Source organism: Chinchilla lanigera, unplaced genomic scaffold, assembly GCF_000276665.1.
Source record: "Chinchilla lanigera isolate Chin_1 unplaced genomic scaffold, ChiLan1.0 scaffold00150, whole genome shotgun sequence".
Lineage (NCBI taxonomy): Eukaryota > Metazoa > Chordata > Mammalia > Rodentia > Chinchillidae > Chinchilla > Chinchilla lanigera.
In genome coordinates, this window is record NW_004955551.1 from 354,551 (window position 1) to 416,229 (window position 61,679).

Consider the following 61,679-nt stretch of genomic DNA (forward strand, 5'->3'; position numbering starts at 1 on the left):
GTCACCAGGGCCCGCGCCGCGGGAGCGCGAGGACCGAACGGAGCCCGCGCGGGTGGGCGCCTTTTCCCGGGCCGCGGCGCGCGGGCGCCAGAAGTCAGGCGCCTGCTGCCTTTGGCCTGAGGATCCAGGGGCGGACCTCGAGGAATTCTGCAGGAATGCCTGGCGTTCGGCGCGGGCCAGCTCTGCCTTGCACGCCCGCGCGCCCAGGGTACATCTCTAACTTTGGGTACACTTGGGTGCAGCCTCGGGCGGGGTCTTTCCGCTCAACCACCAGAATCGCTGCGGTTCCCCGGCTGGGCTCTTGGCTCGTGTCTCCGGTCCCCGTCAGTCACCTGCTCAGCGCCGCGCTCCAAACTCCTCTGTTTTCTCATTTCTTCTTCAAAACAGCGGCGCGGGGGATGGGGGGGGAAGCATTAGCCCCATTTTCTTGAACATTTGGTTTGCAAGGAATTGTCTTTCTGGCTAATTTTATTTTTCTCCTTGTGTGTCTAGCTTTGTCTCTAAATTGGTCTTTATTTTTAGCTGTACTAATTGCTATTTTTCTAAACTGCTCCCCAGTCGCCCCCTCATTCTTTTGCAGTATTTTCACTAGTTGGCACTTTCTTTTATATCTTCTATTCTGAGCCTCCTGGTCTGCTGGTTTTCCCTCTCTCCGTCTGCCTACCCCACAGTCCAGTTCTACCCTAGCTCCAGTCTTCTGTGGTATGTCCATCTCTTTCCTTCTTCGCTCGGAGGACGCTCTGGCTCTGCTACCTCAGAGTATCTCCAGCCCTCTAAGGTTTCCGGAGTTTCCGTTGCAACTCAGACCATGGGTGAACAGGGCTAGAACCTAGCTGAGAAGGTTGCCCTGCAGAAACTTTTCCTTCTGTTATCCACGGCTCCAGGGCAGGCTCCATCCATTGAAATAATACTTAAACTATAACCAGAGCTCTTGTAAAAGGGAGATTTCAAAACCTGGCAGAGTTCTGAATCTAAATGAGGCCGCTGCTTCTTACAATAGCAGACTTCGTGCAGCACCACCCCTCGCCCCCGTCACCCGGAAAACGTCCGCAGAGACCAACCACAAGTAATCCTACCACGGGGAAGAAGGGCATCGGCACACTGGGGCAGAAAGTAGACACACCCAACCAAATGCTATCTCAGTTGTCAGGTCCACCCCGCCGTGTCCTTAACCCTAGTGTGGACTTCAACGTGCTTGTGGATACCTCCTGAGCTAAGAATCCCAGGCCTTTCCTAAGTAACGGGAAGAATTTAACAGCTTCAGATCACTTTCACTGTCTTGCTAGCATATTAGATAGTAAGAACAAAAAGAAGGACCATCCTCATGACATTGCCACGAACTCCTGCTTTAAGTGTCTAAAGTACCAAGGCCAGTTTTGTAGCCTCATCGCTCCCAAAGTTCACTAGCCACACTCGCACACTGAAGTTCTGCCCACAGGCTGCATTTGGACTGCAGGTGCTCCGCCCCCACAAGCACCGCTCCTGCAAGTGCACCCCTCCCCGCGCCCAGCTCAATCAAGCCTACCCTAACAATGAGGGACGATTTGGGCAAGAGGGAGGTTGCCTAGTCTCCTTTCTCCCCCTGCTGGTCTCACCTTCGGTTTACCAAGTTTCCAGTCAGGCAAATAACAAACGCTCTGGACGACTTCCAGCAAAGCAGAATTTTAGAGGGATTACCCTAGAGGTTAAAACGCTTTCTTCTGCTCAGAAACTTTGCTGAATGGGTAGGAAGTTGTGACTATATTTTAACATCTCTTTTATGACCGGAATATATGTAGTAAGACTATCTTAGACAATTCGAGGCGGAGCCAGTGAGGAAAATAAGTAAATCTTAGGTGCTTGAAGAGACCTATGTACCTACCAGTACTGACCATGCAGCAGACCACCTGTGTGTCCTTAGGCAATTACAACCTCGTGGGACAGACCAATGAAAGGATGACAGCTACGTTCCAAGGGCGTGGTATACAACAGCAATAAACAAAAATGTATCTGGCATAGTGCCCGGCACACGTATGTGCACAAAAAAATTACTGGACTCTGCATTACTCTCACTCCCCCTGTAAGGCTGTTTTGATAAATAATAAACTTTAACCTGCACACTGCCAAAGTGAAATTTTTTTTAATTATAGGAAGTTGGCAGGGCAGCAACAGTATGATGCTCACAGTGAAAAATGGAAGTAAATTGCTATACCATTTTTAACTTGGCAATCTATAAGAGACTTCAAAATATTTATGTCCATTCACTTACTGAATAATTCTACAATTAGTGATTTGTGCCAAGGAAAAAATAAGCAATGCAAAGATTTATATGTATGATAGTACTATACTTCTTTTTATCTGTGTTAGTCACACTAGCTAAAAATGCCCCTTAAGAGTTATAGCATCTACCTAAGATGGAATATTTACTAGTACAAACACCATGTGAAAACTATTTGGTGGTGTGGGAGCATGTTTATGAACAAAGCTTTCAAATAAGGAAACACAACAGAGACATTTTTCAGTGGAAGGTAAAAGAGAATAGCAAATATAGTGTATTTATGAATACAAAGTTAGCAGTTGACTACAGCAAAATATTACTAGATAGAATTTATCTCTAGATGATAGGATAATGGGTGATATAAATTTTTATTGTATTTTCCTGGGGTTTTTTGTTGTTGTTTTGCTTTGTTTTTTGGGGGTTTTTTTGAGACAGATTCTCACTATGCAGTTCTGACTGGCCTTGAACTCACTATGTAGCCCAGGCTGGTCTCGAACTCAGAGTAGTCCTCCTGACTCAGCCTCCTGAATGCTGGGACTATATAGGCAGGTACCACCATGCCCTGCATGTATTTTCCTGTTAAGTAAAATGGCTGTAGGATACAAGTTTTTTAGTGGAACTAGATATTCAGTCACTGAAATCTGAAGTCTCCACTGGGTTTAATGCTACAAATGTGTGAGCCCTCATTTTTACATTAATTTTGCTTTCTTAAAACTCTTAATTTCCCATGGAAGGAGTAAGCAGACCTCAACTGCCTTTCCCATCTTTGATGTCTCTTGCACTTCTAGTCACACATTCCTGGCATATCACAGCTAGAGGAATCCTGGAAGAGCAGCAACTTGTGCTCCAGACCAGGAAACAGACAGCAGCTAAGACCGAGTGTGGCTAGTTTTAGCTAATGTGAGGCCCGTTTTCCTGCCTACTGGGCAGGAGGTCTCTGCAACAGCACCTTCTCCCTTATGCCATGTGGTTTTCATGACAAGGTACATGAAGAGGAAACCTGGTATGTAAGCTTAAAATTCTAATTAGGATTTTCAGTCAAAAGAGGCAGGTTACAGGCAAGGGATATAGTTTAGTAGTAGAATGCTTGCCCAGCATGGGTGAGGCCTGGGATTCAATCCCCAGTACCCACCTACCCGGTTCCCAAAAAGTCAGATTAATTGTATCAATCTGTATTCTCCAATCTCAAGACAAAAACAGTTATCCAGATGGGTGCGCTGGCATGAACCTGTGGTCTTAGCTTTTCAGGAAGCTGAGATAGGAGGATCACACATGAGTTTTGAGTTTGAGAGCAGAGAGGGCAATGCAATGAAACCTTGTCTCAGAAAGAGGGGGAAGGAGTCAAATCTGGTGTGGTAGCTCATGCCTGTTATTCCAGCGCTCTGGGAGGTGAAGGCAGGAAGATCCAAGTTCAAGCCTAGCCTGGGCAATTTAGCAACTTAGTGAGACTCCATCTCAAAGTTAAAAAATTTAAGGGGCTGGGGATTTAGCTCAGCAGCACAGCGCCTTCCTGGCAAGCGCAAGGTCGTGAGTTTGATTCCCGGTACCAGGAAAAGAAAAAAAAAAAAAATTTAAAAAGTGCTAGGGATGCATCACAGTGTGGGGCCCTGAGTTCATTCCCCACTATGGAAACAAAAAATCAGCCACAAAAAGAGGAGGGGCCAGCTGACACATTTCTATAATCCTAGCAGAGGCAGACGGATTCAAAAGTTTGAGAACAGCTTGGGTAATGTAGCAAGACTCTGTCTCAAAATAAAAAATAAAAAGGGTTAGGGATATAGCTCAGTGGTAAAGTGCTCCTGGGCTCCATCTCCAATACTTAAAAAAAAATCAGTATATTGCTGGGCATAGTAGCACATAGCTATAAGCCCAGTACTTTGGAGACTGAGGCAGGAGGATCATGAGTTAGAGACCAGCCCAGGTAACAGTGAGTTCCAGGCCAGCCTGGACTGCATAGTGAGACCTTGTCTGGGAGTTGGGGTGGGTGAAGAGAGAATTTTCAGATATACAGAGGTAAATTTCTGAAGAAACCGCTAAAAAAAAAAAAAGAAAAAAAGGTAGCGTGTGAGGAAGAAGCCTGGGAGAGGATGCTGAAGGGAGTAGTTTTTCAAAAAATTTGAGTGCTATTTGACTTTTGTTATGGTGTTGTTTAGTTTTTGAGGCAGGAAACTGCTGTGTAGTCCAACCTAGCCTTGAATTGTAGCTCAGGCTGGCCTCGAACTTGTGATTCTCCTGTCTCAGCCTCCTGAGTTCTGGGATTAAGAGCATTCAGTACCACAGCAGTTTGTTTGACTTTTTAAACTATTATGCATATGTATATATCATTTTCCTGAAAATGAAAGTTAAAAGTCCTAGTAATCACCACTTGTGCATTCCATAAGTAAAGAGGGAAAACTTGGTTGATATCACTAATAGCAAGATTTAGCAAGAGCTGAATCTCAGTGAGTACTTACTAGGTGATTGGCACTGCTCTAGTACTACTTTGAATACTCCTCTTGTAAAAACAGCCCCTTTGGAAGGGTCTGGATGGCCACCATACACTGCCTCTGACGAAGCTGGAGCCAGCTACCAGTCCAACTGTACCCCTTGTGGGCTGCAAGGCATATTTCGCACATGTGTTCCTTCAGCTCTTGCTAAACCTCGTGACAGGGAATTCTCAGATGTAGAGTCCGCAGAAGAGAGGTCGGGAGAAGTGCTCAGCACCGCAGGTACAGATACTGAAAGCAGGGCTAGTTCTCACATCTTTTGGCTTCTAGTGACAACTCTGCACACTTCTTTACACAACTGCTGCATATGTATGAACAGATATTAATTGACTGACTGATTGATTGCAGTGCTGGGAGCTGAACCCAGGGACTGGTGGGTGTTCGCTACCACAGAACTACATGCCTAGACCAGAATGCTTCTTATTGAAAACCTCATGTTCAGATATCTACGTTGTAACATGTCACTTTTACATGGGATTTCTAAGGGTCTGGGATTTCTAAGAATTGTTTTGTTGTTTGTTTCTGGAGACAGGGTTTCACTACGTGGTTCAGGCTGCCCTTGAACTTACTACTTAGCCTAGGCTGGCCTCAAATTCATGGTGATCCCCTGCCTCAGCCGCCCAAGTACTGGGATTACAGGTGTATCCAACCATGTCTGGGTCTTCTAAGAATCATTATCTAGTGTTTCCTTCCAATGTAGATGCTAAAATGTTCTCTGAAAAGTAGAGAGAGAGAGGGAAGGTACTGTTGTGCATGAACAGTCACTCATACATACACACAGACGTGGCCATAACAACACTGCTCTAGTCTTTTACTGTTTTAATGCCATGAACACCTCTCAGAAGTACTGTCCAGCAATGTGACCACTTAGCCACAGCTAAGCCAAGTGGGGAGGAGCACTGCTCAGGACTTCTCAAACACTCCTTGGGAATGTCACATTCTTTTGGGTATTTCTAGCAGCATTTTGTGGACCTGGATTTTGGAAATTCCCAAAAGCTATTTGGTTAAAATTGCAGAATGAGGTAGGTGGTAACAGAGGTAAGAGGCACAGCTAAACTCGGCAATGTATGGTACTGTGTGCCGTGACCATGATGAAAAATGACTGCACAAGAACTGGCACCGAGGAAGAGGGCTACAGGTGACCACTACTTCAGATAATCACGCATTTCTCATTTTGGATATCTGCCATAATTAAGAGACCCACTTTATGAGAGTTTTAAATTTCATTACAAAAGCCTATAGCCATCATATACCTACACATATTTCTTACTACTTATTTGAATTAAAATTTTTTTAAAGACAGGTTTTTACAACCTAAACCCATTCCTTTACATTTCTCTGATATAGAAATATGAAAGTGTTTAATGATTTTCATTAAACTTGTCTGGTTACTCATCTATGCTCATAAACTAAAATGCTTAGAAATTTTTAAATAACATATTGTGAAATAGGAGGAAAATGTTCAAAATGGAAGGAGAACTAGGGATGGGGAAAGAAAGGAAGGGAAAAGAAAAAAATGAGAAAAGGAGAAAATGGAAATAAAGCTTTTGTAAAAAAGGAGGTATAGTGGATTGACAACTGGTGGTCAACTTATAACCCCCAGCTGAACTGAGTAAGCCTGGTGCTGGGTGTGGGAGGCCCACCTGGGGACTGTTGCCAGTGGCATAAGAGGCAGAACTGAAGAAGGAAAAAAGTTATGACTGTTGGGAGCAGAAAAAAGGCTGTTGGGAGCTGGTAGAAGCTGTAAGGAGCTGTTGGTTGTTTTGGAGGAGCTCATCATGCTGGCTTTCCTGATGAACTTGGCTGTTTTCATCCTCCGAGGAGCTCAGGGCCTTATTGGCACTGAGAATAGCCTCAGTTCACTTTGGGGAGGCTCTGGTCCTCACATTGAGCATCACTTCCTGGCCCCAGAGGGGGAGATGGTACACTGCTGGTTTCCTGGAAAAGCTTGCTGCGTTGGCTTTCCTAATAGGAACTCGGCCATGTTGATCATTGGAGGAGCTCGGGACCTGTTGCTGAGGATGGCTGTGGTACCTTTTGGGGGTGCTCTGGCTCTTCTGAACGTTGCTTCCCGGCTCCAGTACAGATCCCTCAGCCTGCTAGTACAGATCCTTCATCCTGCTGGCACAGACCTCCTAGATTCCACCACTGACTTTTGGGCCTTTGCAGCGCAGATCCGTGAAACAGGCCTGCATGAGATATTGTTACGGACTCTGGGCTTCCAGTCAGATTCGTGGGAGGCATTGTTATGAGCTCTAGGCCTTCAGCTGGATTCGTGCAGGACATTTCTGTGGGATCCAGACCCTTGGCTAGTTTCCTTGGTCTTGGTGTGTGGACAGATTTCCTGCACTCTTTTGTATATCATTCTTTGGGTGACTATTATAAATAATCATATAAAATATGTGTCCTGTATTATATTGTTCTCCTTGCAAAATATCCCCCAAACCAACACAGGAGGGAAAGAGGGGTTGAAGGGAGGGTAGGGGAATGTGAAAGAAAAAAAGAATCAAGTTATATCATGTACAGGTACAAATTCCCTATAATGAATGTGAACATTATGTATACCTAAAATGTACCAATGAACTTAATTTTAAAAACTTTTTAATATCATAAAATTCATCTGAGAAAGTTACAAAGCAATCTTCAAAAATAGACTATCTAGTAGTATGTTCTCATATGATTTCCAAATACTGTTTTGATCAACCATCAAATTTCAACGAAAAGCTGTTTTATAGGTAGCTACAGAAATTATTTCAAAAAGGCAGGAAATGTGAGAAAATCATTAGATAAAAATTCAGGATGTAAATTATGTTGTTCCTGCTTAAATTTACCCTACTGGAAACTGTCCTGAGTCACTAATTTCCTTGATATGTATTGGCTAAGTTCTCAGAAAATATACTTTGGCTCACCATTTTATGAATGGGTTTTTTTTTTTTTTTCCATACCAGGAATTGAACTCAGGACCTTGCGCTTGCCAGGCAGGTGCTTGTGCCACTGAGATACATCCCCAGCTTGGTTCACCATTTTAATATTTTTACCAGGTATTAAAGGAATAGTATATGTATCATTAGTGACTCAAAGAATTCTGTAACCAAAAAAAAGTTGCAATGATGTACAAAACCATAATTTTGAAGATACTTAGAAGTGGAAATAAATGCATGTGCATGTTTATACACATGTACATATGCACACATATACATATTTCAATGAACTTGCAAGTAAACTGACAAACAGTGATGGTTGCTGGTACGACAGATAGATAACTGCATTTTAGAGACCATCTGCACAGCCTACATCTCAAAAGAATGGGCATTAATTCCACAAAGATACTAAGCAATTGACAGATCCAAAGTTTTAAGCCCATCCTTCCTTAAATTCTGTTTATGAGGACAAAAATAATACACATTTCTGGTTATTGGAATCATAAGGTGATCTTCACTGATAGACAAAGAATCCTTTAATGGTACTCAGTATTTTGTTTTTTTGAGTCTCGCCATGTAGTTTAGGTTGGTCTTCAACACTATGTAGCCCAGGCTGGCATCAAATTCTGATTCTTCTCTCTCAACTTCCCCAGGGCTAGTATACTGGTGTGTCCAGCGATACTCAGTATATGCTTTCAGTCAAAAGTATCAAAATATTTGCTTTAATAACTGTGAACCCCACAGATTTACATAAGCTATCATGGGCCATTTTGGGTCCTATGTTTTGAAGGGATGTATAGATAAGGTAAAGGCTGTCGCCAGGCATCATCTACAAACTCAAATAATCTTTTCAGCAGGGGTGGAGTCTCTTCTCAGTCACCTATCCTCAACTTTCTTTAGTCAGAGTCACCGGGGGTTTCCCACTCTTAATATAAGCAGTAGTAAATTTTTCAAGGGCTCACATACCACTCTTGACTTTATAGGCTGCATGGATATGGGGCAGCTGAGGAATAAAACTAGTAGCCACTGTATTTTGCAGGTGTTTAGAAGCTAATACTACTACCAAGGTTACTGAAGTGTTTTATTTCTTTATATCTAATATTTTATGCCATTAGATTAAAAAGGCCAGTAGGTTAAAATTTCCTTAAAGCAATTTGAGGCAAACTGATGATTAGCTGAGAATTCAACTCATCTGTTTTCTAAAATAAGTACTGTTATACAAAATTAACATCTGATAAGGCGAACATGTAGAAGTGCACTGGTTCTGAAAAGTGTACTGGTTACAGAACAGTCACTTAACAAGGAGCTGAATAAATTTACACTGAGACTCCAATTCTGCTAGACAGAAAATGAGAATTTGAAAGGTAATGATATACCTGAGAGGAAAATAATATCTAGGTCCACATATAGTAATGGTTCTGTTTATTATTTTTTAAATGTCATCTATAAAATTACAAAATTACGTATACTTGTAAAAAACACAACATAAAATTTACCTTAAGTGTACAACTCAGTAGCTTAAGTATATTCACACTGTACAATAGTTCTCTAGAAAATTTCATCTTGCAAATCTCAAACTCTACCCATTAAATAGCTCCCTTTTTCACACTCCCTTTACACCATTTCTATGAATTTGACTACTTGAATAAGTTGTGTAAGTGGGATTACAATCTTTTTGTTTTGTATTTTACATGGCATAATGTCTTCAGGGTTCTTCCATGCTGTACCATGTGTCAGGATGTAATTTCTTTCTAAGGCTGAAGAATATTCCATAATAAAACACTACATTTTACTCATTCATTCATCTGTGGATGAACATTTGGTTTCCACCTTCTTGGCTACTGTGAAAAGCGCTGCTATATACAAAAGGATATAACTGTATCTTCAAGGATCTGCTTTTTTGGTGGGTAATGGTGATGGAGATACTGAAGCCAGGGACTCACATATGCCAGGCAAGTGCTCTACCACTGACCGCATCTCTAGCCCTAATTTTTTTGGATATATAACCAGAAGTGGGTTTCTGAATCAGTTGTTTTTCACTGGGGATTAAATCCAGGAGCTAGTGGATGGCTTTGACCACTGAACTACATTTCCCATACCTTTTTTTTTTTGTTTTTTGAAACAGGGTCTTGCTATATAGTTCAGGCTGCCCTTGAACTAACTATATAGCTGGCCTAGAACTTGCAGCAATCCTCCTGCTTCAGCCTCCCAAAAGCTGAGATTAAAGTCATGCTCCACCACACCAGGCTCTCCAGACCTTTTCTTAAAATTTGAGACAAGTTCTTGCTGAGCTGCCCAACCTAACCTCTAACTTTTGACCCTCCTGCCTCAGCTTCCCATATATCTGGGATTTGTACAGGAGTAGACCACTGCACCTAACTGGAAATTCGACTCTTAATTTCTCAAAACCCTTTATACTATTTTCCATGGTAACATGTTACATTCTACCACGAGTTCAAAAGGTTTCAATCTTTCCACATTCTTGCCAATGTTTACTTTTGATTAAAACAACTCTATACATTTTCTATCCACAATAAAGTTTTCAGTTTAAGGTAAATTACTGAAAATTGGGGTTTTATGCTAGGGGCAATGGCGCATCACAGAAGGCAATGTTGGTTGCAAGTGTTAGTAGATTCATGTTTGTAAAAAATTAATGCAACTATCATATAATTTTGTCTTTTCCAGTACTGAGGATTGAACCCAGGACCTTCACACTGAGCTTTTCCTTAGACCTTTTTAAAATTTTGAGACAGTGTCTTGCTAAGTCATTAAGTTGCTCAAGCTGGGTTTGACCCTCCTGCCTTAGGCTTCCAAGAAATGTGGGATTTCAGGCATGCATCACCACACCCAGCTTATTATTTTTTTAATTTATTAAGCAAGATATAGAACAGCATGTATAACATGCTATCATTTTTAGCAAGAAGGAGTATTTATATAAAACTTTGGAAAAATACAAGATGCTAATAACATTGGTGTCTTTTTGGTGGGAAATAGAAGGCTATGGAAGGAATGAGCTTTTACTGTATTTTTTTTTTTTTTAGTTAACTTTTAAATTGTGTTGAAGAATTACTTGTACGATAGTTAAAATAAATAGATTCTAGAAAAGCCTGGAAGGTTAAAAGCTTAGGTAAGACACCAGGACAATTAAAGTGGAAACAAAACAAAACAAAAAACAACTCTCTACAATCTAGTGTTGCACATGAGGGTAATTAAAAGAATTTCCATACCACATGCAAGCATAAACTGACAGAACCAGTTTCCAAAACTGAGGCAGCACCCACTGAAACTGACTAGACACACATCCTGCAACTCAGAATTCCACTCCCAGATACACAGTCAACAGAATGTTACATACTGTTCCTGCAAAGACACAAATTCCCAACAGCACTACATGTAACAGCTTCTAAACAAAAAATCAAGCACATAACTGAAAGAGTGGATAAGTGATACACATTCACTTAACATTGTAACATTTAGAAACTCAGCTACATAGGTGGAGACTCATGGTATTAAATAGGCCACATACAAAAGAATATACACTAATTCCACTTAGTTAAAAGATAGGCAAACTAACCCATAGTCATGTTAAGCTGGGCTAGTGGTTTATCTCGGAAAGAGCGGAGGTTACAGACTAAAGAGGAGGCTTCTGCGGTCCTCTCAGGGTTGTGTTTCCAGGCCTAGGTATTTAACATCTACATGAATACATTCACTTTTCCAAGATGATGTGGTCTTTTCTAGTATTTTAAAGTAAGAGAATATTAAGTGTTTATAAGAATACACTGATGGCTGGGACTATGGGTCAGCATTAGAGCATTTGCCTACCATGCTTAAAGCCCTGAGTTCAATCCCTAGCATCAAAAAAGAAAAAAAAAAAATCCTTTTTATTTGGCAGCACGAGAGTTAGAGCATACATTAAAGACCCAATCAAAGTAAGCCTAGAAAGTCTTCAATAACCATTTATCCTTCATGACAGAAAAAAGCAAATTTTAAGTAACATCCTACCTTAAATGTGCCTTCACATGAGGTATATCAAAGAACACTGTTAAATTACCTGTTGTTCCCTAGGATTTCTGAGTCTTACCTAACTTCTCTTACCATCATTCTCACTCAGTTCTCACAATTAAGAAACTTCTTCCTATGCTAATTTATCAGTAAGATACTGAAGCACATGCTGACTTTACATGTCTGTGATATGTCACTTCAAGAACTTCAACTGTCACTTCCCATGGCTAGTTCTATTGTCTGTTAGAAGTCTCCTGTCTAGAAACTCAATTCTGCTGTGCTGGCTGCCCATCCTAAAAAGCATCCCCACCCCAAAGCCATCCGGCTCCATGGCCCAGGGTCAGTCTTGTTACACAGGGGCAGTTACGACTCCTAACTGGCATATCCAGGTACTCCTACTGGGAGTGCATTGTAACTACCTTGAAATGTTTGGCAAACTACAATAGTCACAGAGATCTTTAAAACACACAAACACCCCTAGCAGTTTTTGTTTTGCTTTTTGTGACCATGGCCAATATAGGATTCTCCTTTCCTAATAGGAAGAGGAACCCAGGCTAATTAATTTTATTTCAGATCACCTTCACCCTCAACTGTGCAATCCCACGATCTGCATTTTAGTAAGTACTGAGTTGATCCTAATTAAGTTCTACTCTAACAGATTATCAGGTGGGGTTTTAACCTCAAGAGGAACTGCCCTAAGAGGCCCCATGGGCCATGCCCTGGATGCAAAGGAGACCACTGGAGATCGGTCTGCCCTCTGAAGCAGAGGCCCCAGAGCTCAGACCCATCCTACCAGTTAGTCCAACAGGAATGAGAGGGCTTTGGGGATGGTCTGCCTTCTCCCTCTGGCCAGACCGTCATCTCCATCGAGGAGTCCTGGGTAATCATGACTATGGAGGAACAAGAAAACAGCCTGTTGCTAGACACAGGTGCAAGTCTCTCAGTCCTCTTTTCAACCCTGGCCTTTCTTCCAGCCATCACACCTCAGTGAAAGGAGTCACTGGTGAGGAGGTAATATGCTATTTTTGACAACCCTTAGGCTGTAACTACTTGTTAGATCCTTCTTGCGTATCTCTGTCTTCCTGAGAAACCACTTTGAAGATACCACCATGTATTACAGCAGCCATTGGTATTTTCTTATTAAGCTATCCATAACTCTGTAATGTTTGTATTTTTCCTATCCTATTTCGTAAATGGATGCATGTTTATTATTATGTGTTTCATACAACAACCATTGAGAATAGTTAATGATTATTCAATAGGTCACTCATGTATAGTTCTATTTTCTTTAGAAGCCACTTTGAAGATACCAAAGTATAGTACAACTATTAATAATCTCCTACCTCTTTTGTCTGTAACTCACTAATATTTGTCTATTTGTTTTCCTGAGAAACTATCTTATAGATAGCAATATGTAAAACAGTAACTATTGATAATTTCCTACCACTTTGTCTGTAATTTGGTAAGCACCCCCTATTATGTTACCCTTCTTTTATTCTTTAAAATAAAAAAAAGTATCAGGTGGGGTTTTAGTTTCAAGAGAGTGACTAAAATAGATGCCTACTTTCACTTCCTCAATCATGGTCATGTATCAACATTTACTGAACATCCATGGCATACCAAGCACTACTGCAGGACCTAATATTGTTACTAGAAAGAGACACACACACAAAACAGTACCTGCTCCCTTAGAGCTTACATTCTAATGAAGGAATCCTACTGACACAACCAAAGAACAAAAACAGCAAAGCAACCAGATAATAAAATTATTGTTCTAAAAAATAAAATATATCCCGGGGTATAATAAATTAAATGTTAATTTTAAAGGATCTCCTAATTCAGTCATTTTACCATAAATGCTCAAAGGCAGTTATTTTTTTTTTTTCGGTTTTGGTTTTTTTTTCCGGGACTGGGAATCAAACTCATGACCTGGCACTTGCCAGGCAGGCGCTGTGCCGCTGAGCTAAATCCCCAGCCCCAAAGACAGTTATTTTAGAACAGTAACTTTTGCTCAACATTTAATACACATGTAGAACACACATTATTAAATGAAAATACTTAACAGAAGTTGAAAAGAAACTAGCAGGGCAAAGGTATTTCTAATATTTTATTCTCAGTAGGTCTTAGTATTCTTGACGTGTATATTTTGTTTTGTTTGGTTTGGTTTGGTTTGGTACCAGGAATCCAACTCAGGACCTTGCGCTTCCAGGCCATGTGTACAGTCTTAAGCCAATTAACATACTGCACATCAATACCCAACCAATTATCCATGCTTTATCACGCATACCCAGGATTGTCAAAACCCACGTCCACGTTTCCGTGAATCAGGACTTTCTCTTCCCTCAGTATCCTAGTCACCATTCTTCTCCCAATTTGAATCTTTGTTAAATAAAATACAAAACATGAGCTATGCCATAGGATAGAATATAAGCAGCCAAAGGAAATCAGCTAAAATGTTTTTCAAGTTTACTCCTTTTAAAAGGAAGCAAATCAAGATTAAATGGAGATTAATTTTTTTAACCTATGTCGAGACCTATGCATTAACTTTATTTTGTTCAGCTAAATGCAATCATATAAACCACATATGGCACAATTCAACTCACAACTCTTACCAGTCAACTAAACGTGAAAATCTGGCATGTATACAGCATCAATTCTCAGAAATGTACAGTAGGTTGTGGTTACATATTTTATGCCTAATTGCCCAGATGACTTTTGACTTTTCTTCACTGGTATACCCAAATGTAATGAAGAAAAATAACAGGAAAAAAGAAAAATCACAGTTGGATAAGTCAGTTATCTACAACAAAATCTGCTTTACCTTAAAAATTCCATAACTGTACAGCACCACTTGATAACTAGGTTTTCATAGTTCACAAGAACGAGGAAGTCAAGAGGTCCACAAGCAAGCCAAGCCCAGTTGCAAGCTCAACAACTAGACATTTTAACCAGAAATTATTTTTCAGCATGATTTGGCCCCTAGCTTTCCTCGAACAGCAATCCAAAAAGCACATCAGTTTTATTTTGTACACTTTCCAAGATGACGTCAAGACATTTAATATGGGTCGAGGTAGGAGGATCCCAGGAGTGCAAAGCCAGTCTAGGCAATTTAGTGGGACCTTGTCTCTTAAAAACAGGCTGGAGGTACAGAAGAGTACTGAGAGGGTACAGCTCAGTGCTAGAGCATACTTTGTATGGACAAGGCCTTGGGTTTGATCCCCAACACCAAAAGGAAAAAAAAAAAAAGACAAATATAGGTCATTTTTCCAGAGGAAACTCAAACAATCGTTAATGGATTTTTTAAAAACAGTATTTGGACTCATGCTGTTAGCTCCAGCTACTCAGGAGCTGAGGCAGGAGGATCACTTGAGCCCCACAGCAGTTCAAGGCCAACCTAAGCAACACAGCAAAATCAGGTCTCAGAATCCAAGAAATTATTTCAACTAAATGGAAAGGTTAGCACACACATCAGAATTAAGATGGAACATTTAGGAAATCATTGATTGGATGTGTGCCTTTTGTCAACTGCTACCTTGATATTTTTTTAAAAATAAAAGCATAAAAACTACATTATCTCTTGCATATAAAAGCCTAGAGTTCTACTAAAGGATCACTTACTATTAGTGCCTTTTTTCCCTTAAGGTAAAATATATAATTCACCTACCCCTAGTTCCTAAATTGAACTTTTTTCACATTCTTGCCCCAAAAGAGGTATTTAAAGTACCTTATGAACTGTAGTAATTAGCCTACCTACATCATCTTTCAAAATAAGACCACCTTCAATACAAAACGGGAGCCAAGGTTTCATATGAGTACGGCATTTGAACACCACATTCTTACAACTCGGGACAAAATCTTAAAGTTGTAATTATTCACATTATTTCCTTGAAAACCAAATAAATAACTTGTATTAATAAAATTACAAAAATTACTAGGATATCTTATTACCAAATATAGCTGGATACATACCCTCAGTTGGACTGTTTAAGTGAAAAACTAGTAAAAGACTAAAACAAGTATTTTCATCTTTCTAATACACATTAAAAACATGAAGTTAACATTTATAATATACAAATGATAGAAGTATAAGCCCACATGCAGGAAGATTTAATCTGGCCATACCTCCTTCAGAAGACTCATGTATTTTTCCCCTTGTTTTGGTACTAGGGGTTGAATCCAGGGTCTCACACTTGCTAGACGAGTGTTACCACTGAGCTACATACCCAGCCCTTTACTATTTCTTTTGTCAAGCTTTATTCATAGGTATTAACAAAGATCAATGTAGACATGGTAAAACAAAAGTTTCTGTACCTGTAGACTCCAAGTTAATGAGATTTTACTATGATATTCAACAGAACATATATTTTTAGAAGGATGCAAATTTCTATTCCTCCATACCCAGAGATTCAATTTTAACTAAAAAAGGCTAATAATGGACTTTTAACATTTACACAGAACACAGAAATAAGTCCTGAGTATGTATGTATTCCTTATACCTTACTGATAAAACCAAACTGCTTATTTTACGGTGCATGGAAGAACAATTATGTAATAAAAGACAATAAGAAAAGCCACTTATCATAGAGTTTAGTCTTTATTGAAAGACTTCAACTGTGGTTTACAGCTTTGGCTTTAATTGGCCTCTCACTGCCAGCAGGCATAAAAATCAGGTAGGAATGGCATGGGGGAAATACTAGTAGAAATGATTTGAGCAAAGAAAATGGCAGGCAGAAACACATCATCAAAATAAATCTCAAAATAATTATTAAATAAAAACATTTCCTTGCATGCCAAAGAATCTCTGCTGCTGCTTTAAATGAACATGGGAAAGAAAAGGCAACGACTCTTAGGCTTATACTGAATCAAGATAGCACAGACTTCAATCTGTATTATAGAACTGCCTGAGTCTATTTTAGCCTGATAGTCATTATTTTCTCAACAGTGCATTTCATTTGGATGAATAGCTTTGTATTTTGAAACTGTTTAACAAGAAGTAACTTTAACTGATCATGAAATCTTATTCTTATCCAGATTAAGACAAAGGACACTTTAGTCACATATTTACTATGGCAATATAACTAGCCTGGATAATTTTATTAAATTATATAATATACAACTAGGCAACACTACAGTTGTATTTTGCTGTTATTTCAATAAGCCACTTAATTTAGCGGCAGAGCAAAGAAAGGCAAACTAAAAATTTAACAGGCTTTTATGAAAAAAGTCTAGTTCTTCACATTTCAAAAATATTCATGAAAATTTTAACTCAGGAACATAATTAATATAATTTCTTAAGTGTTTTTCCTATAAAATATAAAGTAACTTTTCAAAAAACATTCTCCAAATATAGTGTCCACAAAAGAAATAAGGGGTAAGGGTATAATAAAAGAGTGTAACAACTACTGTGGTTCGGAACTAATGTGCCATAGAAAATCTGGCTTAAAGATGAACTGTAGACTCTTGACTTTTATGAATATATTTGTCTGAATTTCTAAATGGGGAAAAGACATTATATGATCATCAATATATAAAATAATCATCTTAAAGTTAACTGTAAGACTTCAAAGGTTTAAAGAATGGCCATGTGAAGATCCCAGCTGCACCTTAGCTGTAAATTATGTTTTCTCACTTTGGTGCTCAGGCCAACTTTCTGAATACACTGCCAAAACATGTGCACCCCCTAGCTTTTACAATTTAAATACAGAGGATTTTATCTATTTTACATTCCTGTTTTTTATAAATTTGAGGCAGATTTTATCCTTGTAGGTTGAAAAATACCTTGGAAGCAAACTTCAATCTTCTGCATTTTCCCAACGGATTCATTTACAAACGGCACACATACAACTCAAGCCTCTGTTCAGGACCATCCCATGCACGCTTCCCACAGGAAAAGAAGTAAAAGTCACAACTTTGTGTACTATTTAAACTGAACATCCAATTACAAATTGGTACATCAAACTGTCTAAATAAGATGTTTTAGCAATCTTGTTAAAAAAATTCTTGGGCAAAATATATTTAATTTTTAAAAACACCCTAAAATTTTTTAAAAACACTTGTGCTATACAACTTATAGCAACCTTGAAACTGACTTACAAGGTTTTAATCAAGGTATTTACATACCAAATAATGCAAAGCCAAAAAAAAAAAAGAAAAAAATCTAATGACACCTTAGAATGTACTAGGATTTGTATGAAATTAAAATTAAGGCTTTTTTCTGTATAGATTTGTGTCATTTTAATTGTACATAGCCAACCTTGGAAATGTCAGTCTTAAAACATTGTCATCAACTCACTGCATTCAATGCAATGGAGTGTGTTAAGTGTTATTTCAAATAATTACATTGCTGCTACTTCTATGTTGAAGCATGCTTTTGAAACACTGTAGTTATTCAGTATTTACAATGTATATCATTTGAACTTCATGTAAAAGCACAAGTATGACTGTCTGACTTTAATACAAACACCATACTTGGAATCTCCCCCCAATGAAATGTAATATACTACAGTTTTAATAATCAACACTTTCAAAGTTTTAAAAATATGTCTTAAATGTGGACCACCATTTGCTCAAGTAACTCAGACAACACTGTTCCTTATTTGGGTTGCAAAATTTCAGTCTGGTTTCAGCTTCTTTAGACATAGAGAAAGTAAATTTTCCTCCAAAGCAATTCCAAAATCATGCATTTCTTCTGAATATCATACTTTTTCTGCTGACTTCAAATGTGGTCCACCTCAGGGGAGGGAAGGGGAGTATCAGGATTCAGGATGAATTCATGTGATTCCCAGTTTTTCATGATCCTCCCTTTTTTGCTCTTTTAAAAACACAGTGAGTTAAAATACTGAACAGCAAGATAAAAATGGAATAGTATCTAAGAATCAAAATGTATTACCCATTTCTCCTATTATATCAAAATTTGTAGTCAGAATTGTCTTTATTGACTTTATTTTAGTTTTTGTACACAAAGAAAAATCATGTTCATATCCATCATGAACAAAAACTTAAAAAGGCAGAACTAGAAGACATGTGTCCTTCACCCAAGCAAAGCTGTGCTAAAGGTTCCAAACATTTCAATTTTTAAAATAAATATTTTCATTTTCCGATGTCTACGTCCATGTCTTCAGAGTGTCACAGGAAATTGAAGCCTATCATGAATTACAATTTTGTTTAGAGTCCCAGCTCACTGTGTTTGGTAACTTGCCATACCATATCCAGCTTGGTTAGGAGGAGGTATTACAGGGGGAGGAGCTTGTCCTTGGGGAGGCTGAGCACCAAATCCACCCATCCAAGCAGCAGAAGGTGATTGACTTGGAAGAAAAAAAAAGAATCTTCAGCAAATACAAGAAGGAAAAATATCATCTATACATGTATACACTCAAGCACAGTCTAATAATAGAATAACAAAAATCAAATCTATAACAAACATCAAATAAATGATGCATGTATAGAATACATATCTCACTATTAGTTTTACAGTTTTTTTTTTTTTAGTCTTACAGTTTTAAGGCAACTACAACTTAGCACAATGATCTCTGAAGAGTACCTGAATCCTTATTTTTTAAAAAATGATAAATACTGCCTATAATCCCAGTACTTTGGGAGGCTGAGGCAGGAGTCTCGTAAGTTCAGGTCACTTAGACAACTGCAAAATCGTGTCTAAAAATAAAATAAAAATATTCTCTCTTTTTTTTTTTTTGGTTTTTCTCCGGTACCAGGAACCGAACTCACGACCTTGTGCTTGCCAGGCAGGCGCTTTGCTGCTGAGCTGAATCCCCAGCCCTAAAAATATTTTTTTTAATTAAAAAAATGGGCTGAACATGTAGCTCAGTGGTATAGTGCCCCTGGGTTCTATCCTCAATACCACTGCGAAAGATAAAAAAAATAAAGAGTCTACATATCATCTACCCAACATAAATTGCATATATGATCTATCAAAAAAATGTTTTAAAAACACAAGTTCATGTTGGAAAGAGTCTCAAAAGAACTAGTGAAAATAAAGATCTAGGGTTGCTTGGGGAAAAAAATTAGAAGCAACCAACCCATTCTATCAACAAAAACAAAAAGTAAGGTACTTTTTAGCACAGTGGCACAGACTTGTAATGCCAGCACTTTGAGAGGCTGAGGCAGAAGGATCATGTAAGTTTAAGCCCAACCTGGGCTATCTAGTGAGTTCAAGGCCAGTTTGAACTATATCGGGAGACCCTGTTTCAAAGCAAGCAAAAAATTTCTCAACAGATCTAGACAAAAAACTTTACATGTGGAAAAAATAAACAAATAAAAATGAATTAGAGACATAAAATAAATTCTACAAGCTGTTTACAAAGATAGGTCATACCAAATGTTACCCCAAAATCCTTTCACCTAGATAGTAAGCGTCAGATTTTTAGCATTATAAATCACATTTCATTAGGTTTGTTTCTATGTTTATAATCCAAATACCTCTCTTTTTTTGTTGTTGTTGTTGTTTTTAATTTTTTTGTTTTTCTTCCGGTACCAGGAATCAAACTCACGACCTTGTGCTTGCCTGGCAGGCACTTGGCTGCTGAGCTAAATCCCCAGCCCCTCCAAATACTCTCTATTTTTGTTTGCCAGATCTGTATCTATTTCTATACTAAAAACCCAAACTTACTCTACTCCAAATCCTTGCTGGTTCCACGGCTGTCCATATACTCCGTAAGGCGGTACTTGCCACCCATTTGCCATGTACTGCCCATACTGCTGGGGGTTTCCATACACTTGGCCCCACTGGCCCCACTGACTGTAGTCAACCTAGAAAAAAGCAAATCAGTGTTTTAGGAACAAGTAAGAAACACCGTATTTGAAGAAAGAGTGGGAGACAAGGAAGAGAAAAACTAAGTAAGCACCCTTATGTGAATAGGACTCTGTTATTTATCATTGTCTAAGTTTATTGGGGTGGTGATACCTGTGAAAAGAAAGTATTAAGATTCAGTTAATACCACAAAATAATCAACTTTGAAATAGCATTAATACAATCAACTGAATGTAGTTATATGCTTTATTTTATTTTACTCTTTACAGTTTCCAAAGCTTTTATGTAGATACATGATATGGAAACCTTAAAAAGTGGTACAAAAAATTAAATTACCTGTTGGAAGTTTTTAGTCATATCAGGAGATTCTTTACCCCAATAGCATTTAACCACGTGTCCTTCAATTGTGGTACCATTCACTGAAACAATGGCATGGGCTGCACTTTCGTGGGTAGAAAATCTACAAGAAAATAATGAGGTTCTGTTTCTTATATTTGAAGAACTTAAAATAGTAAATAACACTGAAGTAGTAAAATAATAAACTGGTACCTGGAAGGGTCTAATAACATAAGTGAAAAAAAATGCATACAATTCAAGATTACTAATAATATTACCCGTAGAATATTACCTGACAAATGAATAGCCCTTCTCTGGAAAAACTCTTATTTCCATAATTTGGCCAAATGGTGAGAAAGTTTGTCTCATAAGCTGATCTATTAAAAAAAAAAATTAATAAAATATTTAAGACTCACATGTCATGAAGGTCATACTAATATTGGTAAAGCCCCACAGAGAAAGTCATTACAGAAAAACCAAACACTGTACCTGTTAACCCTGAAGCAATTCCTCCACAGTACACAGTGCAATTTTTTGGACTTGACTGATTTACCACATCTTCAAATCTCAATTGCTTAGTGTTATCTATATGCAGAAAAGAAGTAAAAATGCTGTTCCTCAAAGTGTTATAAAATTACCTTTTGGACGTCAGTATAGCTTGGTAAAAGAACACTTGCCTAGAATGCATGAAGCACCATTACCTTTTATTAATTACTATACACTATTAAAATGCTGCAATGGGAGGAGAAAATTTTTTTTCTCACTACTTTGATTTGACATACATTTGATCTACATAATTAAATAGTTCACAGCTTCAAAAATACCAGGAAGAAGAGATGGATATGATCAAAATGTTATATGCATGTATGCAAATACCACATTTTAAATCCAGTGTTTTGCTGGGGGTGGTGCCACACACCTGTAATACCAGCACTCGGGAGGCTGAGGCAGAAGGATCGTTTTGAGTTCAAGACCAACCTGGGCTATAAAGTGAGCTCAAGGCCAGCCTGAACTGCATAGCAAGACCCTGTCTCAAAAAGACCCCCCCCAATCCAGTATTTTATAAAGTTAATATCCACTAATAAAAAATACATTAAGTACTAAGAAATTAAGCTGGGCATATTGGTATATGCCTATAACCTCAGCACTGGAGGATTGCCATGAGTTTGAGGGCAGCCTGGGCTACATAGTGAGCTCAAGGCCAGCCTAAACTAAAGAGCAAGACCCTGTCTAAAAACAAAACAAAAAAAAAATTAACACTATAGTAATACATAATTTATGAAAAATTTATAATTTTAACATGCATAACGGAGACAGCTTACTTTCTTGTGTACTTTTTGGTGCAGGTGGTTTACGTGTGGCCCAATTAGTTCTGATCTGTCGACCACCTAACCACTGACCTCCCATATGCACAATTGCATTTTCTGCATCCTGTGGAGAAAGTAAGAGCAAACACAAAGAAAAGAGTGGCACGTTAGATGAAATAAAATTTGGCACTGCTGAACCCAACAAATTTCATCAGTAAATAAATTCATTAAACATCTTAAAAAAAAAATTAAAACTATAGCCAATAAGAAAGCAATTTTGAACTTAAGTGACTTATGAAAGCTATTTTTATTTTTCATCACAAAAGACTAATATAAGAAAAGGGAAATTAAACCTAACTCAAAGATGCAAGGAAAGCCGGACATGATGGCGCATGCCTGTAATCCCAGCACTCGGGAGGCTGAGGCAGGAGGATCATTATGAGTTCGAGACCAGCCCGGGCTACAAAGTGAGCTCAAGGCCAGCCTGAACTGCAGAGTGAGACCCTGTCTCAAAAAAAGACAAAAAAAGATGCAAGGAAAAAGTCACAATCTCACTGTTTACTCAAAAAATTTTATTAGTTCCTTAAACATACACATTTGAATTAGGAAAACAGAAATCTCATAAGACAAAGTAGTCTTCAAGTATTTAACTTTATAGTTGATTTTTAATGTAAAATTTACTGAAGAAAATCTAAATTGCCTAATTCTAAAAACTCTATGCGATATTAGTATCAGTCATGAATTATGACTGTAACACATATTAAAAACTAGCATTAAGACAAAAGACTTAAATGATTCAGAATGTTATGAGTTGTCAATAAAAAGTGAGTTTGGATTTTCCAAATCAATGTGTACATGTGATTAATCTAAGACAATTCAAATTAACTCTAGGCTTTTATCCTGCTTCAGTAGCAAGTAAGTAATTTAAATTGCTGAAACTGTTCTAAAACTAAAGATCACTTTACTGTTAATTAATGCAAATGCTTATTTTACTATCCTCTTTGGGTTTTTTTTGTGGTACCAGAAATCGAACTCAGGACCTTGTCCTTGCCAGGCAGGCCCTGCACCACTGAGCCAAATCCCAGCCCACCTCTTTTTTATTTTTTTGAGACAGGGTCTTGCTATGTAGTTTAGGCTGGCCCTGAACTCATAGTGATCCTCCTGCCTTAGCCTCCCAAGTGCTGGGATTACAGGTGTGCAGCACCATGCCTGGCTTTGCTACCTCAATTTTAAAAGAAGTCACCCCAAAATCAAGACAAACTGCTTGCTTAAATTTTCATTTACATAATTACTGTAGTCATTAACATCCCAGTTATAAAAGTAGGATAATTTCAAAGAATTAAAACTGAGATTTTCATGGTTAAGAATGTATATAACTTACTTCCCCCATCCAAATTCTCAGATTACTTCACTTGTCCTAGTTTTTTGGGCTTTACTTCTTTCATTTGCCTTCACTAATGCACAAATGCTACTTTAATAATCTTTATAGTATATTCACCCTTTCTTTTTCCAGCAATTTATTTTCAAATTTATGAAAGAGTGAATTGTACTGTATTAGCACACGAAATTACATAAAAGTTGTGTAAAGAGTTTACTATCCAAGCATATCCAAATTTCAATTACTTTACATTAAAACTGAGTTGAAAGAACGTACCAGTTTGTTATAAAAAGATACAAAACCATAGCCTTTGGATTTTCCAGTTGCCATGTCTTTTACTACCCGAGCATCCCTGTGAAAAGAAGCACAGCTAAATGAGGGAAGTAAAAGTCACCCTCAAAACAAAAACTAAAAGGAACCACACACACTGTATTGTGAGCATTTTTTAAATAAAATTCCAGTTAGCCCTAATTAACTACAGCCATTCCTGAACTCTCCCTAATGCTTCTTTACCTGTTAGAAAAAAGCAGTAGGACAAAAACATGTAATAAACATGCAACCTAAATCAAATAGCCTGTACTTTCTAAACTAAATGCTCAAATTTGAAGATTAATAGGAACAATAGTTTCCTTTTCTAATATTCTATTTGCTAGTGTCCTCTAAGATTTACTGATTCTATAAATTACTGTAACAATGCTAACTACTTTACCATGCAATCTCTAAATAGTTAAATGTCTTCTGCCTAGTGATACAAAATATATGAAATATTAAAAAATTGAAAAAGAGGAAAAAATAGGAATTAAAAAGGCATACATGGCCTGTTAACAGATTTCTTTATTTTTCTTGGTCAATTCTCTACCATCATTTTGGAGTTTGGGCAGCTGTAAATTTTGAAAAATTGACATTTTCAGAAATTTAAGAAAGGAGAATAAAAAACTAACAACAATGCTAAGCACACCAGTACGAAAACAACAAATTTACACAGAAATTTTAGTGAGTAAGTTAAAATGATTGGAAATATAGAACTCCACTGAATATAGAATGTTAAAATGTAAATACTAAAATATGTATATATAAATAATGTATAATAAGAATAAATAGAAATGAGAAAAAAAATCTACAACTGAGTTCCAGTGTGCACAGTTCCTTGCAGTTAGCCTTCAAGATCCTGTCCATTCTTATGAGCAATTCTGCAAAATAACCAGAATGCTATTACTTTTAATTGTGACTTGGACTTTAGAAAACTGCAGGTCTCAGGTATATATAAAGATCGAAAAACAGCAACCTGTATTATTTTTATATTCATTTTTAAAACAGTACTACTTACCACAATTACATTAAAAAGCAAAGCAAGTATTAAAATAGAAAATTAAGAATTAAATCTTCAAATTAAATCTGTAGAACAACAAATTATATAGAGAAAAAGTTGTTGTTCTTAATTGAAACATTTCTGTATATTACTAAAACTTTTAATTTACATCTACAGGAAATATATGACACAGACTGATTTTAATCAGAGAAATTGTAATACTTCATAGAACTTATAATCACATTTAATTTCCCATTATAGTTCATCAAATAGCACTGAAATTTGAGCATAAACTTTGTTAAAAGTCAAAGCATACTTGTCTCTCACTAGCAGAATCAAATATAACTAACAAAAAAACCCTAATTAATTCCACATTCACAATTCAGACACAAAACATTTGAATACAATAATAGTACTACTTTTTATTTATAGCTAAAATACCATAACACATTTACCATAATAAACATAAACATCTCTAAATTAGCCACGATATACCCAAAGACTTCCCTACTCTCCCCCATTTTTAATTCCTCTAATAAATAGACAGCATGAATCACATTTACTTTTTATTAACCTATTTTCTTTAACCACCAGTTTTTACAAACATTTCACAAAAATTGGACATTGTAGTTAAGTTTCACCACCTAAACACCTGCTTCAAAGATAACAAACAGAATCACTTAAGTTTTTAAACATATTATACACAGGTTATTTATGAAAACAAGACCCTAAAACATTCAAATGACATTAACATTTGCAACAACATCTACGCAAAAACAAAACAACAAAACAAAAAAAAAGCCAAAAGAAAAATACACTAACTAGAGAAAGAAAATATTAATTCCAATACAAGTTAATCATATGTAATTTTACTTATCACTATTGAATGTAGTACTGATTATGATACTTACGATATTTTACCAAAGGGGGCAAATGCTGATTTGATATCTTCTGTTGTAATTTCTGGACTCAAGTCCCCAACAAACACATGGAAGTGATCTGAAATCAAAGCATTTGGTAATCAAATACTCAAGAAACCAGCTACTAAGTTTTTTAGGCAATGGGAAAGAGGAAAAAAACCCTAGTTAAGCTGGTAGTGCTGCCAGAAAATTTCAGAATTCTTCCACAGTAAAATGCAGCAGGAGTACTTACTGGAAGTATCTTTTTTCTGGCTACTTGGTGTTGTTGCCCAGTTTACTTTGACCTCCTAAAAATAAAGATTATATTTAATACAATTATTAGGCATGTCATTGTGACTTACGTTATCATTTACTAAGCAGGGTTACTTTTGCAAAACTACTAGGGTGAATAAAGCAAAGCCATCGTTCAGCAGCTGAATATCTCTTTCAGAATTTGCTAAGAAAGAATACAAACTAATTCAACATGCAAATACAGATACTAATAAGGTACCACCATTCTATTATCTTACCTTTCCCAAAATTTTTCTCCCATTCATAGCAGCTAATGCAGCAGCTGCATCTCTGTGTTCATAAAATTCCACAAAGCAATATGGGTCATTGCTTGTATGCTGCAAAACAGAAAATCCAACAGAAGAGTTGACCCTTCTGCTATCGGGTTGCTGAGAAGAAAATCCAGGAAAAAACATTACTGATAGCTAGGAATGTACAAGGTGAGACTGCAAAACCTTATGAAAGCCTAATGCTTTAAAAAAAGAAAAGAAAAAGATGTATAGCTAATCTTTGCACCTCAGAACACTGTTGTACTCAACAGAACTCTAAAAGCAGTACAGAATCATGACCATGGGTATTAGAATACAGACTTCTGATGAAATATGTTTAAATAAAAAATAGAAGCTTCTATTAAGCCAAACAAAACCTCAAACTCAGATTTGATGAGAATTACTCCTTACCACTGTTCTTCTCTTCCACATTATTCTTAAAAGGATATATTCTACTTAACGCATCACAATCCTTCATAAACTGTATCTCAAGACTATGAAAAATACAGAAATGAACCAACTTTATAAACTTTACTCCTGATCAAAACTTGAGTTGGTATTACAAATGACAATACTTTGTAGTGCTACAAAAACTAAGTTATATGTATTTCTTTTCTGGATAAGTAAAGATTGAGAAAAAAAGAAATATTCAAGACTTATAACTAGGTACCAAAATGATCTCCTTATCTTCCAAAATAGTCTAATGTACTGGAGATTCTATATACTTTGATTTGGTCTTCAAAAGGTCAAAAATACACAGGTTAACCAGAAAATAACTGCTAAAATATATCTAAACAAAGTATTCCTGGATAGGGTTGGGGGTGTAGCTCAGTGGTAGCACACTTGCCTAGCATGTGGCAGACACTGGATTCAACCCCTAGCGCAAAAAACCAAAAAACAAAACAGGACAAAACTACAATTTTACATCACAAAACACCGATATAAAAAAACTTTATTAAATGTATGATTGATAACAGCACGCAAATATCTATCTATGACAAGTAGTGATATGTAGCAACCAAAACAGAAATAAATCTTCATAAATTGATTGCAACCTACACTGGACAGCAATACAACTCTATTGGAATATTTTTTATGTAAGGTTAAAACAATTCTTCAGTGTTCAACAGAAAGCACCCTAAAAAGGTGAATATTTGGGCATGATGGCATATGTGTCTAACCTGAGCACTCTGAGACATTGAGGCAGAAGATTACAAAGTCAAGCCCAATCTGGGCAACTCAGTAACTCAGGGAGGCCCTGTCTCAAAAAACAATTAAAAAGGGCTGGAGATGTAGCTCAATGTGAAAGCCCTCAGTTCAATGCTCAGTACTGCAATCAAACAATAAGCAGAATTCTAGGTAGACTTTTACCAGATAAAATAAAAATCTTTGCAACAACCACTGTTTTTCATTCAAAAAGTTTTAGAAGAAAAATCCAAAGTAAGATGTCTAAATAATAGTAATGAAGCAACCAGAAACACTTCCTTCACAGTCAAAAAGTGGAATGATTAACACTGATAAATAAACTATGAACTGCCATACAAAATCCTATTGTAGTATACTACGCTGGGTAAACACTGCTCATAAAGAGGCAGAGAAATGAAATCGGGGAAACACTCCAAATAAAAAATACACAATGGTTCTTCTGAAAGAGTTAACACTTATCAGAAATATTCAGTGAAGAAGGGATTTAAAGTAAGCAAAAGGCTAAAATTTTGTTAGTTGACTTTTCCTTTTATGTCTTCTGTTAGTCTCTAAGGGAAACATTGATAATTACAGCAGAATACACAGGGATCCAATAGTAAAGCTATGAAAACCACAAAGGCTTTAGAATGAGTACGTTTGTGCACAATGATTTCAAATTTACGTGTTTAACTAGCAGTAGGCCAGATCCCATTTAGTATATGTCAATATGCATGCCTGTGTATAGCAGAAGTGTCTCCTCTTACCCATCAGGGATGTTTCAAGGCCTCAGTGGAGGCTCAAAACTTCAGATCATACCAAATTCTATATATACTATATTTTTCTTACATATATGTATACAAATTTAATACCCCTTCCCTCTATTTTTAAAGAGTCGTGCTAAGTAGTCCAGGCATCTTGAGCTCACTATGGAGCCCAGTCTGGCCTCAAACTCATGCAATCCTCCCACCTCAGCCTCCTGAGGGCTGGGATTATAGGCGTGCGACAGCATACCAGGCTCCAACCTTTTCACTTTAAAGGAAGCATTTTATGGTTTTCCTTTGTTATATCCAAATTACCAGCATCACTAGTCTTGTACTTTGGGGCTATTAAAATAAGGATTACTTGAATACAACAAGCACTGAGATACCTTGACAGTCAATCTGATATCACAGAGGGCAACTAAGGGACTAGAAGGGCAAGCAACATATACAGCTCTAATACATTGGACAAAGGAAAGATTCATGTCCCAGTGGGGACAATGTGAAGTTTCATCACACTACTCAGAACTGGGTGTAATTTAAAGCTTTTGAATTGTTTACTTCTGGAATTTTACCAACCATACGTAACTGACATGAAGGAAAGCAAAATCATAGATAATGAAAGACCCTACACATGAATTTAAACATTCATATCAGATATATCTATATCTTCATATCACACTGCACTTAAGACACCATTTTTTAAATGTTACGTCAACATTTTATGTTTTCATAATAAAACAAAAGATGAAGATTAGAAATGGATCACTTAGCCCTTTTTCTTCTTATCTCCTCCAGTTCAAAATGCTTGCATCTCTTTATAGCCAGCATTCGCATAGATTTGCAGTTAAGCCTCAGCACAATCTTCTTTGTAGTTTTGGCCTTTTCACGGAAACTGGCTTAGTCTGTGCACCACAGCCACTGCACTTACTGTCACAACGCTGCTCTCCCTGGGCACACAGAGAATTTTTGCCTTTTTTGTACTGCGTCACTTTGTGGGGTTGGTGCTTGCCACACTTCTTAGCGAAAGTTTACTGGATTTTTAGGAACGTTCACTATGTTTGCAGGAGCATTATGAGCATGGAAGTGATACCAGTGATTTTTAAGTAAAATCCCAAATATGACAGAAGTTAAAATTTTTTACTGTTTGCCTTAGAATCAAAAATATATACTTACAGAACCACCAACAGAGTGAAGATACAACCCACAATGTGGGAAAAATTTTTGCTAGATGTTCCTCAGACAATGGAATACTATCAAGAACATATAAAGAACTCAAAAAAAAAAAAAAAATCAGACCACCCCAAATTTAAAGACCCAATCCAAAAATAGGCACCTGCAATGAAAAGACACTTCATAGAAGAAGAAGTACAAACAGCAAATAAATGTCTGAAAAAATGTTCAACATCACTGGTCATTTCAGAGATGCAAATTAAAAAAAACTGAGATTCCACCTTGTCCCAGAGAGAATGGCTATCAAGAAGAAATCAACCAATAATAAGCGCTGGCTGCGCTGTGGGGAAAAAGGAACCCTTCTCCACTGTTGATGAGAGTGTGGACTGGTGTAACCACTGTGTAAATCAGTGAAGAAATTCTTCAAAAAACTAGGACTACCCATTTGAACCACCTATTCTCCTTGGTATCTTCCCAAAAGATTTAAAAGCATCATACCACAGCAATATATGCACAACCATGGTTATTGCGGCCTGGTCTGTAATAGCCAAATCCTGGAAACAGCCCAAATGCCCATTAACTGGTGACTAGATAAAGATGTGATTTTTATACAATGGAGTACTACTCTGCCATAAAGAAGGACACTTGTGAGACATTTCTAGATAAATGGATGCACCTTGAGACCATACTGTTAAGTGAAATAAATCACTCGTGTAAATATCACATTGTTTCTCCGGGATGAGAAACCAAAAATGTAAGTAAGAACCAAAATATTATAGATATTGTGAAACAGAAGAAAATGTTCAAATGGAAAGGAAGGAGGAAGGGGGAGGGAGGGAGGAAGGGAAGGAAGGAGGGAGAGGGAGGAAGGAAAGCAGGGAAAAGTAAAAAAAAATGAGAAAAGAAGGAAAACACGGAAACAAAGTTTTTGTAAATGGGGAGCGGAGGAGGAGTTCAAGGGAGGGAAAAAAGAATCAAGTTATATCATGTACAGGTACAAATTCTCTATGATGAATGCGATTGTTATGTACATCTAATATGTACCAATAAAATCTGATTAAAAATATTTACTATATAGAGAACGGTATATAGAGAAAGGTATATCTTAAGTTTAAAAATCATAGAACTAAGGAGAAGAAAAGGATTTTTCCATACACCAAAATGAAACTTAGGAGAGGAAAACAAATGCCTAGATGTACTAGGGTTCATGCCCTTTAGAAACTCCCATTTACACTAGCATCATGTGACTAAAGATTAAGACCTTACCTTACTTAGTGCTGTCATCAATTTTTGTTAGATGACATAAATGTCAAGACAAACACAAGATTTTGTAACTAGTCACATGCTCAAATTTGAATTCTAAAATATGAGTGAGTTTTAAAAATTCATTTTGGAGTCTCTCTGACCATCAAATGGCTGTACATACACATAGTTTTTGAAAAAACATTATTAAAATATATAGTTGCCAAATGTGTCTCAAAAATTTTCAAGTGACTTTTTCTACCTTCTCACATATTCTCTCAACTCACGCCTACCAGTTTCCAACCCAACCATGCCACTGAGACTGCACATAGGGTTTACCGATGATCTCTCTGCTCTCTCTTCTGTTGCTTTCTGTCCCCATCCTGACTTCCAACCAGAACTCAGAACAGTTGATCACTACCTTTCTTTAAACACTCTCTTTGCTGGATCCTACCATCCTCTTGGTTTTTCTGTCTCTTTACTAGAGATCTTCCAGGAGTTGGTTCTTAACTCAAACTCTATATAATTCCCAATGCTCAGCTGTTCCAGGACCTCAGAGGTCATCCTCTCTAGTCTCTGACATCACTTCTCTAACAATCTTATTTAGTCCGGTGGTTTCAAGTATCACTGCAAGCTTTAGCACTAAGTTCCAAACTGGTTTTATCCAACTGCAATATATAATGTCCATTTAGGCTGGACGTGGTGGGGCACACCTATAATCTCAGGAGGGTCACTGCGAGTTCAAAGCCAGCCTAGGCTACACAGTGAGCTTGAGGCTACTATCAACTATATAGTGAGAACTTGTCTCAAAAAAAACAAGCGAACAAAAAAAGTCTTTTTTTTTTGGTCTTTTTGAGACAGAGTTTCACTATGCTGTTCAGGCTGGCCTTGAACTCACTTTGTAGCCTAGGATGGCCTCAAACTCCAGGAGATCCATCTGCCTCGGCCTCCCAAGTGCTGGGATTGCAGGCATGTGCCACCGTGCTTGGCAAAAAGTCCATTTAGATAGCTAATGCCTATCTTAAATTAACATCATCAAAACACTTGGTTTCTACCCTCTCTTACCCTATCCTGTTACCTCCCTTAGCCACCCTCACTTTAGTAAATAGCATGACCACCCACATAACTCCACTAACAAGTAGCAAGAATCTTAGGAGTCTTCCCTGATTTCTTCCTTTGGTTTATACCCCACAGCCAATCCATTCCTATTGATTCTATTTCAAAATACTCTTCAAATTTACTTACACCTATTTCTTCAGTCTCCACTCTAAAACACAAGAATCTATCATCTCTTACCTAGGCGAGTGAAATACTCAGTTGGTTTCTCCTCTTCTCTTGCCTACTATAATCCTTCACCCAACAGCCATTCTCTACACATAGAGCAGTGTTAAAAATAGAAACTGGAGCACCACTTAGACTTCTCCAGTGGTCTGTTACTGCGAACTGAGCTGTCATGGCCTGTACTGCCCTATGTAATTCTGGATTTCCGTACCTTATCACTCATTTCCTGCATTACCCTCCATCACTTGCCAAGCTCTAGCTATCCTAGTCTTTGGTTTCACAAAGCCAACAAGCTCATTACCAACTTGAAGGCTTTGTCTTTGCTCTTCCTCTGCCTTCAGCCCAACATACATGGTACCATCTTGTTATTCCACTTTGCCTCATTACCTAGCGTACATAGCACCAACCCTCCAATTGTTATCGCAGCACTCTGTTTGCTTTTCTTCATGGCTTTTACTCCTATTTGCCTGGGGACCTCATTTGTCTGGCTCTCCTTTACAGCCTCAGTGCCTTAGGGCAAAGTAAGCATCTGATCAGTAAGAGATGTATGGATAAATAATCAAAGTCAAGAAGGATAGAAGAAAAAATACACCAGAACAGAATAAGGACTATTATTAGTTAGGAAAGAAGATCAAATGGTCAATACAGTATACAAGTTTTTAACAGCACCTCATCTCTGAATAAGGCACCAACTCCTTAGCACAGCTCCTGGCTCCTTCCAAACACTCTTGTCTCATTTGGCCATCTCTCATGATCAATCCCATTTCAAACGCCAATTATCCCACTACTGAACAGAGGTTCCTAACAGAAAGCAGATTTCTATTTATTTTTCCCTCTCTGTCACAAGCATTCCTGATCTCTGTCTACCAGCCTGGATCAACATTCTTCTTAACCGTACTCTTTTCTTTCCCACTTTCTTTTTTCTTTACTTTTTTGAGGCAGGGTCCCATTATGTACTTCAGCCTGGCCTTGAACTCACTATGTAGCCCAGGCTAGCCTTAAATTCACAGTGGCCCTCCTGGCTCAGCCTCTAGAATTCTAGGGTCACAGGCATGTGCCACCCTGCCTGGTCCCCATATTCTGTTCCAGCCAGTTTCTATTATTGTTCTTTTAGGTTTCAGCCCACCCACTGACTCCTCTAAAAAGTATCCTTTAACCTAAGACTCCACAGATTAACCTCCTTATGTACTCCCACAGTACTTTAAGGGTTTCCATAGCATTTATTATTCTACATCCTAAGTTCCCACTAACTCCTCTACCTCCTTCTGTAAAATCTCACAGGGCCAGGAACGGTCTTATTTACCATTTTAGCCCTAGCACCTACCAAAGTATCTAGAACACAGTAGTTAAAAAAAAGTTCATGTATAAATGGGTACTAGGAGAGTCTTAACTGAGAAAGTATAAAAGTTTTCTTTGGAAAAGGTCAACAAAATTATTTAGTCTGATGGTGGGGATAGAACCCCATGCCAAGCATGCACTCTACCACTGAGCTACATCCCCAGCCCCAACAAAATTATTATTCTAACAATTTCAATGCCTACCTACATAAAGCTTCTCAATCATTCATTAAAGATGCACAAGACACATGCTGCTCTGCTATGCACATAATCTTACATTCTTTTACACACACCAATTCCTAAATTTTAAATGTATACCATCTGAATTACTAACATTATTAGAATTGTATGAAATGCCATCAAGTTTTCACCATTTGAGATAAATTTACAAGCAAAATCACTCTGAAGATAATGACATCATGAAAAACACCCGAGAATAACAGCACAGAAACTTTGCCCTCTGTGAATAAAACTTCAATATAAATCTACTTTATTAACCAAATGAAAATAAAAAGTTAACAATTTTTTAAATGTTGCCCATCAGGGCCGGGCATGGTGGCACATGCCTGTAATCCCAGCACTCAGGAGGCTGAGGCAGGAGGACTGCTGTGAGTTCAAGGCCAGCCTGAACTGCATAGAGAAACCCTGTCTCAAAAAGGCAAAAAAAAAGTTGCTAATCAGCCCAACTATCTCAAAATATTAGACATCGTGCTGACAGCATGTGTAACTGGGAAGATCTTACCTCTGTTATCATTTTACAGCTTTTACAGGGTCCAATCTGACTGAATAACTGAAGTATAAGGACTTCTGTCACATCTCTGGAGAGGTTACCTACATATCTGAACAAGAAAAAAAACACATTATTAGCAATTTTCCTTTAGCTCTGGCTTAATGCATTATCATTTAATTCATCGCCTTTTTATTTCATTTTAACTTCCTGTGTATTCAGTAAAACTTCTCCAAGTAATACCGACACTATGAAGTAAAATTAACCCTTACTTAGGAAAACAATAACTGTTTATAAGCCACTTAAACACCATTTCAAAAGGATAGTAGTATAAAGAACAAATCAATATGATGTTGGTATCCAAAAGGCATATTATTCTGTACCTTCTATATCATTTCTCATTTTAGCCATAAAAAATTTTAAACCAGTTTCAAGAAACAATTTCTAATCCAAAAATAATTCATAACACACATATGACAAATACTGAGTCACTAAAATAGGTGATCATAAAAGGGTATTAGACATAAAATAGGTTCATCTTAGACTCTGAACCAAAGAAATTATATAAACAAACAAAGAATTAGGGTAAAGTTATAGTGAAACACGGAGGATGGAGGGATTTGTTTTTTGTTAAATAAGACTTAGCAATGGTGTCTTTATTGCTTTGATTTGGGGTAACAGTACCATGATAAAATTTCCTAGTCACAAAGTGCATCAGGTTCAACAAAATACATCTTTATGTATACAAAGCAAGTAGACAGACTGCTTTAGAAATTCAGAAAAAGTTTTTAAAAACTCCAGATATACTTTTGACTAGGGATTTCAGATTTAGGGTTTTCTTACTAGTCATAAATTCAATATATGTATTTTATATATAAGTTTTAAAGAAAAAAGAAATCACTACCTCATCATCTTGATTTATGTCTGGTATCATGGATATGACTTATAAACTGCCAAACTGTTAACTCTTTCTGGTACTTAGCAAATAATTCCTCAAATCAGCACCAGTCATAAACAACTCATAAACCAAACAGTATAGTACTTGTAAATTTTAAGTTTCTTCTGGAAAGTAAAAGATACAAGTTTTCTTTTTCCAACCTTAATACCTAGAAAGTAAGTACTGTACTAATATCAAGCTTCACAATATAGTTACATACTAAACAGTAACTGCTTTAAGATGGAACAGGCTAAAAGGAAAAGAAAAAAAAAAAAAAAAAGACCAAGAAAGCTAAATTCAACCAAAGCAAAACAAAACAGAAAATCCCACAAAGATCCAATTAAGAATGAATAGCACTTTTCCAGTTTAGTTAAAAGTTTCCTTACAACGGGTACTTATAACCTTGTTGTTCACATTCTGTAAGTGAAATACAAGTCCAATGTAAGATCAAATCAATTGATAAAGTGGTTTAGGTCCAGTTTGCCGTATTTTCCTTACAATTAAAGCAGAGCTTACCCATTTGTAAGCCAATGCAATGATTTTTTTTTCCAGCAGGACTTGAGAGTTTTAGGATTATGAGCTAGTCATAGACAACTCATTGCCTGGCCTTTTTTTAATTCATAGGGATTTGTGAGCTTGTACCCATCAGTAATTTATTTTTATTCAAGGGAGACCCAACTCTAAGGAAAATAAACAGGTGATATGATGTTCTAAACATGATGGTCATCTAACCTAAAAAACTCATTTCTAAGAGAAAAGAATGGACAAGACTGATTTTCACATGTTGAAGCTAACTAGTAACAATACTGAAATGATGTAAATTTTTTTGTTGCCTTTTTTTTTTGGAGACAGGTTCTTGCTATACAGCCCAAGCTGACCTCAAACTTGTTATCCTCCTACTTGAGCCTTTCAAGTTCTGGGATTACACGTGTGTACGACTGTGCTCAGCTGATTTAGTTTTAAATTTGCGCTACTGTTTAAATCATCTAGGACTGGGGATACAGCTCAATGGCACAGCACCTGCCTGGCAAGCATGAGGTCCTGAGTTTTGACTCCTGGTACCAAAAAAAAAAAACCCCAAAAACTTCAGGAAAAACTGTGTGGGCATTAATTACCTTCCATACCTAAGAATCATAATAAAATTGTTGCCGTTTAATAGGGTTTTTATTCTAAGTTAACCTATTTCCAACTAGTTATAGATTCCAAAGAATTTCTAAAGACACACACACATACATATATACACACATATGTAAGCTGCTTTTCTAGTACTGATGCCAAAGATCAGAATGGCAGTATCTAAGTCTAGAACGACTTATAGAAAAATCTAGTTTTAAGATTTCCTATTTTTTAAGTTCTACTACGATGTAAGTGGTAAAGCAGCAAACTAGGTTTCTAAAATTAACATAAAAAGGGCTTCCACAACAATACACAGAAAGGACATGATCACTATATAATTTCACCTAAATTTCAGATTGCCTGTTCTTTTACTGAGAGTTCTATAATTCATGCATTTATACATGCCTGCATGGATCATAGTACTTAAGAGATGCATATTTTGCAGCTCTTAAATACTGTAACTGTTTAAGTACTTTTACACTGTCATGAAATAATCTATCCCAACTTAAATCCTACCAAAAATATTTAAAACAAAGTTCAATACTTGACTACATCAGTAAGCACCATTTTTGGGGAAGTTTTTTTTTTTTGGGAGGGAGTGGAAGAGTAGCTAAAAATTAAATCCACACTGAACTATATCCCTAGACCTTTATTTTTATTTTTATTTTTTTGGAGACAGAATCCTGAAAAATTGTTAAATTACTGAGGCTAGGCTGGAACTTGTGATCCTTCTGCCTCAAACTCACAATGGTGGGATTACAAGCGTGGACAATGTGCCCAGCTATCTTTTTAGTACCTTACTGACACAGTATCTTATTTTTCTTTCCAAGTGATAGTCTCTAAACTGTGCTATGGTTATAAAGCAATCAACAAGTTCTAAAGTTCCAAGTTTCTAAATATATAATTTCTATCTGAAAAGCATACACAAAATAACAAAAAAGACAGATGATTTGAATTCTTATAATTAGAAGTCAATTCAAAAGTGAAAATATTTAGTAAATTCCAGAATAATTTTTAACTCAAGGAAAAAATAAAAAGCAACTTTACAGTCCTGTCTTCTAAGAACAGGAACTGTAAGAACTAAAACATTAAAAATTGAAATGGTGCCTTTATCCTTAATATCAAAGTTAAAATCTTACTTGGGACTAGAAACTTGGCAGTTTCATATCACAGTAGGAGAGAAGTTCATTGCCAAACTGCTTCCTACGTCCAACCGTGCAGAATTTTAAGTTAACAACATCATGCCTTGCAGAAGACTAATGACAGTTTTCAACACTAAATATGTTCTCTGTCTGAAAAGAATAGCCCTACCAAGGGTGAAATTACCAGTACTTTTATACAAAATACCATGGCTAAATTTCCAAAGTAACATTTTTTTTCTTTTGTACTTGAGAAGTTCATATATAAGATATTTTGCAATAATATCCTTCAACAGACCTCTGATGAATTTCTGAATTTGTCCAGTATTTCATTTTTAGGAGGGCTGTACAACTGAACTGACCAACTATCTATAAGGAATACACACACACACACACACACACACACACACATTTTACAAACAATATAATCAAACAGAATGTAGGACCTGATTACAGCCATAATATAGCGAGATCCATGAAAATAGCTAGTCAACTTTAAAATGAAATTTTAGTGTTCTGCTTTTTTCTTAAATGTTCAGATTATACTCTAAATCACTGATCTATTTCCTCCTTTTGACTAAATATCAGGAAAAACAAACAGCCTTAAAAGGATAGCACTGTATAACATGGTTATCATTATCCCAGATCCACAATTCCTACTGATTTTGGTGGACTGAAGAGAAGAATAAAATAAACTACAACAGAACACTAATATGATTTAGTACCACACTGTAGATTCAGATAAACCATGCATCAAATCACTGCACTACAAAGATACAACACAAGCCGGAAACTTGTGTCCTACAAGATGGTCTACTTCAAACATCAGTATTACATGGCATGATTTTGTTTGTTTGTTTTTAAGATCACAAGTTACCCAGTACACATTACCCCAAATAAATGTCAAATGAGAATGAAGATCATCAGAAAACAGACCTTTTGCAACTATTTAACCAACAGAAATTTAGGCTCAACATCAAAACAATTTTATAGCACTTTAAATACCATCAAATAAATTAGTAATACTGTAGGTAATGAATATTTAAAGACCTACCTAGGCTATAAACACCATATTGTTTTCTGAAGATAGAACCATATGTCTTAGCTTGTGTGTGTCTGCAGGGAAAAAACCTCACTAGTAACACACAGGCATTTTAAGGAAACAGGTTAAAGTAAGCGTTTGTTAAAAAGTACAATTTTTAAAAACATACTAGCCATTTGAAAACCCAATGGATAGATCGCAGTGCAAAATACAGGATCTGCATAAACAAACAAACAAAACTCTACTAAATAACCACCTCTAAAATCCTGTTCAAAGTTTTCCTTATGTTACTTGTATCTAACTCACTTCTTTGAGAAATATATAAAATGTATACTTTTTTTCTTTTTTTTTTTTTTTTTGAGATAGGGTCTTGCTCTGCAATTCAGGCTGGCCTTGAACTCACTAGGTAGCCCAGGCTGGCCTCGAACTTGCAATGGCCCTCCTGCCTCAGCCTTCCCAGTGCTGGGACTACAGGCATGCACCACCACGCCCAGCTCTAAACTGCATACTTTTCAAAACTACTATTCATTATTTTTAATTAAACTCTGGCAAAAAAAAAAAAAAAAAAAAAACCAACTGCTTTTATCTCACAATTTTTTTTTCCCAAGGCAGTCTCACTATGTAATTCAGACTGGCCTTGAACTCACTATGTAGTCTAGGCTGACCTTGAACTCAAACTGATCCACCTGCCTCAGCCTCCCAAGTGCTAGGATCACAGGTGTGCACCACCATGTCCAGCCCTTTATCTCATAATTTTGTCTTTTAAGGTCTTTTAAAAAATATATAAACACCAGTAAACTGCACTAGGTATGACAATAATGTGCACTTATAAATCAATCAGGAATTTTAAAAAAGGACTTAATACTAATTTAATGAAAGTATAATCATCATAAAATACTTATTGAGTACCTCTTAGGTTCCAGGCAGTGAACTAAGTGCTGGAGGGGTAAGACCTAGGAAGGTGTAGCAGTCCTTGTCTACAAAAACAAAAACAAAAAACCCTTCCTATGAAGAAGAGCGGAACAAGGAAAAAGGAAGACAAAATAGTAAACATGTACTGACATACAGGAATGACAGAGTTTAAGATGTTTATTTGCTCATTGGTACACATGTCACATTATTAACAAGCAATTTAAGTGTGGTTCAGGTGGAAGAGGATTGAAGACGGCAGAATTAGGATATAAGTGCACAACTGGATTATTAGTCTCCTGGAGAAGATATGATACAGATGAAGGCAAAGTAGACACAAAGATAGTTCTAGGAAGAAAGGATACTGAAAAAGCATGCTATGTAGTAGGTCAAAACCAGAAATTCCTCTTCTAAGGAATAAGAAGTCAATGAGACACGTGTCAGGAGTTAACTATGATTCAGTAGCTGTTAGGATGCAATGATGACATTTCAAATACAATACTTTAGATAAAATGTAACTGTTATTTTCCTTAAATAAAAGCTACTTAGGTCCTAAATCTAGCTTTCCCAGATGCTTTTATCAAAGTATACACTGCTGACAAATACCAAGTCTTGGCTTCCACAAATGCTGAAGAGCAAATTTCAAATTTGTTCCAATTCTCTTTTTTTCTGGGAGAAGGCAGAAATGGGAAAAAATACAAAACATATATATAATAGTTTATTAAGCACGCTTTTCATTCGGGGAAATGATGTTCTTAGGTTGGCTTCAAATTCCTACAACAGGGTGGCAAACACTTCAGTGAGACATTAAAAAAATGGGAATAAAAAGTACAAGACTGAAAAAAATCTGTATTAAGATTAAGCATACACATCGACCTTCTTTACGGAGCATACTTATGTAGGAGTGAAGCTCTGAAGCTAGTCAAACCTTGTAAGTGCCCATTCACTTTTATCTATTCCCCTAAAAAGTTCTTTCTCCATCAGTTAACCCAGCCAAGTGAACTCTGATCATACCAATAACCGGTAGAGACAGGAGGAAACAAAGCTGTGATCTAACTCCTTGTACTTAAGACAGGAGTCCTGGACCTAGAAAGACTTGGAAAGTCGAACGTGCCCCGCTTAAACACGGAATTAGAAATTCCTGACTTAAAAATACAGAGTAAGAAAAAGAGTGCCACATAACTCCAAAAGGAACGGAACCGCTGAGTCATCACTCTTCACTGGGAAAGGAAGTTAACTCGAATTAAGCGGTTGCAAGATAAACTCATTCATTAGACTGGGCTTCAGGTAAAAATGCAACGGCAAGACTAGAGTAAAAGCGCCCCCAAAACACACATCGGACAGCGGCTGAAGGCATTTTATCCAATTCTGATGGCCTGGACGCACAGATCAAGAAGCAGCAACACCGGGAGAGCAAAAAGGAGTTTAACAACGGGCTGTCAGCTTGGCACAGGGAGCGCTCAACGTAAACTTCGTTATCCAAGAAGGGAGAGACGCTCGGGCGGCGAGAAGCATCCCTCCTGCACTTCAAAAGTAGCGGGCGCTGGGCGGGTGCTTCTGACAGCGTGGGCGGGGGCACGTGGGGCAGAGGGAGAGAAGGGGCTCTAGTGGCCGGAGAGCTTCACTCGGAGGAAGACCTGGCAGCGACTGGCGCCGAGGGAACGCAGGGCGCGAGGCTGCCTCCCCCCGGCCCGCACTCGGTGCGCGGCGCCCACCCCACCCGCCCGACCCCGCGTGGACGAGCCACTCCCGGCCCCGGCCGGTGCCCCGAAGCGGAGGGGAGCAGGCGCTCTCTGGGCCTGACAGCCCCCGCCGTGCAGAAAGCAGGCCTAGCAAGGGTGCGCGAAGAAGGGCGCGAGAGGAAGAGGTCGAGCCGAGCCCAGACCCCAGGAAGTGACAGTGTTTGGGGGAAGGGAGGGCTTCCTTCCCAGGGAAAGGGGGACAGACGAGGAAAGCACTTCGCGCCCGCGCCACCCTGACCAGAGGTCCACCCGGAGCCCCGGCCTCGGCCCTCTGTCTCAAGCTCCCTCCCTACGCGTCTCGCGGTGCTCGGGCCTCCGGCGCCTGGCACCCCCGGGCTCGGGTACTCACAGAGTCCGGGGCTGTCCGTCGTCTTCCATCATGGTGGGTGCGACGGAGCGATCCCGGGACAAGGGGGAGGGCAGGGCTGGGGAGGGGAGGGGGCGGGGAGGAGGGGGAGGGGGGCTCTGGGCACCGTCTGGGGACAGAGGAAAAGGCACCGAACCCCGCTCTTGGGCTCTCTCCCCCCAGCCCGCTCCGGACACTGCGCTCCAACCAGGAGGAGCAGGAGGAGGAGGAGGATGAACAAAATGGCCGCCGCCACCAGCCAGGCAGGAAACTGGGCAGGGCGCAGGCGCGGCCCGCCAGGTCACCGCTCAGGCCAGCCGCAACGGCCTGCCCGGGGAGATCTGAGGGGACAGAAAGCCAAGCCGCAAAGGAAACCTTGTGCCCGGTCACGACGGACCACGTCGTCGCCGTGGGCCAGCTGGCCGGCTACAGCGTAGCCAGCTCCAGAAGAGATCGAGCTAAAAGAGATACGCCGTGGAGTCTCTGGGAATTCTGGTCCTGAGTAGTAGCTGCGGAAGCACTTCTCCAGTGGATTTCTGGGAACTGTAGTCTGAAGACGACTCCACGCCGCGACGCAAAGGGGAGACTTCTGGGTAGTGTAGTCATACGTGAGGACGTGCGGCGACCAGGAAGTCGGCGTGCAGGGAAGAATAGCAGAGATATTAACAAATGAGTCGACCGAGTGGGAAAGGCTCTGTCTGAGGAGTAAACTACAAGTCCCACAGTGCCTCGCGCTGGGGGCCGTCCCAGCGCTGCTCCAGGCATCCTAAGGTGCATCCTAGCGTGAGCTTGTGCTCCGCCTCCGTCCGGCCAGAGAGCGGTTTCTTCAACTTCACTCAGACAGCGCTGTGTCTCCGCGTGGTGTTCCAGCCAGCAGGTTTAACAGGCTCTCCTGTGTTCAGGAGAACAGCGAGCCTGCGGTCATCAACTGCCGCCTCGCGCTACGGACTGGAGACAGGCTGGCCTTGGGGGGGTCTGGGGGTGCTGGCGCGAACCTCGGACTCCCCCAAAGCCAGTTGCGTCTTTGGGGTGCGTTTTCCCGCAAGTAGGTGTTCCTATGTAATCTGCTTGTAGATTGCTTTACAAGTTTCAAAGGTTTCCCTGTCTACTAGCTCGTCGATTTAGCGGGAAAGAAGAACAGTTCTTCATTAAAAATGACTTGCTGTCCTGCACCTTATTTGATTGAACAGAGATGCACAGATTTAAAGGTGTATTTATGGACAGCTGTCATGTGGAGAAATCTAGCATAAAGACGATGTGGGAAGCCATATTCAGACGAGTTCTACGATCCTGTAGAATTTGTCTCACACACACGGGCGTTGCCGGTGTGCCTTTAGCGCCTTCAGAAGAAAGTTTCTGAATCTGCACCAGCTTTTGAAGCTGGGGATTGGAGGGTAGGGTGAAAGATCATTTAACCTATTAACTGAGCTTAACCTTCCCTGTTAACAGTGCTTTAAGAGCTGGTTCTGTAAACATACAGGGACATATTCTGTGCAAGTGATAGTGCTTCAGGTACCACCGAATCTTCATCTTGTAGGTACAATCAACCGTACACCAAGACATACAATGTCAGTTTTCAGGGGAGGAGATTTTAACTTGGCGAACTCAGTGCATGGAGATCCTGACAAAGGAGTCCCATAAAAGTGTATAGGAGCCAGGTGCAATGATGGACACCTGTAATCCCCACTACTCTAGCGACTGAGGCAGGAAGATCACAAGTTTGAGGCCAGCCCTCCTAATTTAGCGACTTAGCAAGACTGTGTCTATCATTTAAGTCTCAAATAAAAATAGCACAGTATGTAACTCATAATAGAGTGCCCCTAGGTTGGATCCCCAGTACCTGGGGGTTGGGAATAGGGATTAGTCAACAGGAACAGCAGAAAGGTTCCTAGGCCAGGATGCGTGGCTAAAATACATAGGTCTGGAGCCAGGGAAGGAGGATGGTTTGGGCAGTAAGGAGTAGGCACCTTGAGAGCTAGAAAGGTGGGCATAGGCCTTGTCGAACTATGTTGCTAAGGATCTATGCTAGTGATGGCAAGCCTTTTAGAGTTTTCAATGATATAGCCCACTGTGGCATGTATTCCATAGGTTGGCCACACCTGATATGCCATGCTAGAGAATTGTAGCTTTCTCTTCCAGACTATGAGAAGCCATTCAGAGGTTCTATCTACCTTTTTTTTTTTTTTTTTTTTTAATTGGACCAAGGTGTAGTACTGGATTCATTTCATTGACCCATGCTTAGCCCGGTGTGTTAGTTTCCTATTGCTGCTGTAAACAATAATTACAAACAAAATGAATGTATGATCTTACAGTTTTTGGAGGTCAGAAGATCAAAATCAGTGTAACTAGGCTAAAATCAAAGTGTGGGTAGGGCTGGTTCTTTACCTTACCCAGTTTCTAAAGGGTGATTATGTGCTTGGGCTATTGGCCCCTTCCTCCATCTTCAAAGACAGCAGGATAGCCAGATGTGATGCATGCCCATAATCCCAGCACTCAGGAGGCTGAGGCAGGAGGCTCACCACAAGTTCAAAGACAGCTGGGCTATGTGTGAATTCAAATCCAGCCTGAACATAGTGAGATCCTGTCAAAAAAAAAAAAAAAAAAGACAGCGTAGCTTCTCTCCTTCTGAACTCTGCTTCTGGTCTTTCATCTTCTCTTTCTGACTGATTCACATGGCTCTTTTTTCACTTGCAATGATCTTTTTAATTAGTTTGGGTCAGAGTAATCTCTCCATCTCAAGATCCTTAGTCAATATACAAAGTCTCTTTTTTATAACAAAAACATTCACATGTTCTGGGGATTAGGACATAGACATCTTTGGTGAGCTTTATTCAGTTTACATCATTCATTGCCATCAATTTAGTGACCTTTTTTTTTTTTTTTTTTTGGTACCAGAAATTGAACTCAGGACCTTGTGCTTGCCAGGCAGATGCTGTTTAATGGCTTTTAATAATAGCTGTAAACACCCTAAACTGTTATGATAGCAATTTATATTTAAATCTATGGTATGTCTCCCACATATACTGTACTGCTAATGCCTTCCTTACAGTTGTAAAGGCTGGAAGTCCAAGATGGGGGGACCACCTCTTTGGCCTCCCATAAGGGGCCCTTTGCCCCATGAGGATCCCACAGATATAGAGGGCTCACTGAATTGGGTTAGAAAAAAATCTGAGGCATATGCAGTGGCACACACCTGGGCACCTGTGATTCTAGCTACTTGCAGATCACGAGTTTGAGCCCATCTTGGGCAGTTTAGTGAGAAAAGGTTGGGGGTGCCGGGCATTGTAGTGCACACCTGTAATCCCAGCACTGAGGCAGGAGGATCGTTGTAAGTTCAAGACCAGCCTGGGCTACAAAGTGAGCTCAAGGCCAGTCTGAACTGCATAGTGAGACCCTGTCTCAAAAAGACAAAAAAAAAAAAAAAAAAGTTGGGGATGTAGGTTAGTGGTAGAGCACACCTGTGTTTGAGCTCCAGTAACACACATACACACACACGACAAAACAAAACAAACCCCTCTCCAAATTTTATTCCACTGAATGGTACCCAGTATAGTGATAGTTCAATAAGATCATGCTTAGGAAAGATTACATGACTTAACATTTTAATAACAATAAAAATAATGTCCCTGGGGGGAGTTGAGAACAGGGTCTTACTATGTAGTTAAAGTTGCCCTTGAACTCGCTATGTAGCCCAGGCTGGCCTTGAACTTGCAGCAATCCTCCTGCCTCAGCCTTCCCAGTGCCAGGATTAGAGGCATGCACCATCATGCCCAGCAGTTGACTGTAATTGACATTTCACTGGGCTAAGAAATGTGCAAACACCAGTCTGCAAACCATCTCTCCTTTGTCAGCAGGCTTTCTAGTAAGTTCTGATGATAAGGGGACACTAGAGGGTTTTGGAAAGCAGAAAGAGAAAAGTAGGGCCTTGTTCCTTTCTGTTTGCATGCTGATCTGAGGAAACAGGTAGTTCCAATTTTCTACTCCTTTCTGCAGGCTCAGCACAACCTGCTGGTGCCCTCTTTTTAAATGCCCACGGCCCAGCTCCATGAGACCCTGCCCCAAGCTCCTGGGGTAGCAGCAGCCCCAGTGAGCCCTCTCCTCACAGCTTTCAGGTTTTGTGATAGATTGTTCCACAAGCGACCTGGTGTCCATGGTCACGTGTAGTCCCTTGCATAGAGACTCTGCTAGGCCAGGGAACCTGCTTTGGCCAGTGGGACATCAGCCAATGGGACAGCAAATGGAGCACCTGTGCACTGGACATGTTTTCTTACATTGTTGCCACCACGACCTGAGGAAGCCAGTTGAGCTTCTCATGATGAAAGAAAAAGAAAGGGAGGCCAAACCAACTAGATGTCCCAGCTGACCTTCTAACAGAAAAAGGCAGCATATGTAAAGCCCAAGGTGCCCATCCTGAGAACGGGAAGGCTCTAAGATTCAAGGAGAATTTTTACATGGCTGTAGATAATGGCACCAATCCTGATAATCCCAACCTCTTCTCTCCACCAAGGGCATGGCAGCTGCTTTCTGAAATTTTATCTGTAAACTCCAGATACTCTTCTTGCTTTTTCAGTCCTGCAGTGTGTGTTCAGTGATTTCCCCGCATTCTGTCTGTTAAATCAAGAGATGTGATGCTTGTCTCCCTCACTGGGTCCCGACTGATAATACTATTATTACAGCCATGGTCAAGATGAGAAAACAGTTGGGTGTGGTGGCCCATGCCTGAAATCCCAACACTCAAGAGGCTGAAGGAGGAGGATTGCCCTGGGTTTGAGGCCAGCCTGGGCTGTGTAAGGGAGTTCAAGGCCAGCTTCTACTGCATGATGAGACCTTGTCTCAAAAAGAGAGAGAGAGAGAGAGAGAGAGAGAGAGAGAGAGAATCCCAAGACTCAGATTAAGAACCATGCCAAAGGTCACTGCTCCAGAGTGACCCTAGCAAACTCCAGAGCCCATGCCATACTCCATATCAACACTGAGAATCTACAGCAACTGATAACCTACAACAGGTTATTATTATGATGGCAATTACTATATTTGATGTGCTGAAGGCTACCACGTGTTAGCCAGCAGAGGGAGCTCTGTCCCTAATGGGCCAGCGACCTTCTGCTGACCCAACAGAAAAGATGAGGCAATTCCTGTCTTGATGGAATACCAGTCCTGATGGAAAGGTTTGGGCAAGCTCATCATCCTAGGAAATGGCTAGCTGCTTGGGAGGAAGGAGCCAGGAAATGTATTATATTAATTTTTTGTTGTCTTTTTGTTCGTTTTTTTGTTTTGTGCCACGTCCAGTGCAACTCTCAAAATTCTCAGGGTAAAACATGGTGGAAGATGAAGAAATAAAGACAAGAGTAAGGAAATAGAAAGCTGAAGTCAGGTGGGGCCCTCTCTCCAGGTGGGAGAAAAGGAACTGCTCAGTGATCAAAGTGTGTTTATTTATACACTCAGTGGGTTGATGGCATGTGACACCCCTCTGCCTAGCAACCTATTTTCTTGGCTTGCCAAGGGCACTGTTTCTTCTCAGGACCAGCCTTGCTCCAACCCTGCACATGTGATTGATCTCCAGCTTCAGCCACTCCCCACATCTGCCCCTGTTCTGTTTTGTAGTTGCAAGCAGTGGGTGGTCAGTTAAAGTTGGAGGAGCTGTGTTTGGAAGACTCAGCAGAAGACCTTCTCATTCTCAAACCCTTCCCATTATTTCCAAGTGAACTTACCTTGTTTAGGCTAAAGATTCCCAGTCCAAGAATTTTAGGTCCCTGCATTCAGCAATTTAACCCTACACAGCCCATTAATCCATAACAGTGGTCAGTTACTGGTATAGCTGGAAATTGTCAGAAGGTATTAGTGATTTGAGTTTCTTTTATAGATAGCATATTACTATGGCATCATTTTTTTTTCTTTTTTTAATGGCATCATTTTATATCTCTTGTAGTTATACTTTTCTGCTGAATATTTAAGACCAAGTTAAGGTGAGACCTGTATTAATTATTTGCTATCTATCAAGATCAGTTAAGTCTCCTCAGAATTTACCTTGGAACCATGTGTAGCACCTCTAAGTTCTCCTGTCAGTGTGAGCTGTCTGGCTGAGTCACAGCCATTGGTTGTCCAAGCTGCTTTCTCTGAAAGCTTGGGACATTTTTCTCTCCTGGTGACTTCTTAGGCACACTACACATGATTGATCACTTTCTGCTGTGGTCCCACAGTCTCCTTGGTCAGGAATTTATATAACTCACCAGAGTTGTAGGATGTCACTAAAAAGTTCCCTCATGTCCTGGGTCCTCATTGGCCTCAGAAGGCTGGGGCCAAAATATTGGCTGCCCTCCTGGCCCATCTATATAATTTTTGGTCTCCAAGCCTCAGTTGTTGAACATCCAGAAGAGAAAGTTAATGAAATTGCATTGTAATGGGAGCAATGAACTTAACTATTATAAATTTATCTGAATATCAAGCACCTTGAAATACGAAATAGAACCATTATTTCCTGTCACCCATAGGTGTTCTAGTAGTTGCATCCCTGTGGGATGTTAACACACAACAGTTATATAGTTTTACACAGAAAATTTGAAATCAAAAGCCATACATAATACTGTATGACAATTGTGATGACATTTTGGTGACATACCCGAGTTTCCATTTTGACATAAAACAGCCCTTTTAGTCAATCATCCCTGTCTAGTACGTAAAAATCTTTTACCCAACTTGTTCACTTTAATGGGCTGTACATCCATAAGTTTTTGTTAAAGGCAGCTGTCTGAATCTGAAGGAAAAGTCTATCAGTATAAACAATCCCTGTTTTACATTTTGGAAGGTCTGTACATCTGGAAGCATGAATACATTTAATATATTACAAGATTAATAACAATTGATTGTCATAGCCATAAGAAAACTTTAGTTTCTTAATTTAGTTTTGTACCAGAGCATCTCCAAATCAGAAAACCTTATTGTTTCATTTCTAGAAAACTTAATCTTCTGATGATGAGCAATGTAAACTATCACAATCATATATTTTTAATAACATTTATTGGGGTATCTCTCATAAGGCTATGGAGATCATTGGGGCTTCCTATTAATGAACAAGAACTGAACAAATATCTCAAAGCAGCCCGTTTCTTACTCATCAAAGGGAGCCTTGAACAATAATCCCTCAAGCCCAAAGAGTTCCCATTTAGTTACCTTAACAAATTTCTGATGACTTCTGAGAAAGCCAATTTTGATATCATATTGATCAACTGGTAACTCTGGTGGAAGTGCAGTTTTTAAATCTATGACCCAAATTAAAATTTTTAACAAATAATCCAAAATTGAAAAAGAAAAAACGTTGTTGAGCTCAAATAAAAAAAAAAAAACAGCTGTTCACAAATAGGACAAAGAAACAAAAATAGACAATCTGCTTATAATATCAGAGTGCACTCACATGTATTTTTTACCAAATTGTAATAATGCTTTTACAATTTTAGAAGTTTGTAACTATAGACTAGTCAGATTTTTTCGTAGGTCAATAGCAGAGATCTGTTACAAAAAGAATTTGGGGTTTTTTTTGTTTTTTTTGTGTGTGTGTGTCTTTTTGAGACAGTGTCTTGCTATGCAGTTCATGCTGGCCTTAAGCTCACTTTGTAGCCCAGGCTGGTCTCGAACTCGCAACAATCCTCCTGCCTCAGCCTCCTGAGTGCTGGGATTATAGGCGTGTGCCACCACACCTGGCTTTACAAGAAGAATTTGGAAGGAACAAAATCTTTATAATTAATACATTTTTTGTGTTGTATTTTGTCTTAAGAATACTGGTAACTTTCCTATCCATTTCTTTCATGTAGCTTTCAGCTCAGTTATCATTATACATTCTGTCACCTCCTTAGACCTTTTATTCTCATTTTGGTTACCATCTCCTGGGCATCCTGGGTCAATTCCTTTAATTGGCCCAAGGTCAGGTCTGGCCCCATCCTTGTCTATCGGCTGTGGTGCAGTGTCTGAGGTATCATTGCCACAGGACTGAGCATCAGCTTCTTGAAAGGTGAAATCAACTCCTTTTCTGGGTCTGGGTTCATGATACAGCTGGACAGCACACTCTGGCACCCAGATAGGCCATTCAGCATTCTCTGGAAAGACACAAGCATACTCTCAACCCTAAATTGGCACTGGGCTGGATCCATTCTATTGTCCAGTACACAGATCTTTCCTAAAGGACCCTCCTAGCTTCTTTTCCTTTACCTGATTGAATTGACTTTCTGCTGCTGTAGTTCCATTCCTAGTAGGATTTTAAAAGTTAATAATATATATTGCCAAGTAAAGTCTGTTATGAAACGTTACTTTTGTAGGGAAGGATTTCCCCTTTTGTTTTTGTAGTTGGAGACTGAGCATACAGTGAGCACACTCAATAATTCCTTGACCTTGAAGATTATAAGGAATTCCTGTGGTAAGGGAAATTTGAAAAGTTTTATAAAATATTTGGAAGGCAGCACTTGTATAAGCTGGGCCATTGACAGTCTTAGGTGTCCATATGCAGCCAAGTATACTAAAGACACCTAATCATTGAGCAGTGACATATTTAGCTGCTTCACCAGTGTGGACAGAAGCAAAAATAAATCCTAAGGAAATGTCCGTTGAAATGTGGACCCAGTGAAGAGAGCCAAACTCGGGAATGTGAGTGACATCCATTTACCAGGGATTATTGGAGAGTAACCCTTGGGGATTAACCCCCATAAGGAGTGAGGGAAGATGTATTACACATGAGGAACATTGCTTAACAATTTGTAAAGCCTGTTCCTGGGTTAAATGAAACCATTTGCACAAGGCAGACGTGTTTTGATGGAAGGTGTCATGGGAGGCAGAAGCCTGTTGAGTAGCATCTGAGGGAGTAACAGTGACAGTAGCCAGCAATCTGTTTATTACAGCATTTCCCTAAGCAAGAGGCCTTGGCAATTGGAAGTAAGAATGTAAATGACTGATGAAACGGGACATGATGCAACCAAATTGCAAATTGGAGAGTGTGAGATAAATGAAAAAGATCTTCTTGGCCAGTGAGTGTAGTGGCAGTTTCAATGTGGCGCATTACATTACAAACGTAAGTGCTGTATGAAAAGAAGTTAATTGGAATAGATGAATAATCTTGCAAGGCCCGTATAACAGCCTTAATTCAGTCTTCTGTGCAAGAGAAAAACCCATATCCTGTATTCAAGTGCCCTGGGCTCCCAATCGTTGTTCCTGCATCTGGCTGCAGCTCCTGCCACACTACGTCAGGGCTATGGGCAAGCTCCTCTGGTGGCAGCTCCTGAGCGTGAGTGGAGGACTGCTGTCCCTTGGTCTTGCAGTCCAGCACAAACACTTCTGCTTTGGTGGCAGTGACCAGCAGGGGGCTAGTGCCTGCCTAGCTGCCAGGGATGGGCTTCATCTCTGGGTTGGCTTTGCTGACACCCACCTCCCCAGGGGATGTGGCAGTCATCACCTCTGCAGCCACAGTCACCATTGTTTTTTCAATTTGCGCTTCCATGGCTCTTGCAGCCCCAAGCCAAATGCAGTATGAGTGCTGTGGTGAAGGTGGGCTGGCAGTTTAAAGGCCTGGTGGAGCCCCAGAAGAATTTGCAGCATGTGGGAGGCATGGCCAGCTGGGCTTTTGTCCTTCCACCAGCACATCTTAGCCCACAGCAGCACATGGTCATCAACTCTGCAGTGCAGGAACCCTTGAGCCAGCCACTGCAGCACTGAGTCCAACCTGCCAAGCCAAGCTGTGCCATCCCAAGGAGGCTCTCTGAACCATAGTACCCCAATCTTTAGTGGGGTCTGGGTAGGCCCAGATGTAAGTTTCCAAGAATAGGTCAGCTTTCCACATCAGTTTTGGATTTATACTCAATTGCCCAATGATATCCTCATCTACACTTTGGACAGATACTAGAAGGTTTTGTTGAAGGCACAAATAATGGCTGTGCTGCCATTACAGGTTCAGCAGGGCAATTTTGGGCAAAATGTTCCTTGCCACCACACCTGAAACAAGTAACCTTGTTCTTTCCCTTTCCTCTAGGCTGTGGATGAATAACCTGAGTGATAGTTGTTGCCAGGGTAGCTCCTTGTAGTACGTATGAGGGGCCAATGTCTGCACAAATCTGAATCATCTCAGACAGTGTGGCCCATTTTTTATGGGCTTGTAAAGCTTTATGCCATTTATTTGCATTTTCAAAGGCCAATTATTGAACAATTAACTTAAAGGCTGACTATTTTATAAAGGGTAGAAGTGTCAGCCTGTGATGCAGCAAAAATTCCCTGAAATGAGAAGGTGAAAATAGGCACTTGTGGCTCAATTAAGGTTATCAATTTTACTTTGAGTGGATGTGAAATTGAAGCCACAGTAAAACACTTGTCTAGTGGGGAAGAGTATTTTTTGTCCTCCACAGCTCCTTTCTTATCTAATTGAGTGAGAGTAGAGGGTTTAAACTCTATAGGGATGGGGGCTATTACTCTGCCATCTTTTTTTCCCACTCAGGACTTAGTTTTAAAATAGTGCTCCAAGCCAAATCTTCTGTGGTTGTATCAACAGGTGTACAATCATCAAGACACTCCCTAATCCAGGTCCACAAAAAAAGTGAATATAGAAATCAATAATACAACAAACATTTCTATATACATCTGTGGTTCTTGAGAACCTGTTTGCCCCATGTTTTACACCTGATGATATCAGTATCAGTACACCTGTAGGATCAATATTAATACTATCAATGCACTTCTCCCCTTTTTTGCACACAGTGAGAAGTGTCCTCTCACCTGCTACTTCTTTGTATCTTGAGTCCACCAAAATGCCATATCCAGTGCAGCTCTCAAATTTCTCAGGGTAAAGGATGGTGATGATGAAGAAATAAAGACAAGAGTCAGCAAACAGAAGACTGAGGTCAGGTGTAATGTGTTCTTCTCTTTTGCAGTGACTCCTTCGCGGGCCTAGCCCTGCCTATAATATTTCTACCTAACTTAGCTGTGTCAAATATCCAGATCTGTAATTCTACCACTCTGAGAGGCTAAGGCAGGAGGGTAACAGGTCTGAGTCCAGCCTTGGCAAGTTAGTCTTATCTCAAAATGAAAAGTAAAAAAAAAAAAAAACTTAAAGTACTGGGGGTGTAGCATGGTGTGAAGGCTCTGAGTCCAATCTGCAGTACAATCATGGTTGTTTTAGTAGTTGAATCCCTCCTTCCAAGTATCTTGGTGGAATCTCCAAGATGATAGAAGGGAAATGCTAGATGTCAGTTATGCTGAGTTCGTGTTCTCTGAAGTCAAAGAATGAATTCTATGGAACAACAGAGTTTGAGTAGGAAAATTTTTGGAAGGGAAAGGAATGGGGAATAGGATTCATTCCTGAGGGAGGGGTCCTGAATGAATTGCCCTCTCTCAGCATTTTAAAGTCCTGGGCTACTCTTTTTCAGGGTTTTATTCTGAGTAGTGAGAATTTTCCTGTTGCTTTGTTATACTCTTTTAAGTGATCTGACTGTTCTCAAGAGATGAAAGACTAGATCTGAAAAGGAAATGAAACTGTAAAAATGAAAAATATAAAAAATATCATTTGTTTTTGCAAATTCAAAAGATAGATTAGCTAGTCATGGTGGCACACATTTGTAATCCCAGCACTCAGGAGGCTGAACCAGAGGCAGGTCACTGACAGTTTGAGGCCAGCCTGGGCTACACAGTGAGACACTGTCTCAAAAAAAAAAAAAAAAAAGGAGCTGGGCATGGTTGCATACACCTGTAATCCTAGCACTTGGGAGCCTGAGGCAGGAGGATTGCTGCAAGCTCAAGACCAGCCTGGGCTACAAAGTGAGCTTAAGTCCAGTCTGAACTGTGTAGCGAGACCCTGTCTCAAAAGACTAAACAAATAAATAAGTAAGTAAATAAATAATAAAAAAATGAAAACAGAAAAATCAGAGATAGATTAAACCTAAATTTGACAAAAGTATCAAGAAAATGAGTGAATGGGAAGACCAAAGGAAATAATCCCACCTGCAACACAGAGGGAAAGAAGAGGAGAAATAACAAAAAACAAAACACAACAAAAAGAACAAAAGGCAGTAGAGCCGAAGAGAAGTGTTAGGAATTTTCCAGAATGTGAAAGACATGAATTTTTAGAGACAGGTGTATTCACTTGCTAGTACTTCCTTAACAAAGTAATCCACAGGAACTGCTTTAAAGAACTGAAATCTATTTATTTATTTATTTTTCACAATTCTAGAAGCTAGAAGTCAGATCAAAGTGCCAGCAGGCTTGGTTTCTCCTAAACATCTCCTTAGCTTGCAGATAGCTATTTTCCTTCCTAAGCCTTTGCGCAGTCTTCGCTCCGTGTATTTGTGTCCTAATCTCCTCTTTGTACAAAAGCACCAGTCAGACTGGGTTAGGACTCACCCTACTAACTCCATTTAACTTAGTTTCCCCTTGAAAGACCCTATCTCCTAGCCACATTTTGAGGTACTGGGCATTAGGACTGCAACATATAAATCTGTGGGGAGACACAATTCAGCCTATAATGATAGTATTACCCGGTAGCTTGCTTCTACACATGGCTTGCCAGCTAAACATTATCAAGTTCAGGGTTGCTCACCTCTCCCTCTGGTGTTAGATCCCAGGTTCTTGTCTTGGGCAAAGATTGAACAAAATGAGCAAAAAGCAGTGACAAAGTTTATTCAAGATAGTAAAAGTGAAGAGTGGGGGAGAAACTAGCTCTGCAGAGCAAGCTGGAGCCAAGTAAAAAATGACAAAGCAGTTTTATTTTTATTTTTTATTTTAAAGAGTAAAAGAAGGATAACATAGTAATAAGGGGGGCTTACCAAATTACAGACAAAGTAGTAGGAAATTATCAATGCTTATTGTTTTACATATTGTTATCTACAAGATAGTTTCTCAGGACAAAGCACTTTTAAAACACCTTGGAGAAGCTGGGCGTGGTGGCACACTCCTATAATCCCAGCACTCAGGAGGATGAGGCAGGAGAATTGTGATTTGGTGATCAGCCTGGGCTACAAAGTGAGTTTAAGGCCAACCTGAACTGCATAGTGAGACCTTGTCTCAAGCAAAATAAAAAAGTCCCAAACAACACAAAAAAAACCTTAGAGAAAGCCGTGGTAACAAGCTCTTCTTGGCCACCATGTCCTTATACTGTCCAAACCTCAGGGAAACCCACAAGAACTTCTACATATGGGTCCTGAAAGGCAGTGCTAGGATCTCACACCTTGGTCAATGTCAGGTCTAGGCCATCCTATTGAAAACCTGCTTGAGTTCTTGGGAGATGTCCATGTGCAGGGCTTTGGGAACTGTTCTGAACACATGTTCTGAGATCTTTGTAATTAACAGGTCATGCCCACTTCCCCAGCCAGCTTTGCCATGCCCTACTCTCATATCTCGTTAGGAACCACAAAATACTAAGTATGATAGAAAGAAATCTACACCTCAACGCAATATAATGAAATTGCTTGCCGAGCATGGTGGCACACGCCTGTAACACCAGCACTTGGAAGGCTGAGGCAGGAGGATCACTGTGAGTTTGAGAACAGCCTGAACTGTGCAGTGAGACCCTGTCTCAAAAAAGAAAAAAGAAATTGCTGAACACCAGAGAGAAATAGGAAACCTTAAAAGAGCTTAAATAAAAGCCACACCCTTATTAACAGTTACATGGGTCGTACCACCTATATCTCAAATGTTCAGACTGGTATTTCTGATTTGCTTTTGTGCCACAGCTTCATTTTGTCTTTTCTTGTGTATTAGATGTCCTGCATCCTCAAACCCAGCCTCTAAAAGCGGTCCAAGCTCAGTCCCTGGCCTCTGCTCTCAAAGAGGTCTTGTCCAGAGGTTTTCCTTTTTGGAGCAGATATAGCTCTTGCTTACTCTGAAGCTTGTGATATGTGAGACCTTGTATTCACCAGTGGCAGAGCTTTGCTGGCCAAGGTCATCAGGTAGAACCAGGCTTTACATATCTCTCACACAGACCAAAAGCTAAGCATCCATTTGGTTTCAGCAAGTGTTTAAAAAGCAGATGTAGGGCTGTGGGGAGCTCAGTGATGAAGTGCTTGTCTGGCATGCACAAGGTCCTGGATCCAATCTTCAGTACCAGAGAGGTCTGGATAGAGTATCAGTGTGGGAGATGGGGTCAACCAGATTTCCACTGTGGCTGCACCAGTCTATACTTCCAGCAACACTGGAGAAGTGTTCTTTTTTCCCCACAGCACTATCAGTGTTTGTGATTGGTTAATTTTTTGTTGATAGCCATTCTTTTGGGAGTGACATGGACTTTCAGTGTTTTAATTTGTATCTCTCAAGTGACCAGTGATGTTGAACATTTTTTTCATATATTTATGTGACATTTCTGCATCTTCCTCTGAGAATTGTCTCTTCATTGCTGATGCCCATTTTTGGATTGAGTCTTTAAGCTTGCAGAGGTCTGATTTTTTTTTTTTGAGTTCTTTATATATTCTAGATATTAGTCCTCTCTCTGAGGGACAGCTGGCAAAAATTTTTATCCACACTGTGGATTATTTCTTCACTCTTTTGGTAGTTTCTTTTACTGTGCAAAAGCTTTTTAATAAGATGAGACTCAAGTTATTCATTCTTTGTGGTATTTCCTTTGCAACCAGGGTTTTGCTTGTGAGGTCTATTCCTGTAGCGAAGTCTTCAAGAGTTGTACCTATTCTATCTTGCAGCAGATTTAGTATTTCTGTCTTCATATTTAGATATTTGATCCATTTTTATTTTAGTTTAGTGAATGATGCAACATGTGGATCTAGTTTAATCTATGGCACATGCAGAGCCAGTTTTCCCAGCATAATTTATTAAAGAGGTAGTCATTCTTCCAATGAAGGTATTTGGCTCCTTTGTCAAAGATAAAGGGGCTGAGCGTGTATAGAGTTGTTTCTGAATCTTGTAGTCTGTTGCATTGATCCTTGGGTTTGGTTTTATTTATTTTTGTGAGTACCATGCTGGGTTTTTTTGTTTTACCTCAGTGGCTTTGTAGTATAATTCCAAGCCAGAGGTTGTTATGCCCTTCGCCTTGACCTTGTTGTTGAGATCTGATTTTGCTATTTTAGGTCTCTTCTGGTTCCAAATAAATTTTAGGATTGTTTTCTCTAATTCTGTGAGATATACTGTTGGTATTTTGATTGGGACTGTATAACAAGTTTGGAAATACGACCATTTTCACTATGTTCATTCTTTCTACCTAAGAATAAGGCATATCTTTCCATTTTCTGATATCCTTTTCAATCTTCTTTTTCAGATTACTGTAATTTTCAGTGTAAAGATCTTTTATTTCCTTCAATAGATTGATTCCTAGGTATTTAATTTTGGGGGATGCTATTGTGAAAGGTGTTGTTTCCCTAATTTCTGTCTCAGAGAGATTTTTTACTTGTGCACAGGAATGCTATTGATTTTTGAGTGTTGACTTTGTATTCAGCTACCTGACTGAATTTGGTTATTAAATCTGGAAGTCTTTTGGTGGAGTTTTTTGGACCTTCTGTGTAAAGTATATGTCATCTGCAAATAATGATAATTTAACTTCTTCCTTCCTATCCTTATTCCTTTTATTTCTTTCTCTTGTCTCATTGCTCTGGGTAATGTTTCCAGAACTATATTGAATAAGAGTGGTAATAGTGGATATCCTGTCTTGTTCATGATTTTCGAGTGAAAGATTTCAGTTTTTGTCCATTTGATGTGATTGTTGTTGTTGGTTTGTCATAGATGGCTTTTATCAGATTGAGATAAAGACCTTCTATTCCAATTTTCTATAGGGTTTTTATCATGATTGGGTGTTGAATTTTGTCAAATGCTTTTTCTGCATGTATTGAGATAATCACATGGTTTTTCTCTCTGGCTTTGTGTAATGGTTGATACATTGTGTCAACTTGGGGAGTCTAGAGGTTTGGCTAAGTGACTCAGCAGTTCTACATCCTGAGGTGCAAAGAGCATGCCCTTCCTGCTTTAGGATGTTATTCATTGTATCAATGTGAGAAGTTTAGAAGGTTAACTATGTGATGCTGCCCCCAGGGTGGGGGTAGTCTTCTTAGAATGTAAGGGAGAGAAAGAGGCTGTTTGCTGCCATTCCCCTCTTTGCTCTTGCTGCTTTGTTATCTTCTGCCTTGGAGCCAGCCAAGTATGGACTGAAACCTCCACAAACTGTAAGGTAAATAAACCTTTCCTTCCTTCATTTTGTGCGTTGGGTGTTTTGTCTCAGCAATGAGAGAAAATTAACCAAGACACTCTGTTAATATGGTATATTACATTTATTGATTTGCATTTGTTAAACCATGTCTGCACACGTGGGATGAATCATACTTGGTCATTTGTATAATCTTCTTGATGATTTATTGCATTTTATTTTCCAGTATTTATTGAGGATTTTTGCATCTGTGTTCATTAGGGAGATTGGCCTGTAATTCTCTTTCTTAGTTGGGTCCTTCTCTGGTTTTGGTGTCAGGATAATACTTGCTTCCAGGAATGAATTTAGGATTATTGCTTCCCTTTCAATTATATTAGAGAGTTTGAGAAGAGCTGCATTAGGTCTTCTCTAAATTTCTTATAGAATTCATCAGTGAATCTATCAGGGCCTGGACTTCTCTTTGTTGGTAGGTTTTTAATTATATCTCTTCAATTTCATTGACATATTGGTTTCTTTAGAATTTTTTATCTTCTTGATTCAACTTTGGTAATTCATATGTAATGAGGAATCTGTCCATTTCTTTTGTGTTTTCCATCTTATTAGAACACAGATTCTTGAAGTAGGTATTGATGATTTTCTGGATTTTTGCAGGATCTATTGTGATTTCACCCTTTTCATTCCTAATTGCATGGATTCAATCCTTTTCTTTTCTTTTTTTGATAGGGTTGGCTAAAAGTTTATCAGTTTTATTTTATCTTGAAAACTAACTCTTTGACTCATTGATTCTTTTTATTGTTTTCTTAGTCTCCATTTCATTAATTTCTGTTCTGATCTTTATAGTTTCCTCCTTTTAGCTTTGGGCTTCACTTGCTCTTCTTTTTCTAGAAGTTTGACATTCAACATTATTGCTTATCTTAGCTCACTCTATTTTTCTGATATGAGAATTCACTGCTATAAATATCCCTCATATGACTGCTTTCTTTGCCTCCCATAAATTTCAGTATGTTGTACTGGCATTATTGTTTAATTGTAGAAATGGTCTAATTTCTTCTTTCATTTTATCTGTGACCTACTGGTTGTTCAGGAGGATGTTATTTAATTTTCATGTACTTATGAAATTCTTGTGGTTCCTTTTGCCACTGATTTCCAGTTTCATTGCACTACAATCTGATAATATGCATGGGATAATTTAAATTCCTTTGCATTTATTTAAGCATGTTCTATGAGCTAACGTGTGGTCTATTTTGTAGAACATCCCATGAACAGCTGAGAAGAAGGTATATTGTGATGTGGGGTAGAGCACTCTGTAGACATCTACTAAGTTCATTTGTTCAAAAGTTTGGCTAAGTTCTGATATTTCTTTGTTGATTTTTTGTCTAGTTAACCTGTCTATTTGTGACAGTGGGTATTGAGGTCTCCCATTATAATTGTATTAGTACTTTTTTGATTTTTCCTGCCTGTTAGTATTTGTTTTATATAATTGGGTGCACTGGTATATGTTGCATGTATATTTCTGATTATTATGTCTTCCTCTTGGACTGTTCCTTTTATAAGGATGTAGTGACCTTCTGGTGTCTCTTAATCAGTCTTGACTTGAAATTCACTTTGTCTGCAAATAGAATAACTACTCCTTTTTTCTGGGTTCCTGTTGTATGGAGTATAGTTTTCAATTCTTTGACTTTCAGTCTAGGAATTTCTTTTTGAATTAAATGTGTTTCTTGTATGCACCATATTGTTGGATCTTGCTTCTTGATCCATTTAGCCAGTCAGTTTCCTTTGATTGGTGAGTTAAGACCATTTACATTGATGGTTATAGTTAATATGTATTAACTTATCTTTGGCATGTTGTGTTCCTATTGTGGGCTCCCTTTTTCTCCTACCTCTGTTTAATTACTTGCCTTGCCTGGTTGATTCCTTCTGTTGGGGTTCATGGAGTTGTAGTCCTTGTTATCTCTTTCTAGAACGTCCTTCACAACATTTTGGAGTGCTGGTTTAGTGGTGATGAATTTCTTCAGGTGTAGTTTGTCATGGAAGTATCTTATTTATCCATCAATTTTGGAGGTAGTTTTATAGCGTACATCACTCTAGGTGGAGGTTGTTTTCTTTTAGGGCTTGAAATACTTCACTCTATACTCCCTTTGACTTAATTAAGGGTTTGTGATGAAAAGTCTGCTGTGATTCTAATGGCTTTCCTTTATAGGTGATTTGTTGCTTTTCTGTAATAGCTTTTAATATTCTGTTCTTATGTTGAATATCTGGAATCTTGATTACTATATGCATTGGTGTAGATTTTTTTTTAATCACGGCTAATTGGAATTCTATATGCTTTACTTGTCTGTATGTCAAATTTTTTTTCCATGCTTGGCAAGTTTTGTTTCATTACCTTTGTGAACAGGGTTGTTTTTTTTTATGTCATTTGTGTTATCTCCTGCTTTTTCTTTGACTCGGTTAGTCGTATATTATTCTTCTTTGCATCATTTAGCAGCTGTTGGATTGATTTTCTGTGGTCTTTTGCTATTTTAAAGACATGTTTTCTGACCACAATCCTGTCTTCTATATCTGAGATTCTGCCCTCACAGTGTATCATTCTGCTGCATATATTTTCAAGGAATTTTAAATTTCCTGGATATCTGCTTGAATCTATTTTAGAGATTCCATTTCTTTCCTATGTTGTGTTTGTGTTTTCCATCATTTTCCTAAGCTCCTCTATTTTTTTAAATCTGCATCTGCTCTAGAATCACTGACCATGTCTTTCATTATGGTCACTTCCTCTGTAGTTGTCTGAGAGATTGTTTTTGATTTGATATTTCTGGAGCCTCATTCATTTGCTTTGTTACTTCTGCTCTTAACACTTCAGAGAGTCCGGGTGGGTGGCTTTCAAATTGTTCTACCTCATTGCCTTCTGGATTTGCCTTTGGTGATCTGGAAATCTGGGCTTGCATCTTGCTTAATTGGCTTCTCATTTTCTTTCTTTCTTTTTAAAGTTTAATTCTGGCTTGATGCTTATAAATTGCTTATGGTTAGCTTTATTGCCAGTGTTTAAAACCCTTAGGAAATAACTACTCAGAGATGTCTTCCAGGTGTGACTTTTGGGTTTTGAGTCTGTTGCAAAAATTTTACCTTTTGAATTTATTGCAGATGAGAAGTTGCTGCCTACTTGGCATAACCCCTGGTTCTTTGGCACTGGCCTATAGTGTTGTTTATGACCCTCGGACAATCTCAGTCTTGGTACATCAGGAAGAACAACTGGTTAGAATGGCTATGTTACCTTGGGTAAAGTAGTACAATCAGTAATAACAACAACATCAAACATAGCCTAGAAAATTACAAACTGTGGTAACTATTAATTTGCCAACTTTGTGAACTAGATTTGTGGCTATATAAGAAAATCTAAAATGTACCAGAAAATTGTGTACCATAAATATGCCCTCAGTATGGCAATTTTACCCTTAGGGTAGAAAATTTAAAAGGACTTAGAGGGAAAAATAGAGAACCAGAAGAAGAGGAAGAGATTAGAATCAAGACTGGAGGACAAAGGAAGATTACAAAAACTTTGGGAAACTGGTGAAGTCAGGAGAGAAAGAAGGAAATAAGAAATAAAATCAAGAACTGAAACCACCTTCATGGAGAAGGTACATGTCTAGGTTACCTGCCTGGGACACTTTCCACCTGATGGTGCTGAGACTGACTAGCGGGCCGAGGACTTCATCCACATGTTCCTGTGGCCTGTGTTGATGGTTGGGGAGAGGACACTAAGTGGTTGTGGGATCCCAATGCACTGGGAGGCTGGAGAGAACACCCCTCTGCTTTCTTAGACAAGAGGCATTGATAAAGCATACTTCCCTGGATCCCAGTTCAGTAGAGGGACAAACTGTTCTTAAAGATGTTTATTACTCAGTCAGCACCAAATAGTAGAAAAAAGCTACAAAAAATGGCTTTTGCCCCAGATAGCTCACTTGAGATGTTAGTAAGAATGCCTCCTCAGTATTTTATAGCCATGAGGAGAAGGAAGCCAAGGAGAGAAAACAAAGAGACCAAGAAAAAACAGCTGCCTTTGTTGCAGCACTAAGAGAAACAGACCCTAAGTCTGATTCTCAGGGCCCTAAGAAGAACACATCAACTACATTCATCTGCCACCACTGTCAAAAGCCAGGCCACCTCAAGAGGGACTTCCCTAAGAAGCCCCCTGTGCAATGCCCTCACTGTAAAGGTGACCACTAGAGATCGGACTACCCTCTGAAGCGAAGTCCCCATAGCTCAGACCCCTCCTACCAGCTGGTCCAACAGGAATGAAGGGGCCTAGGTCATGCTCTGCCTTCTCCCTCTGGCCAGACCGTTATCTTCAAGGAGGAGCCCCTTGTAATCATGACTATAGAAGAAAAAGTAAACAGCCTATTGCTGGACACTGGTGCTAGTCTCTC

General features: G+C 39.0%; 1 protein-coding gene across 4 annotated transcripts; it reads right to left on the bottom strand.

The window, feature by feature from the left end:
• Positions 1–16,241: 16,241 nt before the first annotated feature.
• On the bottom strand, positions 16,242–41,286 carry Tial1 (TIA1 cytotoxic granule-associated RNA binding protein-like 1). Of its 4 annotated transcripts, XM_013508586.1 has the most exons (14): positions 41,160–41,249; positions 39,069–39,136; positions 38,172–38,233; positions 33,941–34,037; positions 26,193–26,342; positions 25,916–25,970; positions 25,675–25,762; positions 23,731–23,806; positions 22,092–22,200; positions 21,259–21,354; positions 21,062–21,146; positions 20,770–20,893; positions 20,293–20,432; positions 16,242–18,970 (listed from the first exon to the last, which is right to left on the bottom strand). In XM_013508586.1, exons 4-14 carry the CDS (start codon positions 33,950–33,952, stop codon positions 18,844–18,846), a joined length of 1,062 nt encoding a protein of 353 aa, XP_013364040.1. In that variant the 5' UTR covers positions 33,953–34,037; positions 38,172–38,233; positions 39,069–39,136; positions 41,160–41,249; the 3' UTR covers positions 16,242–18,843. The 4 variants fall into 4 exon arrangements, with proteins under 4 accessions (XP_013364040.1, XP_013364041.1, XP_005412217.1 ...); XM_013508587.1 differs by lacking the exon at positions 38,172–38,233; XM_005412160.2 differs by lacking the exons at positions 38,172–38,233; positions 39,069–39,136 and having other exon boundaries at positions 26,193–26,291; positions 41,160–41,286.
• Between the last annotated feature and the right edge of the window lie 20,393 nt (positions 41,287–61,679).

Coding starts and splice junctions, on each gene's coding strand:
- Tial1 (XM_005412159.2), bottom strand. CDS start 41,191: ATGATGGAAGACGACGGACAGCCCCGGACTCT. Junction 25,763..25,915: donor CCAGAAAAAAGATACTTCCA/GTAAGTACTCCT, acceptor CTTTGATTTCAG/ATCACTTCCATGTGTTTGTT. Junction 21,147..21,258: donor AATTGCTTCAGGGTTAACAG/GTACAGTGTTTG, acceptor TTTTTTTAATAG/ATCAGCTTATGAGACAAACT.